We start from the raw sequence: 58,435 nt of genomic DNA, 5'->3' as shown, positions 1-58,435 counted from the left end.
GGGCTTTGCCCCGAGGCCCCTACCCGGCAGGCTTTGCTCCGCGGGTCTCTACCCAACGGACTTTGCCCTGAGGTCCCTACCCGGCAGGCTTTGCTCCATGGGTCCCTACCCTGTGGGCTTTGCCCCGAGGCCCCTACCCGGCAGGCTTTGCTCCGCGGGTCTCTACCCAGCGGGCTTTGTCCTAAGGCCCCTACCCGGCAGGCTTTGCTCCACGGGTCCCTAACCGGAGGGCTCTGTCCTGAGGCCCGTACCCGGCAGGCTTTGCTCCACGGGTCCCTACCCCATGGGCTTTGCCCCGAGGCCCCTACCCGGCAAGCTTTGCCCCGAGGCCCCTACCAGGCAGGCTTTGCTCCACGGGTCCCTACCCAGCGGGCTTTGTCCTAAGGCCCCTACCTGGCAGGCTTTGCTCCATGGGTCCCTACCCCGTGGGCTTTGCCCCGAGGCCCCTACCTGCCGGCTCTGCCCCTGTAGGCCCCTGCCCGCGGCTCAGCCCCCCCGTGGGACCCCACCCGGCAGGCCCTGCCCCGCAGCCGCGGCCCATCCCGCTGCCTGGCACCGCTACCCAGGGGTTGCTGCCCGCCGCCGTGATCCCGCGGCCACGCCGTCCGCGACCCAGTTGGCGGCCCCGGGCGCCCCCGCCGCGCTCCCGCGGAGGAGCTGGCCGCTGCCGCCGTTCCCTCCCGGCCCCAGGAGCGCGGGGGAGCTGGGGGGCCCGGCTGCACTTCGCGGGCTTCGGCCTCGGATGTGTGGCGAGGCGCCCGGGACTTGGGGGGGACTTGACGCTGAGCTGAGCACAGCCGCCCGCCCGGACCCTTGTCCGAGGCGCCAGCTTGTTCGAGGCCTCAGCACGTTCTGGAATCCTGGAAGGGCAAAGAGATTCGGAGTCTGCTTTATTTACGGCAGCGCCCCTCGCTCTGCGGTGGGAAGACTTCTCGAAGACCCTGATTTGTGGATTAGTTAGACGCCCCGGTGTGCGCGTGGCCCCGCGGCGGCCCCTACGGGCAGGTGTGAGAGGACGCCCGGCCCGGCCGTGCTGGGTGATGGACAGGACGCGCCTCCCACTGTCCGCGGGCCCGGGGCTTTGTCACTGGGGTCAGCGGCGTCTGCCTGGAGAGCCTGGGGTGCAGAAGGCCCAGGAGCAGCTGCGGAGGACGGGGAGGAAGGAGGACGGCAGGGGCGGACAGGTCTGTTCTGCGAGCGGCCCTGCGGCCTCTTCTCCCGGCTGCATGGCCCAGGAGTCCTGGGGGGCTGGAGTTGCTGTGCGTCTTCAGAACTTGGACTTTGGGGGATCCCTGGGTGGCTCAGCGGTTTAGCGCCTGCCTTCGGCCCAGGGCGCGATCCGGGAGTCCCGGGATCGAGTCCCACCTCGGGCTCCCTGTGTGGAGCTTGCTTCTCCCTCTGCCTGTGTCTCTGCCCCCCCCACACACACATAAATAAATAAATAAGTAAATAAGTAAGTAAGTAAGTAAATCTTAAAAAAAAAAAAAAAAGGAACTTGGGACTTTGGCAGACCCGCCCTGGCAGAGAGATGGCCTGCTTCGCTGGCCGTTTCCTCAACAGGTTCCTGCTGTGGAAGTGTCTGCGGAGAATGGGTGACTTGGGTTTCAGAATCCGAGGCCACTCGAGGCACCTCACATTTCCAAACCCTATGAATGAGGCCGCCAGACAGGCTGCAGGGGCAGAAAGACTTCCGTGAAGAAATCAACAGAAACTGGATTTGTTCCTTTAATGAAATTTCAAACTTGGTGCTTGGTGCCAGACCTCAGTACAGAGCATGGCCTGGAAGTGTGTCCTAGAATGGCCTAAAGAGAGAAGAAGAGGTTTAGGGCAAAAGGTGGCAGTTCCATTCTTGGAAACGAAATTTCATCTTGGAAGCTTAAAATTCCAAGCTTATCGCCGTATCTCCAGCACTGATTGATAATGCAGGTAAAGGGATGACTTTATCATTTTATCGCTGAAAGAGAATAACTTTGCATCACTTATATACCTTAGTTGGGTAAGGTCATTTTTTTGTGGGTTTTTTTTTTTTTTCTTTTGGAAGGCATTTAACAACAAAAGATTTTTTTAGAGCAAGAGAACCTGCCCGCAGGCCTGGGTGTGAGGGGGGAGGGGCAAGAGAAAGAGGGATGGGGAAAGTCTTAAGCAGACTCCCCCACTGAGCACAGAGCCAGATTTGGGGGGCGGCACACCATCTCACCACATTGAGATGCCCCTAGAAGGCATTTTGGATGAAAAAAAAAATCAGAACTCCATAAACCCCAACCCCCAAAAAGGCTAGTCTGAGGGCTGCACCCATAAAACAACTGGCCTACAATGTTATTTCAGGGTTGTGTACATCGCATACTTAACCCTGTATTCCCTGAAGGTGGTGATCTTCAAGTAGGAGGGGTGACGAAAAAGGGAGGGGCATGTTAGAATTTCCATGGTAAAGTCTGTGATGTGGTGAAGAAAGACTATTCTACAGACTATTTTCATGATACAAATTAGAGAACTTAAAGCTTGACGAAATCTTTGCCAGTAGGGGGCTATGCGAGGTTTAAAGAGGGGAAGTTAATTAAAGTAAGCTAATTTAAATAAAAATCGGGAAATTTCTTAATATTAAGCTGGCCTAGAGAATTTATCTACTGGGGCGTGTGGGTGGCTCAGTCGTTGCAACCCACTCTTCGTGTCAGCTCACATCATGATCTCCTGGTGGTGGGATAGAGCACACCTCCCCCCCCCCCACCGCCCCCCGCCACACGCACACCTGGGGCTGGGCCAGCAGTCTGCTTAGGTAGAGAAAATAGTCACATAAAAGCATAAAATAGGGCATAAACTGATGGAAACTTCCTCGCTGAATGATAGTTGAATTAACAGTTAATCAACATCACATTAGGAGACTTCAACTTTAGGCGATGAATGATAGACTGTAGATTCCCGAAACTGAGGAACTAGATCATGAAATTCACCTTTCATTTCTATTTTTAAATCCAAATAAATTTAGATTTAGATTCAAAAGCAGACAAGTATTCATGATTTTATCCTAAATAACTGCCTTTTATTTTCAATGCCTGTTGCAGCTTTACCTCATGTCACAATTTAATCCCTCTTTAAACTTAATTTAATGCCCAATTTAATCTCAATATGACAGCTAATAATTAAGAGAACTCATGTTGTGTAGCATACTGTTTGGTTGTGTTGGTCATATATATGTGTTGTGTACAATATTGTTTTCTACTGTGCAATTTAATGAACAGTGCCATTTGATATGTTTATTAAGGAAGAACAAAAAACCTACCTACCATCTTTTGAGAGTTAAAACATAGGTTTTCATGGTGATGGTGTGAATAGCAAAAGATTTTACATGCTTCAGAGGCCTGCTTTTAGTATTTGTACATTACATGTACAAAAATACAAACCTACAGATTATGTGTATCTTACATGTACAGATCTGGACAGTATATATACAAATCTGAAATAATCACTTTGTAAGTATAATATGTGGATTGATAATTTGTATTCGTGGTTTTTGTCCTTTTCCCCCCTTTTGTCATGGAATCTTTCAATCGAATTCTTACTTGGAAGCCTAATTTGCAAAACAGACACAGGTAGCTCCGCTCTGATCAAAGTGTTTGTTGGGGCTGGAAATGGGGTGGGGGACCCAAAGGTAGCCTTTTAGGTTCACTCTCAGTGGCCTGCAAGCCCATTCATGGAGCCTGTAGAATTTCTGGAGCACACTTTGAAATTGTTGTCCTATGTAATGCCCTATATTTGTGGTGGGCTTTTATATGTGATAGTATTTCATTCCCACAATATTCAATGTTTTCTCATTTTACAGGTGAGAAAACAGAGACTCAGATCAATTCATTTTCCCACTGCCACATAATTATTGAGTGATTAGATTTAGGGCTTGAACCCAAATCTTCTGCTTTGACTTGTTTTTCCTCATTAATTCATACTGTCTGTAACAATAGAACATATGCTCAGGATGTTTTCTAACATCCAAGTAGGCTGAAGAAGAATTTATGTAAAGCATGAGCGTTTCTTTTTTTTTTTTTTTAAGATTTATTTATTTATTCATTCAGAGAGAGCGAAGAGAGAGGCAGAGACACAGGCAGAGGGAGAAGCAGGCTCCATGCAGGAAGCCCGATGTGGGACTCGATCCCGGGTCTCCAGGATCACACCCCAGGCTGAAGGCGGCGCTAAACCACTGCACCACCGGGGCTGCCCACGTTTCTTAATGTTATCCTTCTACAGCAGAAGTGAGTGATGACAGTCACGTGCACCACAGGCCTATGGCTCACTCAGGTCACCGATTGCAGAGGGCTGGGATACGTGTGTAATCCCCACCTGTGAATCTGGCCCTTTCTTTCCCACTTGAGGAAGCACATTGGAGGACAGGGTGATGTTATTATCAAAGTCCATTTTTATTTATGAACAAGATGAACAGTTCACCCCCTGCCTTTGGGAACCACCAGTCTGTTCTCTGTATCCGTGGGTTCAGGTTTGTTTTGTTTTAAATTCCATATATGAGTGAGATCATACAGTATTTTCTTTCTCTGTCTGACTTATTTCATTTAGCATAATGCCCTTAAGGTCCATCCATGTTGCTGCAAATGGCAGGATTTCTTTCCTTTTGTGGCTGAGTAGTATTCCATTGCATATTTACACATTTTCTTTATCTGTTCACCCAACAGTCGGCAGTCAGGTTGCTTCCGTGTCTTAGCTATTGTAAATAATGCTGCAGTGAACATGGGGGTGCATCTCTCTTTTTCAGTTAGTATTTTCATTTCCTCTGATAAATACCCAGAAGTGGATTTGCTGCATCATATGGTAGATCTATTTTTAAAAACTTTTTGAGGAAACTCCATGCTGTTTTCCATAATGACTGCACCAATTTACATCCCATCAACAGGGCATAGGGTTCCCTTTTCTTCACATCTTCAACAATGCTTATTTCCTTTCTTTTTGACAAGAGTCATTCTAACAGATGGGAGGTGATATCTCATTGTGGTTTTGATTTACATTTCCCTGATAGTTGTGGCTCCTTCTTATTCCACATCAGGATGCTTTTAGGTCCTCAGAAGGAAAAGAAATGTAGAACTTGGAAAGTTCATCAGTGAACATCTGACCAGGGTTGAATGTACTTGCCACGTGCAAGATTCAAGGGCTTCATCACAGATGAGTGTTGAATGTTATAATTCTGATTGCTACGTTGATTCCAGTTACATTACACACTTCCCCCATCTTCTGCCCAGGCATTTTGTTTTTCTTTCCTAATTTTCTGTTTTTCATTGACCCCTATTGAGTCTCTTCTCCCACTAAGGTAACTTTTTATTTCAATATTATAGTCAAGATACTGATCACTAATTGCACTTCTTTAGATATACCATCTCCCAACTGGAGGATGAAAAATAATTGTTTCCACTGATGATTAAAATACTGAAGTTTGTGAACTGTTCATTCATCTTTTTCATACATAGAAATGGACTCAGATAATAACAGGATAAGACTTCTTAGACCCCCCTTCATATGTTCATGTACATTGTAAAGCTGAGAGCATAAGGGAACCAAAAGCATTTTACAAACAGCTAAATTATCAACTCTTTTCCTTACCCTTTCATAACTCACTAAATACTGGAGTTCTGGAGAATGCTGATGTCCAGCAATGTTCCTAAGCAAGTTAGAAAGTTGGCAAATACCTCCTAATTAAGAAGAAAGCTCAACATATCTGGAAGCAAGCATAGTAATTTCACACTAGTAGTCCTCTGCCTGACATCACACAGGACTAGGGGTTCTATGGAACACCCTGGTCCTTTGGGTCAGGCTGTTCTAGCACATTTGTTTTTGCTAACCCAGTGTGACCTAGAAATCCTCACCTTCCTTCCTGTGTTGGATTGACTTTCTCCACGTGGAGGGTTTTGCACTAAGCACCGGTTAGTCAGAGAGTCCAGAGCTGGTGGGAGTTGAAGAAGGAACTGAAGGGTCCTGCCCTCCACAAGCTTCCAGATCAGCATGTAGCCTCTGACCTGACTGCCAATGTTTCCTTGCACTGACTCTTCTGAACCTGTGGTTATGTTTGCACCTGTCTCATAATTCTTACCATATTTTGCTTTGTACAATAGTTATTTTAAATTTAATATATATTAATGTATTAATAGATAACTATTAGTTTTCTTTTTAATTGGGAGGTATCTGCCAATCACTGGCTTGCTTAATAACATTGATAAAATACCTGCATTCCCTAGAACTCCAGTGTTTTGTGAGATATGAAGAGGTAGGGGGAAAGTCCTTCATTTAATTGTTTGTAAAATGCTCTGGTTCCCTTGTGCTCAGAGCTTTATAATGTACATGAACATATCAAGGGGTCTGAGCAGTCTTGTGTTGAAGACACCTGTATACCTTTTTAAAACTCCAATTGGATATTAAATATTTCCAGATATTTGCTAAATGCTATTCAGGACAAGGAAGGGAGTCTTGCCTTCAGAGCAATTAGCATCCAAGGTAAAAAGTAACATATTAGAAAGGTAGTTATTGACTTATTTTTTAACAAATAAACTGATGAATAATTGACAAAAGTTTATATATTGTAAGGGTACAACATGATACATATACATTTTGAAATGACCACCACAATCAAGTTAATTAACATCCATCACATCACATAGTAACCTTTTATTTTTTTAATATGGGACACTTCGAAAATTTGCATGTGATCCTTGTGCAGGGGACATGCTAATTAATCTCTGTATCATTCCAGATACAGAATATCTGTATATGTCCTGCTGAAGGGACACTAGTCATTATTAGCACAAGTCTTAAATCCATGGAAGAAATGTAAAAATTTTCCATTAGTTGTAGGCATTTACATACACACTGTCCGATGGTGTGTTTTCCTTTGCCATGCCCTCCCAGCCTCCAGTTCCAGAGAGGAAATGAAAGACTTCTAATTTAGCTTCAAAGTCATGTTTCTTGTACATAGAAGTATGACCATGTCTAAGGTGCCCTGAACCCATTTTTAAATTAAATGATTGGAAGGAGAGGTAGGAAACTTAATATTAATGTCCTGTAGTTTTTCTTTACAACCTTTTGGGGTTATCCTTTATTTCTGAATTGTTTTCTTCTTCCGTATTTGTTTTTCCACTTACAGCTAAATAACAAAATGAAATGAAAGTGGAACTATTAAAAAGAAAATAATTAACAATTAGGTATTTAGAATACTTAGAATTTTGCTTTATAAAAATATTGTTAAAGCTATTACTCATGTTGAAGTTTTAGCATTCATTAATGTATGTATTTTGTGCAAGATCAGCAAATTCCACATTCCCAGTTTGGCTGTTATACACACAAATTAATGAATGTACTTTAATGAATTTGATTAATATGCAGCAGTTTAAGATCCATTTTGTATTATTAGCCCATGAAATGTTCCTCATTGAATGCTGCTGAATCAGAATGCTGTATTTGCCTGGGAAGGCTGTCTCTCCCTCTCTCTTTCTCACACACACACACACACACACACACTCACAGACACTCTTCACAAATAATGTAAAGCTAAGATTTTCATAATTATCATAATTCACTCATTAAGATATTAGCAAACTGTCACAACCACAAAAGATTCTCTGTGCATGGAAATTTCCATCTTTTGCCTGCACCCAAGATATACATGCAGTGCCAGTGCCAGAGAATGTTAAATGGAAACCCTACTTCTGCATTTTATTAGCAAATTTTGCAAACTACAAACAGCTTGAGTGTTGTATAAATTTATAGTTGTACTTGCACATTTGTGATGGTGGTTTTCGGCATGCAAGTTTTATCTAAGAGCTTTTACTGGGAACTGCACAGAGCAATTCCAAAACCTCAAAACTAAAGGAAAGTAAAATTGAAGTGCCTTTACAATTGTGTGATTTATACATTAAAGTATTTATTTTAAAACAAGATTAAAAATACTGCACTCCTAGAAACATTCTCTCCTGGTAGAAGCCGCTCAGATGGAAAATTTCATCTATTTCAAACTGATTTTTTGCCTGAATGACTCTCACATATTTTCCTAAAAGCTAGTCATGTCAAACGATTTATTCTACGTTAATAATACTGTGCAGGTAGCCAGGAAGATTCAAGTGTTGAAGTGGTAGAAGGCAGTTGGCCAATTAGGTGCTCAACTATATTTTGATTTTCTCTGCTTAGACATACTTATTCTTTTCTTACCTTCTTATCCCCTACTCAACAGTACTTCTAGATGAGAATTTGTGCATATTTCTGTCCTAGGAATACTTAGCCAAATTTGAGATATAGAATGCATTTTAGATCAAAATCCCAAATAAGGATAAGGCAGTGGAACCCATTTTCCCACTTAACAAGATAATAGAAGGAGCTCACCATGGCATACAAAGGGCACATGTATTTTCAATGTCCTTCCCAAGGCACCCCTTCACCCCCTTCACAGAGCAGTACCATCTGTGCCATCCCAAATGCCCCTAGTGATAGGGATGCATCTTATTAAAGATGACTGGCCTACAACAAGGCTACCTCATTGCAATATAAGAAGTCATTTTTCAATGAAATAATTGATGCTTTTTCTTTAGACTTTTCTCTCTTAATTGAAAAATTATTATTTTTTTTTGCTTCAGCTGTTATTGTGATTGACTCACCATCCTCTGGCGATGTATGTTATTTTTGAAAAATCGATTTTAAGGAAAATAGCATGCAAAATTTTCTTAACAGAAAATATTGGCTGGAAAGTTAATGGGAATCTATTCTCTGGATGGGTTCATGTCATGATCTTGAAATAAAAAGATAAAGGATGTGGTATGAGTTTAATTTATGATCTCAAGAAGTATGTGAGAAAGCTACAAAAGTAAATCCAGACTTTGAAATTTGGAATTTGCTTTGGAAAAGGATGACAATGGTAGCAATGAATGGTATGTTTTCTCTAGGGGTAGCTCTCAGCTATCTTGATTCTACTCAACAAATCAAAGAAACTCATTATTTTTTCTAAATAGCAGGACTGAAAAAAAAAAAAAAAGCCAACATTCTGTACTGGGTTCTTACCTTGATCCACTCACACTCATGAAGAATTTTTTGAGTGAAGGAGTATAAAGCTTCCCATGACAGCAATGGGCAATGCACAGAGAAAGAGGGACTTGGCCTGCCAAGCCCTCCCCAAATGACCATGCAACTCATTTTCTGATGACAGAAAATTGAAAATGTGTAAGTCCTGAGCTTTTCCCTTTACAATGCCCCATTTGAAATAAAGAAGTCATCAGAAAAAATGGATTCATTCTTACTAACCTGACACATACCATCCAGGGACTAGAAGGAGATAATTTGTCAATACTGTCAGCCAAATGCTGCTGTGGCCCCCATCTATTACCTAAGGTCTATTTTCATTTTACCCAATTGTATGATGTTTGTTTTTATTAAAATAAAAAATGGGATTATGATGCTCCCTAGAAAGTCATTTTGTCTCCTTCCAGCTGTTCAGTGACATACTTTTAACTTTGTAAAATCACTTGTTTATAATTTAAAGTTTAGTTATGGCATACATTGTTTACCTGTACCTAGTAGCAAATTTGTAGTGATGGGAGAAAGATCACCAAGCACCACTAAGTCTTGCGAAGAAAGCACAATTAATAGCAGCCCATCCCCAGTTTTAGGAAATGTATGTTGTGCATATAACAGTCAGGGTTCTGTAAATAATAGGAGGCATGTTCGTGATTTTATTATTTATTTTTTACTTTTTTCATGTTCATGATTTTAAATAGAAAGGGTACTTTACAGGGAATTCAGAACTTAAGCAATCATTAGAAGGTTGAGAACAGGTTCTACACTGATCACCAGGAATGACTCCAAGGACAATTTTGCAGATGCTAGCTTCTAAGGACACCGAGTCAGGAAGCTGCAATAGCACCTGCCACCCCCCAGGATCACCGCAGATGTCGGACTTTAGCTGCTTTCCAAGCATCAGGAGGCCACACACTGCAGTTGCTGGCTCCAGGAAATTGTTGGCTACCTAGGCTTCGGTCTACTGAGGAGAACTTGAAGTCCCACCTCTTCAGGGCCATGCTGTGCCTGCCTAACCCACAAGAGGAGAATGGATGTCTCCTGCATCACTACTTCTCCCTCCCCTGAACTTGGCTCCACATACAGAACTCACAAGCATGCATCTGACTGGCCAAACCTGAACGGTTTCTTAAGCTGTGCGAGAACCTGGGTAATATAGATTTTGTTTTACTTTTCTAGTCTTTTTGATCCAGGAGAGCATGCTGATAGGAGGTTAGAACAGAGTTGAGGTACTTTACCAAATCTACTCCAATACCCGTAGACTCATTTTCTACTACTGGTTAGCCATGCATAAATTCTTTCATAGTTTCCTATTTTTTAAAAATCTTTTATCTTTTTGGGGTTCTTATGCTAGTTTTCTTAAAGTCACTTGAGATTGTTCTATCTCTTTCATTTGTCAGGAGTAAATAGGTCCTGATATAGTAGGCAGAGTAATGTCTTCCTGCAAAGATGTTTATGTCATAATGCTTGGAACCTGGGAATTTGTTACATTACATGAAAAAGGAGAATTAAAGTTGCAGATAGAATTACGGTTGTTCATCCCCTGATGTTAAAACAGAGATTCTCGTGGATTATCCAGGTGGGCCTGATGTAATAACAAGGGTCCTTAAATGTGGAAGGGAGAAGTAGAAGAAGAGTTCAGAGCACTGCAGTGTGAGAAAGACTCACCCCGTCATTGCTGGCTTTAAAGATGGAGAGGAGCCATGAGCCAACGAGTATAGGCAGCCTCTAGAAGCTGGAAGGGCCAAGGTGGTGGATTCTCTCCAGGAAGGAGTCAGCCCTGTTAGCACCTGGAGTTTAGCCCACCCAGAGCCAGTTCAGACGTCTCAACTACAAAACTGGAACAATAAGTTGGTGTTTTAAGCCACTAAGTGTGGGATAATTTGTTAAAGCAGCAATAAGAAACTAATACAGCTGATAGTTAAGACTGCTGGCTGCTTTTCTCATTGCTCCTTTACTCTCATGAGCTTTGACATTTTAGCTTGTGGGTTCATCTTGAGTGGGGTTTCCCCCTGCTCTTAATACTTTCCTCACCTTGTCAATCCTTTTGTGGAAACAAGGAAGTTCCTTGGGACCCCAGGTCATAACCTGGTAACTCCATGTCCAGTCCCACAGTGATATGGGTGCTGTCCCAGGATAAGCCAAGGGGACTAGCGGGCAGCTCAGTCCAATTGCTGCCACAGTCAGGGAACAGCAATAGGAGCTTTTTCTGGCTCTTTTCACATATTAGAGAGCATGATTAACCCTTGATTATATGCAAGAAGTAAAGCTCTGGTCCCCAGCTGGGCACAGGGTGCTCCTGCCCAGGCTTTCCCACGGGAATCAGATCTTTACCCCTGTGTCTGCTTTAGTGTTAAAGCTCTGTAGGTCTCTAGCTCTTGATACACTTTCTTCTCTGTAGTTCTTTTTCTGGTCCATCAGGATGTTTAGCTCATTTTTTTAGCATAGCCATACTTTTCAATTTATAATATATATGTAATAGAATGTAACTTGTAAAATACATATGAAATATTGGCCACATATTTTGTCATTGCTGTGTTTGGAGAAGGGGAGAGAAATTCCAAGCACTACCTTGACCACAAGACTGTAATATGTAGGATGTATGATTTTTTTTAAGATGTATCTATTCATTTAAGAGAGAGAGAGAGGGCATGCTTGGGTGTGCGCATGCTAATGAGCTGGGGGACGGGGCGCAGAGGGAGAGAGAATCTCAAGCAGATTCCCTGCTGAGTGCAGAGCTTGATGCAGAGCTCAGTCCCATGATCCTGAGATCAGGACCTGAGCCAAAATTAAGAGCCAGACGCCCAACTGACTGAACCACCAAGGCGCCCCGGATGTATGATTAACATTTCAGAAAACACCATGTCCCAGGTTTTCACCATGTTTTAGTTGAAGAAAAAAATTTAGTGAGTGGTTAGATATTTCTATTTCTATCAGTGATTTGCTTTCTGCATTCCCAGGGATGTCACTTTCTTCAACAAATAATACCCTTTTGGCAAAGGCTTAGCTGGTTGAAAATTATAAGAGAAAGTTTCATTGTATTGCACTTTAAAGTGGTTGTTCCAGAAATTCATCTTAAAACTTGCTATTTCAGGAAGCTGGCTCAGCTCCTCCACTTTCTCTGGAGTCCATCAATTCCATAAATTGGCTAGGCGTTACTCGAGGATGATTGTTAGGGTCAGGAGGGGGAGGAACAGAACACCAGGTGTTACATTACAAAAGGTGGCATGAGTCCCTGGCTTAGTCATGTACTTTAAGAGTGTGGAAAATAGCTGTTCACAGTTAACACCAGAAGTGCTCATTAAACTGATTTTCTGTTGGGAATGATTCCCCCAAAATGTCTCAGGCTATCAAGTAGCTAAAATTCTATCAGGATTATGATACCCACTGAGTTACAAGTTATAAGAAATGATACTTGAAATAAAGGCTTTGCAGCAAATTAAAATAGTAATAATTTCAGTTAATGTAATGATATCTTTTTTTTTAATCCCTTAATATCATTCAGCCAAAATTACATATTTGGGAAAAAATGAGCTACTAAAGAAGATTTCCTAATTGTATGTAATATGCCTGAAGGCATATTGCGGATGTAATTCAGATGCCTGGACACAGAGGAAGATGGCTCTGATGATGATATTATGCAATAGAACTACATTTTAGTCACAAACAGTCATAATGTAAAATTATTTCCCAGAGAAAGGAAGCTGCGAGTATGTTACAGCTTCCACAGTAAGCTCTGTAATCCTGGCTACACTCTGGAGATCATACTTTTACGTGTGCAGGCTTCTCCATAAGCCCCCAAACCTTGCAGATCAAATTTTGACATCTAGCATCCCAGAATTTTGCAAGTGATAGCACTTATTTGCCTGAAACTCAGTTGTAAGTCTCTTCCTTTCTTTGTTTAGTTTATGCCAATGTGGTATTCCCTCAACCAATTCATTTTGGCTTACCCTTGTCTCCTCTATAGGCCAACAAAGCCCCGAAGCTGTTTCTTGAGGTGAAAGAATTAAACTAAGCATCAGTCCTTTGAACTATTTACAACTAGAAGTAACTGGTTTAGGAAGGTTTTCTCTTTTTTTCTTTAAATTTTACATTGTTGAACTACAAGTTGTTGTCAAGCAATCTATCAGTTAAAGCTTTTATATTTACTGTAGTTCAGTGGCCACAGTATCTTGCGTAGAATTTCATGTCGGTGCACATGTGATCTTGACAAGTGACTAAAAATCAAACTGTATTCTGATTTGTGGTCTAACTCAGGTGAGTAAATTTGGAATATTTTTTCAAATGCTCAGGCAGTGTTCACAAACCGTACCGGCAAAGGCTCATATAAAAGGAGATTTTGTGGTGGTCTTCGCACCTCTCCACTCCCCAAATCCCATGGTTTCTTCTCTTGCTCTTGCTGGCTAAGGGGTCAGATACCATTACCTCTGCCATGTTGATTTTAGTCTTCCTGAGACAAAGGCTCAAAACCCATTTGGGCTGCACTGCTGTGAGCTCTGCTTTCTCACCAGCCTCAGGGCTCGTGATGATGCCTTCTTCAACAATGTTGATTCCTTTTCCATCTTCCTTTCCATTTCCCTATTTCCTTTATGCTGGGCTAAATGCATTCCTCCACTAGGGTGTGGCTGGGAAAATGGATTCCTCCATTAGTCCTGGTTGGCTTCTGGGATAGCCATAGCTCCAAATAGGCTTCTTGGCTGGTGGACCTGGGATCAACGGTTCAGTCTCCCTACTAGGCCTGCAGTCAATCTATGCTTACTTATCTCCCAAAACTCTCAGGGCCATCTTCATGATGATTTTTCAGTTGGATCTTGCCACTATCAAAGGACAGCTGTGGGCTTTAGTCTGTCATTTGGCCAGCGTTGTTGCTGGCTTGGGCTTAATACATCTGAGAGAGAGCCCAGAGATGGGAGAGCACGAAGGAACAGTTGTTTCTCTGGCCCTGGTCAAAATTCTCTTTACTGATTCTAGGCACTCAGTATTCAGGGTCAGCTCAGGCTCAAGTCTTTCTAGAAGGCAAAGGAAGATGAAGACCCATTCCTAACTTCCAGGCAGGTATTATAAGAAGACCTTTACCTACTACAGCAGCTGGGCAAAGTACCTTCAGAACAAAAAAGGGAGGTGTCTGGGTGTCTCAGTCAGTTGAGTAGCTGAGCAGCAGACTCTTGATTTAGACTCAGGTCATGATCTCAAGGTCATAGGATCAAGCCCCACATCAGGCTCCACACTTAGCACAGAGTCTGCTTATCCCTCTCCCTCTGCCCCTCCTCCTGTCCCTCTTTCTGCTCATGTGCATGCATACATGCATACCTTTTCTCAAATAAATTTTAAAAAAATTTTTGTTAAGGATCCCCTGCTTTTGTTTGTTCCTAGAAGAACCCACTGAATAACGGGACCATCCTAGCTAAGAGGAGGATATTGCTGGCACCAGCTAATATAACCAACATCAGATACCCTGTGAAAATCAAGCTTTGGTGTTTTAGGTGACAATACTTGAGTAGGCTTCAGAATTAGTCTAAGCTGGGTTGGTACAAACTATATCTGACCTCTTATCCTTTCATGTTACCAGAGAGCTGCCTTCCTGTCCTTACCCTCTGTGTGAAATAAAGTTGGTGGGTATAATCCTTTCTCCCTCCCTGAGAGAAAGTGTCTGTGTAGACATTTATTCAGTTTAACGTCTTATTTGTTGAGCTATAGGTCTGTAGCCTTCCATCTGCTGTGAAGAAGGAAAGGGAGAGACATTCATGGCATGAAAGGACCTCTGGACTAGGACTCTGAATATGTAGGATTTGATTTGTCATTCATGAGCCAGTACTCCTTAGTTTCAGTTGATTCCCCTGCAAAAAGAGTTGGCAGTAAAAAAGCTATGAGGGCTTCCCTGTTTTGTTAAGATGGGCAGATCAGAAAAAGGATGTGAAAGCTCTCAGAAAAGAAGTCTACTGACATGTTTAAGAAATACTTACCTAGTGAGCAGCAAACTTGTGCCAGACACTGCCAGTCTCTACAGATTAGAAATGAAGATGACACCGACCCTGCCTCGTGGAGACCAATGCTTTCAGCCACGGAGAGGTAAAGTCACAGCCCCTGGAGATAGAAAATCATTATAAGTATTATCTTCAGTTAGGGACTTTAATTCAGTCTCCATGTTGCTGCAGGGTAGCTCAGTTCCAAGTAATGAGACATATGCTTCTTTTCCTCCACCTCTGCCTAATTTTTTCCTTATATCTTCTTCCTGCAAAACTCAATTAGTGCTTGGGGATGTAAGGGGCAGTTGGCCCTGGGAAATATGCCAGGGATCGAGGGAGGCTTATTGCAGAAGGGACATTTTAGTTGAGACCTGAAGTTTGAAGTGGATTTGATGTGGCCAAAATGGGGGAAGTAGTGGAGGAAGAAGCCCAGGCTGAGAGAAACAGCATGTGCAAAAGACCAGGGATGAGCAAGAACAGTGGACACTTGGAGAAATGAGAGCAATTTATGGTGATTGTGATAAAGAGTCCAAAGGATGGAGAGGAAAGAGGTGAAAAGAATGAACATTTCAAACATCAGATTGACAGGTATGTGAGATAGAGGTTGGGTTTGCTTTCTGCAGCTAGCTAGCTGCGGGGCACAACTAGAATCCAGGCGGGAGCTTCCAGGGAAACGCACATTGACGAAAAATGCAACTATAGTCATGGTTTCCACTTAGTCCTTCCAGTATTCCAGGCACATGGTAAGGATTTTCTATCCATTACCTCATCGGAGCCTCAAAACAACACTGCGAGGTAAATGTCATGAGAAAACAGAGAAGTTCCAATAACTAGTTCAGGGCCACACAGTGAGGACACGGTCGAGTTGGAATTTCAAAATTGCCGCTGTTGGTCACCCCACTCAGACTGCTTCCTTGTGAGGATTATGCTGTCATGGAACAAATGTGAAGCTCTGAATATCATAGAGGATCCAGGCCTCAAGAGAACCTTCTGAGGATCTTCCCATTGTGAGATCCAGGGATTCAATGACATGTCAACAGTTGGATACATAAAACAACCCCGAAAGACAACCAGCTTCTGCATTTTGGGCAGCTTTCTGTCGTGTGTAATGGGCCCTCCTGGGGCTCCTCGAAGGGGGCCATTCTCAGACTCCATCATTGCAGAAGAGAGCACCAAAAGGGAGGCAGAGTGAAATGGACCGAATTAGGGCAGCTCAGGCCTCCAATAAAGACATGCATCTTTCACAAACATCTGCTTTAGCTAATGCTGGCCTTGGGCAGTATTAAATTATGTATTCAGCTCTTAAACTATCACAGATTCATGTTTCAAGAACACAACCATGAGAAAATATTGCACCACTAGCAGAAACAAAACAGCTCTGCTCATTTTGCATTAATTTTTTTTGGTGGATTTCTATAATAATTCTTCATTTTCTTTCAAATTAAAGGGCATTGTGGGAGACCAAATAGGTTAGAATGCATAGGAATTTTTTTCTATTATTGACTTACTGAAAAAAAGAATAAAAAATTGCCTCTTTTGCTCACCATTCAGTGAAGGGTATCCAAATAGCAAACAACAATACATCACACAATGAATTTGGGCATGTTGGAGGTAGAGAGGCCTTAGAGAGCATTCCAAATGTGTTTTCTAGAACTGCCTCTTCTTGATAATGAAGTGCTGCTTCTCTAAGGTCAGAAATCATGATCTTTTAAAATACACCCTGGCTAGGCCAAGCTCCCAGCCTTGTCCCAGCTTTTCCTTAAAACAGAAACAGCCATGGAATATCACAGTAAGAGGACTTTACCTGTGAATCTTTAAGAGAGAGAGAGAGAGAGAGATGTAGGGAAAAGGAAGGAGAGCTCTCTCATGTCATCAACCCTGACATATCTAGCGGTTAATAGTCAGAAAATGGTATTTGGAGTTTCAAAATGTGTGCTTCTCAGAAATCCCAATAAAATAAAACATTAAGAGTCTTCAACAAAGGTGTCCTTTGTGGTGGCAACCCGGCATCCTCGTACCCTGATGGAAAACATTGGCCATAGTGACAAGGCCTGCAGGTGACCCTCTCAGGCAAAAGTCCAAAAGTGTTGATTCTCCTCTCTCTATAGCTGAGGCAAGACATCTCATTCCCTGTCCCTTTCTCTACTGAACACATAGTGATGCTCAAAACTTCCAAGTACTTGTTCATTAAAACCCTGCATCCTGGCCTCTTTCTGCTTCTTTCTCTTCTTTCATGAAGGGAAAAAAAACCCTCTTTCCCATGTATCAACAACATGTGCAGAGCATATACTCTTAAAATGTGAAAAACTGAATTTTTGAAAATTATATCGAAAGGCATTGCTTTTGCAACAATCATTTCCTACTTTACGCCCTCTATAAATATTTAAATAAATTTTCAGATCATTCTTGTTTAAAGGAAGATATACCAACAGCCTTATATGAAAGAATTTTTCTGGCCACTTGAAAAATGTAGTAAATTCAATAAAAAGAGAGTAAAGATTTTGCAATAAGCACACTGTGAGGAACAGAATATCTCAGCTGGAATAATCACGTCAAAGAGCAGGTGGTTGGGCAGGTGATTTTTCTTAAACAGAATTCAATCCACTAATGCCAGCCATGGTCCAAACAAGGCAACCGCTGTGGGTCAAGGTGGGGAAGACAATGTTGTACAAAGACAGTTAGAGCTGCAGTAAACTAAGAACATCTCTGCTCATTTCCTGTCTGGTCTAAAGCATGCAGGAGAGGCATTGATCTCTGCCGGCCAGTCTTAAACACAGCCTGTAAGAGGAAGATGAATTAAGCTCAGCAGAAGCATGATTGTTCCCTGGCCTCCGGAGAGGTGGGAGGACTTGGTGTGGGGGATTCCAGACATTGTGATGGTGTCTGCAGGTGGGCAGGTGGGCTGCTGTGGGCCTGTGCCCAGAGGCCGTCAGAGGTCAGGACTTCCAGGCCCGACCCCAGGCAGGCCCAGCAGCGAGGGTCTCGGCTCATCAGTCCAACTGGCCAGGCCTTCCAGACTCCTTCATGGCTCTGCCCCAGGGACGTAGTGGCCAGAGGAGGAGACATAGAAACCAACGTGAGGTTCTTTTGGACAAGGGACTGTCATTGGACAACATCAATTAAGTCGAGCTGTCCAAACTCACGAGTGTCTCTGTCGAACACTCTCTTCCTCCAAGTCAGTGCAAAGTTTGAGATTTGTGGGATGTTCTGCTAGTATTTTGTTTCCTTTTTTCTCCAATGCCATGTTTTCAGGTTGCAGATCTGGTGTGTGTGTGTGTGTGTGTGTGTGTGAGAAAACTAAAGACGTCTGTCAAAAATGTTTCACTTGGTGTGGTTTTTGTGTTTGTCTTTTCACGGATAGGGAAATGTTTTATTTTCTTTACTGCTTGTCTTCCCTCACGTGGCAAAGACTAAGCCACCCCATTGCCCCCCAGTGATTTAGAACAGAGAGGAAATTAATATTAGGGTTTTGTTTAACAGCGGCACTACATCTGCCATTGGACAACTTTTACTTCCTCCCCGAGTAGCAGAGAAACTGTCTTTCCTCAACCGAAATGTCAAATGAACAGAGGCCTGAAATAAGAACATGAATTTGACCTTTACCAGATGTCTTTATTCTTTAACATTTTTCAAAGATACACACTTGAAAAAGTTAAGACTTACTAATACCCAGCACGGATGCTTTATTGTCTGTTGTTTCCAAGATGCCAGAGGCTTTCTTATGTGAACAAAATGACTATTTCCGTCATAATGGAGCACAATTATTTATTCACCTAGCAGAGCAGAGGAAATAATTTTTAAACTAAAAACACAAAATGGGTTGTTTCTACCGCAAACTTCCCACAAAAGCAGGAATCTTACTTCATAAGTAGAACCAGACCCTTACTCCATTCCCTGCCCAGCAGAAAAATTACATGGCTTTTAGGTTTAATGGCCTTTTAGGCTTGTTGCCAAAAGAAGTTCCAAAAAAACCTTCCCTGGTCCCAATTTGCCCTCTCGGCCCAGTTCTTTGTAAGCAGGGAGCAGAGTCGCTGGAGAGCATCCAAAGCCGGCTTTGTGAAATGGAGGCCAAAGAACCACTCCACACAATTGGGAGGAGAGACAAAGGAGCCCCATGACCACAGTGAGTCAGACTGCAACAGAGCAGGCTCAGGATGGGGGGCACGGCCTGAGTGGCGGAGCCAGTCGTCGGGGGCATGTGTTTCTGACGTTTCAGGGGTCAGCTCGTCCGGGCCTGGTGGGGCTGCAGGAGCACCTCTGTCTGCACCCCAGGCCCTCCTCTCTCATCATCCTGTTGTGTCTCATCCAGTCTGTCTTCAGTAAACAAACGTGGCTCTTTTTTTTTTCTTTCTTTCTTATTAAAGATTTGGGCTTTCATCTGACTATATCACCTCCCAGTCCTGAGTCCAGATTGTGAAGCAGAGAACATGTCTCTAATTTTTCACGGCCTCTTCAAGCTAAAGGGATTTCAGGAGCATCTAAGACTATCCGTGCCTGCCTAGATATTCTCCTCTCCATTAGCTCAGACTCCTCACCCCTAAGATACAAAGGACTCAGATCAGTTGCCCATGGGCTAACTCCATCGTACGTAGGTTTTCCTCTCCAGAACACTGGATTCTCGCCTTCATTCATTCAACAACTGTTTATGTGCTACTGATGCACAGCAAGAGAGATCTGGGGCTGAATTCCGTGCAGTACCTGAGTTCAAAGAGCTCGGAGTTACCCAGAGAGATCAGAAGATGGCACAAAGGACAGGGGTAGTCATCACGATTTGTTCAAGTTGGTGAGGGTCACTAGGAAGGCATCAGAAGGACAGCAGCTCTTCAGAAGAGGGGAGGGCTGCTTCCGGCTCTGGTGGTCAGAGATGGCTTCGAGGAGGAGCCTGTGCCTGAGCAGGCCTTGGAAGCCCTCTGAGTTGAGATATGCAGAGGCTGAGGGCAGGCATCTCAACTTGAGCTGATGAGGAAGCATGAAGGATCATTTTCTCTTCACTTCTTCTAGTCAGATTGGTTCCTAAGGGAGCTGGAAAATGCCTCAGCATTGCTGGTGGCTGTGCTCCAGGCACTTGCTTCCCCTCACAGCCAGCCAGGTAAAAAAAAAAAAAAAAAAAAAAAGTTTTACAGCTGACATAAATGGACAAAAATAAAACAAAAAAAAATTTAAATGATCTGGATTTGAGGAACTTAAAAAATTTTTTAAACAAAAAAGGAAATGCCCTGTAGATCAGTACATAATTTGGCTGGGTTCTCAATCATGCCTCGATGAACTCTGAGCCCCGCTTTGGAGTTGCTAGAATGTTCTGTATGTCTGAGAGATTCTCCGACACAACAGGAAGACTAAAGCCCCTCCCTGGAAGCCTCTGGAGATGGAGCTTGTGTGACTGTTATCAAAATAAAAGATGATTCCTGAGAAACAGAAATTGCAAACACTGTGACAAACTTACACCTCGGATTTCATATGAACAAATCCAAACCTGTGACTGGAATGTTCTCACAGTTATTTAAGTTCCCAGACTGTGGCAAGGTTTTTCTCCTAACTGTATCATTATTGTTGAAATGTAAGAAAAAGCAAACTGAGAAATGACATCCTTCTGCATAAGTGTCAGAGAGCCAAAAATGTAATAGTCCAAGCACAGGCATTTCCAAACCTTTCAAATATAAGACAACACAGTTAAATCATTTTTATTACAGGCATAAAATAAAAATTAGTATAAAATGTTAAATGTTTATGAGCATGACTCTGCTTTTAACAATTTCTAATTTAGATGGGACGATCTGGCAATCAAAATTGTCTCATAATTACTCTCCAAGATACATTAAGTTCACTCAGTTTCACCTTCAGGCATTTAATGGCAAAAGACCCTAGTATCTTTAGCCATGTTTGAAAGATTAGATCTGTAGTCAAGCAGACTCTTCCATAGAGGTCTTTCCCTCTCTGTTCCCTAGTCTCTAAATGGTGCACCATAAGACAGCAGGCAGGGTGGCAGTGGGCAGAGAGTACAGTTCCATGTTGTGGCACAGATGGCAGCTACAGCCCGGAATATCTGTCTTTAGCCGAACTTAAGGAAGGATGGTTTGGGGAGAGTCAGGATTTACAATGGCAAGAGTTTTGAAGCTTGCAAAGGCCTTTAGTGCAGACTTCCCAGTGCATGGAAGCAGCCAGTTCTTCACATTACATTATATCTGTCGCAGGGTGACAGCCCCCATTAGGGCAGGCCAGGTGGAGCAGGGGAGTGGACTGTCTCCTGCAGGCCAATGAGGAGGCTCCACCAGACTGTGCCCCCCTTTCTGACACTATGGACCCCCAGAAAGTCCATTTAGATTTACAATATGATAATGGAGTTACAGTTCTGGAATAAAAGAAGCTCAGCCCCTGTGAGTACTAGTGTGAACACATGGCTACATATATACTTGGAAGCAGGGACACCTCAACTGCACTGAGCACATATAGCACACAGGTACTGCTTCCTAAATACCATCCTTTATGAAAAGAAGTGAGGGATCCTTGGAGAAATGTCTGACTCTATAGCCAGCACCGAGGAAGAACAGAATGAATTTGAAATTTCTGTTTGTACCCCAAAGTAAGAAAGTGTTTGAAGAATGAGGAGGACACGCCGAAGGAGCAGGTGGAGGGGCTCTTACTGGTCAAATAGGGTACGACTTGAGTATCAAACTAAATAATTTTAGTAATGAATTATAACCCATTGAATAAAATAGGAAACCATGAAGTCCAGACTGATATAAGTGAATGAATAAATTGAAAATATGATGAGGAATAGGATGTTTCCAGAGTCTCAGAATTTCTCCCCACAAAATACTTATTAAATACAAATAGAAAAGCAGAGCTGATACTGTGAAGAAGTCTGATAGATTCCACGTTAAGTGGAGTAAGTAATATCAGTAATGGGACAAATTGAGATTGTACACCCCCTGATAGGATCCCAAAGAAGAACACGATATCACATCTGTGGTATTCCTGCCCCAGATACATAGCGTGAATCTAATCACGAGGAGATAGCAAACCCTGATAGGAGGGAAATTTCACAAAACAACCAACCTGTAATCTTTAGTGTCAAGGTCATGATCAGGAAAGACCAAAGAAATTAAAGAGAAATGACAACTCAACATGCGATTCTGAACTGGATCCTTTTGCTCTAAAAACATCACTGGGACAATTAGAAAAGCTTGAACACCGACGGAGGATCAGATAGCAGTATTATATCAATGTTAATTTCTTGAATTTTGTTTATGCTGGAGAACATCCTTGTTTATAGGCATACACAATACTTACCAATATTTGGGAATGTTGGGACATCATGGAGACAACTTTCTCTGAAATGGCATAAAAAATTCTTGGTACCATACTTGCAATTTTTCCATGGTTTGCGTTTGTTTTTTAAAGCAGTTAATTACTTCTCTCTTCAATGAACATTGACTCTCACCATGAAATAGGCCATGGTTAGCCTTGTCAGGATTTGCACAACCCAACATTCTCAAATACAAAATGGAGTTTGGAAGCATTAGGAATCATTGACCATACAGACAACTCAATTTCTTATTGCTACAAACAGATACCTTGTTTTCTTTGTTAATCTTCAATTTTTTCTGTTTATTAGGGATCACTATATTGCAGAAGTTTTCAAGCTAGTGTGTCCCAATGAATGTGTCATATAACACCAAACATAATTCTTCAGTAGATGCAGCAACACGATCTTTTTTGAAAAATGATATACTAATGGTGCAAATTATTTAATTACACCATTATGAATGAGCCTATCATCTTGATTTATAGGACTTCTAGTTTAAATTCTCTGGCTCATGGAACTTGTGTACCTGAGCCTTCGAGGCTGGTGCGCCCAATGAGTAAAAACTTTTTGGCAAGAAGATTTGCTAGCCATTTACTATCTTTTTTTTTTTTTTTAAGATTTATTTGTTTATTTGGGGGGAGGAGAGAAAATGAGAAGGGGAAGAGGCAGAGGGAGAAGCAGATTTCCTGTTTAGCGGAGTCTGACTCAGGGCTCAATCCCAGCATCCCAAGATCATGACCTGAGCCACAGTGAGATGCTTCACCAACTGAGCCACCCAGGCACCCCTGCCATTTACTATCTTCCTTTTGATCCAAACTTTCATATCTTTTAAAACTATGTTATAGCTTATATCCTCAAGAAAATCTTTGAGTCATGAATCACCCCCCACACCTCCTTGGAATTTTTCCACACTCCTGTTGTGTTATATAATCATTTTGTTACTCTATAAGAAAATAAACAGTGTATTAGTATTAATAATTAATGATATAACATCTTTCAAGTGAAACAATTATTTCTATTTCTTTGGTATGTTAGCATTATTCCTCAACGCATTGAATGTACTCATTTTATGTTTTTAGCAAACTTAATATTTTTAATACTAATAATTGCATTAGGATTTTAAATGTACATACAAAGGATCATATTACACACATATTTCAGAATCTTGCTTTTGAATCTCAACAAAACCTCATGGAAATCCCTTTGAAACAACTGGTATAACTCTAATTCATTTTAAAGAGCTGCATAATATTTCATTACATGGATGTGCCATAATCTATTCAGTCATTCTCCTACTGATAGAGTCTGACTTAATTTCCTTTTTTGGACAAATAATGCACAAATAAATATCATCTCTGTTATGTTCTGTGTCCTTCTCCTTTTATTTTTCTGGATTAGATTCCCAGGAATGGGAACATAACCTCTTAGAAAAGGCTATGACAACTTACAAGGTATATAACCCCTTTTTTGCTCATTCCTAATGACACTAAGAATTAATATTGAGTTATTTAAGCTTGATTCTAGGTCAATGGCTGTGATTTACTCACTCATCTAACAAACATTTTTTGAGCACCTTTTGCATACCAGGCACTGTTGCTGGCAGCTGTATATAGCTGTGAGCAGAGCAGGTTTATTTCTTGTGCTCCTGGAGCTCCCATTCTAGAGAGGTAAATGGACAGCAGACAGGTGTGGAGTCAGAGGGGACCTGGAGAGAACGGGACAAGGCTGACAGAGGCAGTGAAGCAGGCAGTGCTATTTGAGACGGGGTGCCAGGAAAGACATCTCAGAGGTGGCACTGGAGCAGAGACTTGAAAAAGTAGGGAATTGGGATGCCTCGGCTCAGCAGTTGAATGTCTGCCTTTGGCTCAGGTCGTGATCCCAGGGTCCTGGGATCAAGTCCCACATCAGGCTCCTCCCTGGGAGCCTGCTTCTTCCTCTGCCTCTCTGTGTCTCATGAATAAATACATAAAATCTTAAAAAAAGAAAAGAAAAGAAAAAGGAGGGAATTGGATTGCAGGAAGGAGGGATAGCCAGTGAGGGTCCTAAGGCTGGTGCATGTTTGGCATGGCTTTCATGAGGAACAGTGAGGGCCCAGTGCGGCTGGCGGGGACACCCCCCCCCCCCAGCTCAGTGCTCCTTGGAAGCCATCTGCAGAGCTAGTGCCCTTGAGACTCGCTGGGGGTGGCACCGTGGAGTGTCCGGCCCACTGCTGGGACTCGGCAGGAGGAGGCCAGCAACATACTGGGACTGGGAAGAAAGCCCCCTCCAGCAAAACTGGTGCCTAATTACATGACAGTTTTACAATCGTTTGGTAATATTTTACATTACGAATAGTTTCAAATACAAATACTTGTTTTCCAAAATTCTTCTTTACAAATATTTTTTTTCTGAATTTACCACTTGTCTATTGACTTTGTACAGACTCCAATTTGTCTTCTAAGAGTTTAAAAACTGTTTCTAGTCCTATCCATGTCTCTCTCTCTCTTTTTAATCTATAACTTCTAGGTTTACTTTTTCGTTTTTTTTGGGGGGGGGGGTTGTTTTGTTTTGTTTTGTTTGGAGTTCTATTTGCCAACATATAGAATAACGTCTAGGTTTCCAGTGGTGGTTAAGGCCATTTCAGCCCTTAGATGGTGTGTGTACACCCCTAGATTTTCTTGAGATTTTTAGAGTTCTATTTTTTTTTGTATTTGTATCTTCAGTCCACATAGATTATATTTTTTTAGTGTGATGTAAATAAGTCCCAATTATATTTTGTTTCAGATAGCCCTTGTACTGACACTATTGATCAAATAATCTTTGTCCCACTGAAATGAAACTTCGTCATTTATTATACTTTTGTATTTACTGGGATCTGATTTTGAATTCTCTATTCAGTTTCACTGATCTCTTTGCCTGTTCCTGAATCCACCATGACTTGATTGCAGACCTGTTATTTTGTAAGGCAAGTACACCCACTGTTCTCTTTCATAAGTTTCTTAGCTATTCTGAGCACACTTATCCTTCCATGTGAGTTTCAATATCATGCCATCCAATTTGGAAACAAGTCTCTGAGATTTTAATTAGAATTAGATTACTTTTACATATTTATTTGGAGGAATTGACTTTTTTTATGTATGTCTTCCAATCCAAGAAGAATATCTGTTCAGATCTGGTTTTTTTTTTTTTTTTTTTTTTTTTTAAAGATTTTATTTATTTATTTATCCATGAAAGACTGAGAGACAGAGAGAGCCAGAAACAAAGGCAGAGGGAGAAGCAGGCTCCATGCACCGGGAGCCTGATGTGGGATTCGATCCCGGGTCTCCAGGATCACGCCCTGGGCCAAAGGCAGGCGCCAAACCGCTGCGCCACCCAGGGATCCCCCAGATCTGGTTTTATACGTTTATAAAGGGTCTTTCCTTTTCTTCTTTTAGTGACCACACTTCTTGGTTAAATGCATTTCCAACTATGTGTGGCTTTTGTTGCCATTGAGAATGGTAGTTTCTACTTCTAGGTGCCTTGCATCAGGGTCCCAGCAGGAGGCACATGATATACTCAAATGGGGTACTGAGAAGAGTTTTAAAAGAAAGAGTTTGGAAAGGTGTGGACATGAGTAAGAGAAATGATGGAGAAGCACAGCAGGGCAGACCCAGGTGGGAACAGCAGGAGCTGGCAGTGAGCACTTTACAGACTTGGAGAGAGAGCTGCAGGAAAGGACAGCTGCCCAGGAGCCCCTGGCAGAGGAGGCAGCCGTGGCCCACCCTCCATCCAGCAGAAAGGGAGACGGCCTGTCTCTCCCGCCTCCTGCCAGTGCCTCCCAGTGCCTCCCAGTGCCTGAGCCCAGCAGGAAGCCAGAGAGCAAAGAGGGACAAGGAGGGAAGATCAGGAAGGCGAATGGAGACCATCCAGGACCATGTTCAAATTTAGAACAGAGGAAAGCTACTGAATTCCTGGGCCCTTGTCTTGTATTGGGCCACTTTACATCTTATTAATTCTAGTAACTTAAAAAAAAAAAATCGAATCCCTTTGGGTTTTCTGGCTGTACAATGCTATCATTCTTTAAAACAGGCGATCCTCTTCCACTGTTTAGATCCATCATTTCATCCTCCTGTTGTATTACTTGTGAAGGTTGCCATGACAAAGTAGCATAAATCCACCGGCTTAAGTGGCAGAAATGTATTGCCCTACAGTTCTATGGACAAGATCGCAGAGACATGAGGGCTGGCTCCTTCTGCAGACTGAGGAAGGACCTGTTCTGTGTCTGTCCCTCAGAGTCTGGGGGGTGTGCTGGCCACCTTTGGTGCATTCCTTGACTAGCAGGTCAATCACCCTGATGCCTGCCTTCCCCTTCACAGGGCATTCTCTCTGTGTGTTCCCCCTTTTATAAGGACATCTGTCATATTGGACGAGGGCCCACCCTAATGATCTCATTTTAACTTGATCATCTGCCAAAACCCTATTTCCAAATAAGGTCCTACTGCAGGTACTGGGGGTTAGGACATCTTTTGTGGGGGTGGGGGTACCCAGTTCAACAATTCAACCCACAACACCTGTCCTATCATCTTTAAGACAGTGCTTATTAATAGCAGCAATGGCAGGCATCACTGTCTAATTTCTAATGTAGTTGAAATTATTTTAAGTTTTCCTCTTATAGGATATGTTTCCTGTTTATTTTTGGTAAATAATCTATTGAATAACATAGTCAAAAATAGTAAACAAACAACATAGTTATTAAATTAAATTATTTGCTCTTTTTCCGTTTGACTTAAAATTTCCGTTAGGAATGAGATTACCACTATATTTTTGTCAATTGTCTTTGTAGCATCTGTTGATTTGATCAAATTACTCTTTTAATTTATTGATGTAATGGATTGTGTTGACAACTGTAGGATTGTTGAATCTCTCTTGCCTTCCTGTAAAAAATTCTTTTTGATAAAAATTTATTATTCATTTGCTATGTTGATAGGTTCTATTTGCTCATATTTATTAAGAATTTTTACAATTATTTTTGTAAGGTCAGAGTATAGTTGTTCTTTTTGACAACTCTTTATCAAATTTTGGTATTAAAGTTATGCAAACTTTATAAATTTAATTGGGAAGATTTCTTTCTTTATCTCTGGCTTAGAATAGTTTACATAATTAGAATTATTTATCTGATCTTTAAAAGTTAAATAAATTTCAGCTGTGAACCTACCATGTTCTATATGCTTCTTAATGACACATCCTTAAGAAGCTTTACAATTTCTTCAATGGTAATTGGTTTATTTCCATTTTTTATTGGGTCAATTTAGGTAATTTTTAGTTAGTTTGGGTTTTTTCCTTCTACATGTTCAAAATGTTTGCCACAGTATTACATGTGATACTCTCTCATGTTTTTTCTAGGTTCTCTTTTATTTGCAATTCTATCTCTTTTCTCATTCTTAATCCTGCATGTTTTGCCCTCGCTCTCTGTTCCTTTGTCAAACTTGAAAGGAATTTATCTTTTTTAGTGTTATTTCCAAAGAAATAGCTTTTGGATTAATTTATCCTTCTATTGTCTTTGTTGCTATGGTTTTCTATTTCACTAATTTTGTCTTTTAAATGAATAAAAGCCCACTTCCTGGCTTTTTATTTATTTTATAGTTCCTTTCTAATTTCTGGTTTCTTTATTTTTAGTATTTTGTCTTTTAAAACATTTACTTTTTTTCCTTATTTTTCACCTTTGATGATTAACTACTTAAATCTATAGTGTTATAAAGCTTTCAGATGTGCACCCTAGGTTTGTAGAATAAAATGTTCTCTTCATTCTTTTTTAAAAGGTTTTATTTATTTATTTATTTATTTGAGAGAGAGGACGTGCATGCACAAATGGTGATGGGGAGGGGCTGAGGGAGAGAGAGAACCCCAAGCAGACTCCCCACTGAGCACAGAGCCTGACACCAGGCTTGATCCCACAACCCCGAGATCATGACCTGAGCCGAAATCAAGAGATAGACACTTAACTGACTGAGCCACACAGTCAGTTCATTGTTTTCTAAGTGATTTGCTATTTCTCTATAATTTTCTTTGTGTGTGCATTCATGTTTTAGTGATTTTAGTTTATTTTTTTACTGAGATAAAATTGGTATACAATATTTAAGTTTCAAATGTACAACATGCTAATTCAACATCTGTGTGTACTACAAAGTGATCCCCCCCCCCCGAAGTCTAGTTACCATCCATCACCATACTGTTGACCCCCTTGGCCCATTTTGTCCAACCCTCAACCCCTTTCCTCCCTGGTAACCATCAAATGGCTCTCCCTATCTATGAGTTTGCTTTGTATTGTTTTGTCTGTTTTCAGATTCCACACAGGAGTGAAATCATATGGTATGTGTCTGTCTCCATCAGACTTACTTCACTTGAGTAACACCTTCTGCATCCATCTATATTGTCACAAATGACAAGATTTCATTCTTCCTTGTGGCTGAGTAGTATTCTATTGTGTATATATGCCACATCCTCCATGCCTCTATTGATGGACAGTTAGGTTCTATCCTTATCTTGTCTACTGTAAATAATGCTGTAGTGAACATGGGGATGCATATATCTGTTCAAATTACTGTTTTTGTATTATTTGGATAAATTCTCAGAAGTGGAATAGCAAGATCACATGGTAGATTTGAAGAGCGTCCATACTGTCTTCCACAGTGGCTGCACCAGTTTGCAGCCCCACCAACAGTGCATGAAGCTTCCTTTTCTCCACATCTTCTCCAATACTTTTTATTTCTTGCCTTTTGATACTAGCCATTCTCACAGGTGTGAAGTGATAGCTCATTGTTTTTTGATTTGCGTGTCCCTAATAATTTGTAATTTTGAACATCTTTTCCAGGGCCTGTTGGCCATCTGTATGTCTTCTTCAGAAAATATGTCTAGTCAGATCCTCTGCTCATTTTTAAATTGGGTTTGTTTTTTTATTGTGGAGTTGCATGAGTTCTTTATATGTTTTGGATGTTAACCCTCATCAGGATATATGATTTGCAAGTATTTTCTCCCATTCAGCAGATGTCTTTTCATTTTGATGAGAGTTTCTTTTGCTGTGCAGAAAGCTTTTTAGTTTGATGTCATCCCACATGTTTATTTTTGCTTTTGTTTCCCTTGCCGTTGAAGTCAGATCCAGATCCACAAATACATCACTGAGACCGATGTCCAAGAGCTAACTGCCTATGTTAGCTTGGAATTTTATGGTTTTAGGTCTTACATTCAAGTCCGCAATCCATTTTGAGTCATTCTTAGTGTATGCTATAAGATAGTGACCTGGTTTCATTTGCACTGTGGGCTTCCCTTTAATTTTTTATTTGACTTAAGGATTTACTAGGACTGTGAGTCTTAATTCACAAGATTTTTGGTCAATATTTATTTAATTTTTCAATTTTGGTATACTAATATGGCCTTTACCTTATCTATTTTTTATCCTTCCGTGCCCATGCCTATTTATTTATTTATTTATTTATTTATTTATTTATTTATTTATTCTTAGTGCTCTAATTGGCTTTTGTTTTGTTTTGTTTCAGGGGTAGAATTTAGTGATTCATTAGTTGCATGTCACACCCAGAGCTCATCACATCACGTGCCCTCCTTAATGTCCATCACCCAGTTACCCCATCTCTACCCACCTCCCCTCCAGCAACCCTCAGTTTGTTTCCTATAGTTAAGAATCTCTTACGGTTTTATCTCCCTCTCTGTTTTCATCTTATTTTATTTTTCCTTCCCTCCCCCTATGTTCATCTATTTCACTTCTTAAGTTCCTCATATGAGTGAAATCATATGGTATATGTCTTTCTCTGACAGACTTATTTCATTCAGCATAATAATACCCTCTAGTTCCATCCATGTCATTGCGAATGGCAAGATTTCATTCTTTCGATGGCTGAGTAATATTCCATTGTATTTATAGAGCACTGCTTTATCCATTCATCTGTCAATGGACATCTGGGCTCTTTCCATAATTTGGCTATTGTAGACATTATTGCTATAAGCATTGGGGTGCATGTGCCCTTTCGAATCACTGTTTTTTTACCCTTTGGGTAAATACCTAGTAGTGCAATTGCTAGATGGTAGGGTGGAGGACCCTCCATACTGTTTTCCAGAGTGACTGCACCAGTTGGTATTCCCACCAATAATGTAAAAGGGTTCCCCTTTCTCTGCATCCTCGCCAACATTTGTTGTTTCCTGAGTTGTTCATTTTAGCCATTCTGACCAATATGAGGTGGTATCTCTTTGTGATTTTTATTTGTATTCCCTGATACCAAGTGATGTTGAACATTTTTTCATGTGTCTGTTCTGTGTCCATGCTTACTTTTTGATTTTTCATTATTGTTTCCTCTTTCACCTGTAAAAAAATTTTCTTGTTTAGTCCAGTTGTTATTCATTTTATTTTTCTGTAGCTAATGTAGAACTTTAACTGAACATTTCTCTTCAATAAATGGCTATTGGACTTCCCCAAAAACTCTTACACAGAAACATATTTCTAAGTTTTTCTTTTCAGTGAAGATACTAAGTATTCCCAATCAGGACACACTGTTTCTTTTTTCCTCTACCCTATATCCCAGCAAGGTCAAACCATTTTCAAGATGTTCTTGGTTATTCTTAAAATTTTATTTTGATAAATTTTAGCACTGATTTATTAAATTTTAGAAAAATTAACAAGCTCAGAACCAAAAAGGAAATTGAGATTGTGATCGAAACTGCATTAAGTGGATTTTGAGGAATAGTGGCATTTTTAAACATTGACTTTCCTGAACTGAAAACATGATCTGTCTCTGTTAATTAGGATATAATATCCTTCAGAAAAGCTTTGTCAATTTTTATACCAAAGTTATGCATATATCAAATTTGTTTTCCAAATTCTGTACTTTTCATTGCTATTGTGAATGGCATCTCCATTTCCATTCTGTTTTCTAGCTGATTATCATTGTAATAAAGGAAAGCATTGAATTTTATATATTCATCTTCTATCTATTTAGAAAATTACCAGTATACTAATTCTAAAGTTGATTATAATAGTTCTTCATTTGGTTCCTTGGATTTTCTAGATAAACAACCATATAATCTATTAAAAACAACCATATAATCTATTAATAATGATGATTTCCAATACCTGTTTCTTTAATTTCCTTTTTTTTGTTCTATTGCTCTAACGAGAGGTCCCACATAGTGTAGAATAATGGTTCTTAGAGAAGACATTCTTGTCTTAATCCTAACTTCAGCCCAAATATCTTCATTTAAATATCTTTAAATATTAATTTTTATATTCTAATATATATTGTATATCATTTTTAAGGTTTTGTTTTATAGCTATTTTCTAAGAGTCGTTTCTTTTTATTTAAATCCTGAATAAGTCTGAAATTTTGTAGGCTGTCTTAATGTTCCCTGAGATGATCACAAGACTTTCTCTTGATCTTTTAATGTAATGATTTACACTAATAGATTTCTTAAGAGTGAATGGCTTTTGTAACCTTTATTTTTTTAAGATTTTTATTGATTTACTTGAGAGGGAGAGAGAATGAGAGAGTGAGGGGGGAGGGGCAGAGGGAGAAGCAGACTCCCTGCTGAGCAGGGAGCCCAATGTGGGGCTGGATCCCAGGACCCTGAGATCATGATCTGAGCCAAAGGCAGACGCTTAACCAATTGAGCCACCCACCTGCCCAGTCTTTGCATTTTTAATCCATTTTATTTTCTGTTGCAATTTATTTGCTAATATTTTCTTTTGGTTTTGCATCTTTGTTCATGAGCAAATGACCTTTAGTTTCCTATCTTCAACTGCCTTTGTCTGATTTTGATATCAGGAATATGTTAGTCACTTAAAATGTGTCTGAAAGACACTCCAAATGTATTTTTGCAAAAAATATATGAATTATATCTTAATTCTATTGAAAAGTGTCAGTCATGCTTACCAGCTCTTGAAAAGAAAGGATTCCATGGACCAACAGGTCTGGGAATCATATCCCTCTGTTAGAAATTTACCGTACACTAGGTACAAAGACTTTGGAAATTCCTGCTGGGAAGAAGCTTATTTCTTCAACCCAGGCTTTCCAAACTAATTTGAGCACAGACACTTCGGTTTTTTAAGCTTACCTATTAAAAACATCCTACACGATATCTTTAAAGAGATATCAGTTTTGGAAATGCTGCTGTAAGCACAAAGCTGTTTCTCGCAAATTATTTATAACAGCGAAGATTAGAGAACAACGTAAACAAGAGGGGGATGTTTAGGTAAATTATGGGAGAACGGAACATCATGCAGTCAGAAACTGCTGTGCGCAAAGATTTTTATAAAGGCATGAAAATGCATTCTTTCAATGGTAAGTGAAAAATCAGGATAAAAATATACTATGTCATCACACGTACATTAACACCAAACAAAGACATGAAAACAAAGAGAATGATTAGGAGTAAATCAAACAAGATTCAAATAGTCATCTTGGATGATCGGGGGTTTTGTTTGTTTTATTTTTTCCCCTATGTTTCTACAAGCATGGATTGCTTCCATATTTGGGAAAATGGCAATATCAAAATAAGAGAAACTCTCCATTTCCTCCATGGAAGTGGAAGTTTGTTGGCAGAGGGAAGAACGTCTAGGAGAAGGTGGTGGGTGCCAGGGCCTCTGCCTAACATTCTTTACCTCCTGCCTGTAGAAGGGCTTCCTAAGAGCTGGCCATATCCCTCGTGTGGATTTAAGTGTGAGCAGCCTCTTGTACACACCAACACCAGGTTCTAACTTAGCACAACAGGCTGCGGCAGAATGTGTTCCAACCCTTCTATCCGACTCCTTTCCATCCCATTCTTGCTATGGGAGCTATGTATGACTCTCCTTCCCTTGGGACCTCCAGCTTCTCCAAGGAGGACCATGTCTGATGGACCTCTGAGTTCCCTCTGGTAATTAGCACATGACTGTAGGCATGACACATGTCAACAAGTGTTTTTTTCACATTTTAAAATGATGTAAGTGGTGTCATTCTCTTTACATGCCCCCAAATCAGTCCCGTTCAGCATGAAAGAGTGGAGAAGGGAGCAGAAGAATTCTGGAGCTCCAGGAAGGACAACTGCTGGAGGAACGGGCAGCTCTATCCAGTCACTGAGGCCACTCCAGATTCTCTCTCCAAATTTGTCTTCTCTATTGAGACTTTGGACTCCTCCCTCTTAAAGTAGGGATTTTCTGCTTTGCATAATGTAATTTTAATTGATTGCATATGACTGTACCCAATTTCAGAGTAACAATAAAATTCTGTATGTTGAACAATCACCTAATAGGGGACATCTTTTTTTAATAACAGAGAGAATTGGGGTATCTAGTGACAACGCCAACTCTTGACATATTTATTAATGGTATTCTGATGCTAATTAATACATGACAGTTTACATAATTCTTGACCTCTTCTAACACGGAGAGCATTTTGCTATGCAATTTTTGAAAGCTAAAATATAGAATCTCCCATAAGGTCTGAATCCACACACGTGTGCTTGCACACACATGCACGCACACATACACACACAAAGTCAAGAGTATATTTTTCGAGGAGGAACGGAGGAGTCTCTTTGCTCCTTTCAAAAATCATGTGCAATCCAGAATCCATTTGGCCACTATCTCACTCTATATTATTTTAAAATTCTCTGTCAGATAACATAAAGCCTGGCTGTCCTAAGATTTTAACACAGCGTTGACAACGAATTCTTAATACCATGAGCGGCATGATCCTAATAGCTTTCCTGGACTGAGCTCCTCCTCGGAGCCAGACACCAGGTGAATGTCACTCGCCGCATCCTCAGAATCCCCCCTGGGTGGTGGGTTCTGCAATTGCAGGCAGGTTTGCAGGTATACAGGCTGAGACTCAGGAAGGCGAGGTCACTACATAGGATGGCGTGGCTACTAAATTAGCAAAACACGGGGGTGTCAGTACAGGGCTCACTCTCTCCAAAGCCAAACCATTTGTTTGTAAGAGCTTCATGGGAAAATTGGAATTAGCATATGAAATAGACAGTACTCATCCAATATGACAACAATAGAAGAGAAACCCCCAATTGCTAACCCCTAAGCAGCACTTAATATGCACCACGCACTGTTCTAAGCCTCTGCCAGGTAGGAATTCATTACACCCTCAGTCCAACCCTAGGACGCAGGCAACATTATTAGCTTCAGTTTAGAGGTGAAGCAAAAGCCCTGATAGGTGGGACAACTTGCCCAAGGCCATGCCCCTGGCAGCAGCAGAGCAGATCTTGGCCCCCAAAGGGTTGGTACTAGGTCAGAGGAAGTAGCCACTCCTCCATACTACTTGAGAACAACAGAAATCCTTGGGACTCTCCTCTTGGCTGCTGGTCCTCCCCATTAAACCTGATGAATTCAACGCTTGCTCTCCTGTCCTCAGCTTGAAGAGGTTTTCAGATTATCTGTGGAAATCAGCAAGACGTGTTTGTTCTGGGTCAGGCAGGCTATCCCAGACTCCTTCCGACAGAGCCCGTATCTTCGAGCACCCCTGGGGGAAAACAAGCCGTGGGAATGATCCAGCTATGGCCTCAGTGTTTGTTAAATCCGCATGTCACTGTGGTATAAATTGGGGCTTTGGACTGACTTCTCGTTTTTATCAAACATCTATATCCTGGTGTGTGTGTGAAGGGAACATCTTTAGGTTTTCCAGAATCCAGCAAAAATTAAGATGGTGGGGAGGACAGAGAAAGTTCTGGGGTTCACATCTCACACCGCCCTAGAACCACATCAGGGGCACTTGCGGAAGGAGGCCTTATTTTCTCAAGGGATTATTATCATCAGAAGAGTGTCTCAAGTTAACATTTTCCAAGAGCTTTCCCGTCCCCTTCGTATTTATTATTTTGGCTCCAAATTACCTCAGTCAATAAAATTACCATTGTTGGTTAGCACCTTTCAGAAAATTTGTGTGCATTAAACACTTTGGCAATATTTATTTATTCCGCCATCTGTCTCACTATCTACACATTCTCAACAGTCTGGCCTAGAAAGGGCCCAGAATCACCTGAGCATCGTAAAATTAGTCCATGGCTGTCAGAGTAACGCATGGAGAACACAGCTGCTGTCCTGCTGCCTGATTTAATGAGGTTCCGAAAGTATGTGGACAAGGATGCTTTCCCTTGGTTACCATGGAAACAGGACGGGCTCTCAGAGCAGGTGTCAGCAGCATCGAAATCAAGATGAATCAGCTGATGGCTCGTCATCTGCGGGAGGCGTTGACCAAACCCTGGTGGCTCCAGTTTGTGCATAATGGCACCTTCCTGCTCCTTCCCTGGGACAAACTCCAGGACAGAGACCCAAACTCCACCCAGACTTTATTCCAAACATATGGTGTTACCCTATAAGCTTTGTGAGTCTAAAAGGACTTACACACACATAAATAAATAAATAAATAAATAAATAAATAAATAAATAAATAAATAATAGAAGACTCTTTGAGAATTTCAAAATTAGAAATGCCAAAGATCCTTCTGTTCTTTCAGATGCTAAGTAATCAGTAATCTGTTGTTTTATTTGAAAAAAAAAAAAAAAACCATAATCCACCCCTGAAACTCCCCTCCTATCTGATAAACTTGAGTTTATTTGATTTTATGTAAAGTCGAAGTCATTTTCATCTCGGGAAGAAACTTTTTGTTTTAATGAACAGAATAGGATATCCCGTACTTCTGGTTAAGCTCCCCATTTCTAGGGTCAGAGTCTTTTTACACAAAGCTGGTTTTCGTCCTAAGTTACATTGTCACAAGCGAAGCAGTGTATCTTATAAACTTTAGTGTCAGCTCCATGAGTCACTTCTCAGAGGCCGCATCACTTGTAAAGGATGGACTCCTTGAATACAAAACAATCCTTTACGGTTCATCCTGTGAGTGTGGAATACGTTCAGGTGAAAAGCTATGAATTGAAGAGGGGGTCCACTGACACTCCTGGCACATCGTTCCTCAGAAAGTTCCAACTGGGCACAGAAACTTAGAGCGGAAAACCTCTGGTAAATGTAGATCTCTGCCCTCCGACGTGTGCAAAGGAAAGGAATCTTTAACTTGGCTTCACCTTCCCAGGATTTTTCTCCATCTTTGGACAGGGTCAAATAGAATTCATTAGCCAATCAGCTCCGAGAAAATAAGGCAGCATATATGCTATTTCATGTAGAAAAAGAGCAAAGTGTTCCATTTTTCTGCCTTTTCGGCTGAACTGACAGATATTCTTTGTTCTCCAGGAATGTGATGATTTAGGCCAAAATTCTGCTTCCTGAATAATTTAGATAATTGCCTCCACCCCACACTTTGCTGGAGTCGGAGAGATTTGACTTCAAAAGGCAGGTGATCAAATTAAAATCATGTTTTGACGGACCTCGCTTTGAGCTCTTTTTGAAAGAAAAAGACAGATATTTACTGCTTAATTAAATGTTTCTGTGTGTTTTGAAAACATAAATGAACCATACAAATGCCGAACGTTATTAGTCTAATGTTAAGTGGCGAGCAGTGAAAAAGCTCTTTTGAAATGGAGCTTGCTATCCTAGACTCTCTTCCATAAGAATCATCCATCCAATCAGACGTTTTTGTCAAACAGATGTTAGGTTTAGATGTTGGAGGAGACAAAGCTTTCCTCCTGGCCCTCAGGAGTTGTGCGTACAAAGTGATGCTTGCTCCTCGGCTCTGAGGCTGACAGTCCGTGTCACGTCACTCAGAGCCAGTGTCCTGTGCTGTAAACAGGAAAGAGGAGTCTGAGGCTGCCCACAGCTAAGTGCTTCCTGGGTGCTGATGACACAGGAGCACCCAGCAGGTGTGCCCAACAGGAGTTACCCGTGGAGAGAAATTAAATAAAAGTTAATTTAAAGAAATGGGACTGCAGTCGGACTTGCCTCCTGTAGCAGAATGGGAGCTTTGTGATGTGACTGTTGACTCACTTTGTGGGTATTTTCTCGAGGCCTCGGAGAAGGCTACTAACGCAGAAGCATGGTCTGAGCACGTGAGTTGTTTGCCTGGCAGGAGCCATAATTTGGCCTGAGCCATCTGCATCCTTGTCTGGGTGACCCGCTTGTGGGTCTGCTGCCTGCGGGGGGACATGTGCACCTGTAGCCCCAGAAGAGGGAGAGAGACAGGGGCGAGGCGAAGGGAGTCCCCTGCCCCTCCTGCCCACTGGCACAGGCCCTACCCTGCACGGACCCCGCTGTGTGCCATGTCCCTGCCTGGCCCTCGGCGGCTCCCTGGACGGGTCACACCCCAGGCGGGTTGGAGCCTCTGCGTGGTGGGCCTCAGCACTGCCCCCTCCAGCTCCTACTGAAGACATGAATCTCTGCCCCTCAAAAGTCTGCCCAGCTCTCCCGCAGCGGCCCCCCCTCCCCAGTTCACAGAGAAAACAAAAGCCCTCAGGCAGGAACATGACCAACCCTATAAACTAACCTGACCTCACCCATCCTCTCCTCATTTCTCGTCTTAGTAATTATGCCAACCGCAGACAACGCCTACATAGCACATGGAGTCTCTACCTCTGCTCCTTTACTTACTCCTCACGATACCCCTGTGATGTAGGTGCTGATCTCATCCCCATTTTAGAGATGGAGAAGCTGAGGTACGGAGGGGTTAACACGGAGGCCACACACGGAGTCTGAGTCAGAGCCGGGACGTGAGCACTGTTTGGCCATCCATCACGGTGCTAAGATGAAGAGCAGCTTCTCAGCTCCGGCCAGTTTCTCTGCAGCCTCGGGGGCCCTATCCCGGCCCACCTTCTGCGGGGTTCACTCTCACAACCCTCCCTGACCCCCCGGATCACCAGCTTTCCCTTCTTATTGGCCCTTTCCCAACAACAATGAAATACACCCAAGTCTGCCAGCCATCCCCCCATCTTCCAAAAGTCCTGGATCCCTCTTCTGTCTTTCGCTGTCTTCTCCCTCCCCCGCCTCCCTCTCTTCCTGCCTCTCCTCCTTTCTTCCCAGGCCCCTTCATTCTCTCTCTCACTCTTTCCTATCCTCCTGCTCAAAACCAGGCTTCATGCAAAAGCCACCAGCACACATGGGCTCCATTTCCTTACCTTCCACTTACTCAGTCCATGGCGAGCTGGCTTCTGCCCCCATCACCCCAAAGAAATGCCTCTCATCTTGCCAGTGATCTCCACTGGGTCACTTCAGTCATTGTCTTGGCACAGCACTGAGGGGGGCACTTGACGGGATGAGCACTGGGTGTTATTCTGTATGTTGGTAAATTGAACACCAATAAAAAATAAATTTATTATAAAAAAAAGAAATGTCTGTGTAAAATATGCAAACAAACAAATATATAAAATCTTCTAAGATAACCCAGCCTATTTCTCCCCACTCTGTTCCCCATCCCTCTAACAGCTTACCTCTGGAGATCCCCCAAATCAGCACCCCTTTCCCTGACCTCATAGTTCCTCAGCCTGAGGTCCTGGGGCAGCCCCCATGCCCACCTCCCACTCCCACTCAACCTGCAAAGTAAGATTTTCCAGGTGGGGTCCAGTATGATGCAGTGTCAGCAGTTATTGGAGTTGAAACCCGGGCACATGGCAGTTGGAGACCAATGCTCCATATCTGCCCTTCTGTGAATCCTTACGATTCAGGGATCTCCTTACAAACAATTAGATTGAAAACCATAAGAAGGGATTATGCCTTTGAAAATATTCACAGATATGAAGGAAAGATAAGTTTTATCTCTGGTGTTCAGTAATGCTTGTGGCATTTCATCGATCCCTGCTGTTTGCTTACAGCACTGACCCCTTCCATGAAGCTGTATTGAAGATGCCACAGCAGCCACAGCAGGACAAGAGCGGGAGCCATGGGGCGCATGCATGTGCTCTGAGCAGCTTACATGTGGGAATGGACATCTTGGACACTGATGATCTGTTTTCTCGGCTCCCACTTTTTGGGACAAGAAAATCTTATTTAGAAAACAAAATTGCGGGATCCCTGGGTGGCGCAGCGGTTTGGCGCCTGCCTTTGGCCCAGGGCGCGATCCTGGAGACCCAGGATCGAATCCCACATCAGGCTCCCGGTGCATGGAGCCTGCTTCTCCCTCTGCCTGTGTCTCTGCCTCTCTCTCTCTCTCTGTGACTATCATAAATAAATAAAAATTAAAAAAAAAAAAAAAAAAAAAAAAAAAAAAGAAAACAAAATTGCTTCCCAGACAAACGCAGATGAGGGAAGACTTTCCACCTTATGTGAAAATGCTCAGTGACTTTCATTCCATGTCATTAATAACTCTACTACTTCCTGCTCATATGGTAGATTGCTACTTACACACCACTTCCTGTGCCTTAGCACATTTTACCCTGACAACAATACAGAGAAATGGGCAGGGCATTCTATGCATCATTCCTTTCACGGATTCCTAACAGGTGCCTGCGATGTGCCTGACCCCTGCCCAGGTACCATGGGAACACACAAGAGGGCCTGACTTGGAGGCTGCTGCCCTCCCGAACCTTGCAGGCTGATGGAAGAGATGAGCCATAGGCACACCATCTAGGTCAACCTAGAAGGTACCAAGGGTTTTGAGACTCCATTGTAAATGCCCTAAAGGCAAGAACCGGCTCTTTTTGTATCTCAGCACCAAGCCCAGGGTCTGGCAAGAGCCAACGTTCGGTTAACATGGTTAAATGAATAAGAAGCATCGAGCACTTTGGAAATTCAGAGTTGGGTTGGGATTGGGGGGTGGATCACTTCCTACTTGGCGTAGGTCAGTGGATTGAGGCTTCCAAAACAAGGAAATGTTTGGACCTAGCAGCTCCTAGTAATCTGTAGAACTTCACAAGATGTCTTTGTTCAGACCTTTACAGATGAAGTGTAAATTCATGGAAAAGATGTTAGAATGTCAACCTGTACATCCTACAGCTTGTATTTGGGTCAAAGGCTTATTTTACCCAAAGTGTCCATTTGCATTCAGGGACCTCCCACTTAGTATTAAAGACTTCTCTCATGTTTTGTTTTTGTGTTTGCTTGGTTTTGCTCTATTTTCTCATAAGAAAAAAGCAATGCTGGGGTACCTGGGTGGTTCAGTGATTAAGTGTCTGCCTTTGGCTCAGGGCATGATCCCCGGATCCTGGGATCGAGTCCACATCAGGCCCCCCTGCAAGGAGCCTGCTTCTCCCTCTGCCTGTGCTCTGCCTCCCTCTAAGTCTCTCATGAATAAATAAATAAAATCTTTAAAAAAAAAGAAAGAAAAAACTAATGCCATCTCATAAACAATTTGGAAAGTAGAGACAAGTTTGAAGAATTAGGGGGAAAAATCACCCATAATCCCACTACCTAGAGGCAACCATAGTAATTATTTTTGGCATATTCCTCTACAGCATTCATATATGTATGTATTTTTAACATTGATAAGCACCATTAAAAACACAATTTAGAGTACTTTCCACTGTCAGTAAAGCTCTTCAACAGCTCCCTAGAGCACTGTGCAATGCGACATTGTTGCTAACGCTATAACTTAAATTTTCATCGTGTTCAACATTTGGCTTGTCCCAATTTTACGTTAATATAAATAGAGCTGAAATGAAATCTTTATAAAGTGTTACCCACATTTTGGGTTATTTGATTGGAATAGGTTCCTCAAAGAGAAATTATGGAATCCATGGAAACAAACATTTGAAGGATCCTAATTAGATACGTATTACCAAATGGCTTTCTAGGAAGTTTGCCTCAGTGTACCCTGCTCCCAGGGGGTTTGATGCTGTCAACATTCTTGTTCACCAGCTCTTCCAGTTATGTATTGCTGCAGAACAAACTATCCCCCAGGTGAGCAGCTTAAAGCCATCAGCATTTCATTCTCTCTCATAGTTTTGTGGGTAGGAATTCAGGCTGGGCTCAGCTGGCTGGTTCTTCTTTCCCGAGTAGCACTGGCTGGGGTTTCTTGGGGAAGGGTGGGTTCAGTTGGCAGCTGGTCTGGTCTGGAGGGTCCAGGATGGCTTCTCTGCATGTCCCGAACCCTGGCTCCATCAAATCCCTTCACTCTCCATGTGGTCTCAAGGCCTTATCACATGGTCTATACCACATGTAGCCAGACTTGTTACAAGGTGCTCAGGGTGCCCCAAGTGAGCCAGTGTTCCCAGAGGAAGGAAATGGAAGCTGCCAGCCTCTGAAGGCACAGTGTCACTTCTGTCATAGTCTGTTGTCAAAGCACAGAGCCCACCCAGCCTCAAGGGAGAGGATCAAGCCATTATGTCTCAGCAGAAGGAATGTCAAAAGATTTGCAGCTGCTACTCATTCACCCTAAGAGCATCGAGGATTATTGTAAGAAATATTAATTTGCTTGCTAATATGAAAGATAAGATATGGTTAGATAAGCATTACCTTCATTATAATTTATCCATTCCAGTCCTCCACTTTTTCATATAATAGTTGCCACTTGAATTTTCCCACCTGTGAATCGTTTGGTCCTGCCCTTGGGTCTCCGCTAGCTCTGCCACTTACGACTTCCAGGTGGTGAGAGGCTATGTAAGCTCTCCAAGCTTCTACTTCTTCATCTGCAGAATGGGAGTAATAATGATACCCACCTGAGAACCTGTGAGAGTCACTGGGATTTTAAATGAGAGAAAGAATCTAAAGAGTTTAACACCGTGCCTGACCCATGACGAACACTCAATACACGCTAGTGACTATTGCTAATCGTTATCATTTGTTCAGAGTTTTGTCACGACACGCAGGCGCCAGACTGAGGACGTGCAGATGGAAATATGCAGGGCCCCGGGTTGCTGGGGGTGCCAAGTGACTTCAGACAGAGGCAAAGCCAGGCATCCTCAGTGCTCTGCTCGATGCCAGTTTACAGCCCCAATTCCCTGGCACCTCTGCCCAAGGGCAGGGAGCTGACGGCTTGCGAGTGGGCACAGTGCCATGCAATGAGATGGGAATGAGAACAGGCAGCCAGGGGAACATGTATGTGTCCTGCCGCGTTTGTTAAACAAACCGTTCCCAGCCGGGGAGCACTAAAACAGCTGTCAATCCTGGTCTTACAAATCCTGCTAATAGGAGACGTGCAATCATCAATCCAGTTCTGGGAAGAATCACCTTTCAAACTTTTTTTTTTTAAAGAAACAGTATAGTACACCCAGCAAATACAGAGAAGTTGATTTATGTCTCATCCATCAAACTGAAATAAATGTTATTCCATGGAAATGAGACCAGCGCTTTGAGACTGGAGGTAGTAAATTCATTTGTTGAGCACTGACTGAGGGGCACTCACATTTGTCACTTCCCCCTCTTGTCTGAAGGTGACACTCTGCACCCGGGCACCGGCAGCATGAGGTCTTTTGGTGGCATCCGCCGCCACCCCCACCCCCCCCCCCCCCCGCCCAGTCATGATAACGATTGTGTCCCGCCAGGCTCACACTCCCTTCCTGATTTGAGCCCAGTAGAGTGCCTGGCCACAGCTGGCAGCCCTTTGGGTGACATTCTGGACCACACGTAGATCAAACCACGGCCTTGCCAGCCCTTGGTGATGTTTTAGGTGGGTGATGGGCCTGGATGGAGGACAGGCGGGTGCGGGATGCAGCAGGGGGGAGAGGCGGGTGATGAGGACTCAGAAGGTGAGGGCTCCTCCGTCACCTACCAATCATGATACCTAGGCTTCCTGTGTCTCAGTTTCCACATCTGCTAAATGAGGATACAAATGCCTTACCCTGCCTACTTCACAAAAATGTGAAAGCACACGAAACAAAAACCTTATTACCATACGAGATATAATCATAACTGAAGCAAACAAATTATTTCTGTATTTCTTTATTATTTTTAAAGATTTTATTTATTTATCTGACAGACAGAGAGAGAGAGAGGACCAGCAGGAGGAGGGGAAGAAGCAAGTTCCCTGCTGAGCAGGGAGCCCAATGCAGGGCTTGATCCCAGGACCTGGGATCGTGACCTGAGCCGAAGGCAGACGAGTGACCAACTGAGCCACCCAGGTGCCCTGTCTGTATTGTTCTTTAAAAGGACTTTCACATCTAGTGTATATTTCATTCTCCAACAGCTTTGGAAGGGTTTAATAAATACTGTTTTCCCATTTTATAGAATGGAAAACTAAGGTGTGTTGAGTTTGACCTACCGGGTCTTAGAGTAGAACCCAGGCCTCCCACCCTCCGCAATTCCCACTGGACCACACTGTCTTCAGGTGAATATGGGATGCTGGATAGGTTTCTAGGGCCATGTTTTTATTTCTCAGTAGGTCATTTCCAGCCGGGCTGCAGTGAGTTGGGACTCAACTTGTATGCCTGTCGGCTGCTCGCCTGGAGAAGCTCATAGACACCCATCCTTCATCTTTCTCAGCCCGTGGGACGCTGGATGGGGAGGACTGGGTCATTCGGAGTGACCCAGTTGGCAGTACGACGTGAATCTGGGAAAAGCAAACACCTTGCTGCAGAGAGGCCAGACTTGTCAGTCAGGTAGAACTGGGTCTTAATGTCTCTGCTTCCTGCCCGGGTAAGTTATTCCATCTCCCTGTGTGTCGGTTGCCTCAAAATTGGGGACAGTCAATCATGCTGTGTCTGGCTGGTGGGGGATTAATCATGTCCTGCGTGCAGAGTGGCGGGCCCAGTGTCTGGCACCGAGTGGGTGGGCACGTTTTCTTCTTTCTTTCCGTATCACATCTCTTACCTTTCACTTTTTCTTCCTTCCCTAGGGGGTCTTGGCAAAATCTCAGAGATAAACCAGACATACTTGACCTTGGAGATTTCTTGAGCAGGTCACGTTCTGTGGACGTGCTACGGCAGAGCGAATGGGCACAGAGCTCAGGAGGAGCCAGGCTAGCCTCTGAGGATGGAGACAAAGCAACAGGGAGGTGGTTGTTCATATAGTGCAACCCATCGCCTTCAAGTATTCCTTGGAATGTGGTACACAGTTCCTCGTGTGCTGGGGAGCAAAGTGACTGCAGAAGCCCTAGCAGCTGCTCCCACCTTTTGCAGGATAACCGTGTAGGACCTGTTACAGGTCCTACACCCGAAGACTGGATTACAGATTCCAATCTCCTTAGAAGAATGGCAGAGGAAACCCATATTATAATAATTTGGGACATTTCACTCTCAAAATTCTGCTTCCGAGAGGTGCAGAGGCTGCCACCCACCCCACCCCTGACCCCCACCCCCAGGGGGATTTTAAGTCCATTCCTTCTGTTGATCCTCCTTCCCTCTTCCTCCTCCAGGCCCTGTGTCTCTCTAGTCATTTTCCTGGGTCTGGATCTCAAACGTCTGGCAGCAGGTGGGGAAAGGTGTCCATCCCCTTCGAGGACAGAGGAGGAAGAGAGGATGAGCCAGAGAGATGGGAGGCAGGGCAGGTGACAGGGTGGGGGCATCGCACAGTATCTCTTCCCACCGCACATGCCCGTGGACCGGCCAAGCTCCCTGGCACGCGCCGGTGGGGAAAGCCATGATGACGAATGCCCACGAGACAAAGAGTGCGAGTGGGTGCCTCCCCCGGCCCCCCGCATCTCCTAGCCTGGCTCGTGTGGGAATGGCATGCAAGGGTCCTGTGTGCATAAAGGGGGGTTGTGTTCAGATCCCCAGGACTATGTAGACACATCAAAACGCTTCTGAATCTCTCCTTTTTGGGATGGAGGTGCTGGATCATTTTGAGACGACCCCTGTAACCCAGAACAAGTAACTTAAATCTCACTAAGGCTTCCTTACTCAGGTTTCTGCCCCAACCTAAGACAATTTATTTATAGCTCCCTGAATGTAATAAGGTTGAATAAAACCTCATATGTCAGGCTGTAACAAAGTCTTTGGTCTGCTGGATGACTTGTAACTTCACCTGGTGCTGATGCCACGTGCTCAGCAGCATTCCTGGAGCTCCCAACTGTTGCCCTCCACTGGGCTTTACAGCCTGCATTGTGGTGCTTCATAGCACCACGCTTGGTCTCGAGAACGTGGGCCTATGAGCTCCCTGGCCCTGTCGTTCAGCTTAATGGTCGATGAGCTTGTGTATGAGCAATCCTTTCTGAAAGTCCGTAGGATCCTGTGGGTACTACTGGATATTTTTAGACTGGAGTTTGGGGGGCGGGGGGTGGAATGTAGGCTTTTTGATACTGAATATGCCACAGAAGTAACATAGTGTATTAAGAGTGTGGTGCAATGTGGTCCTGGGTGGTGTGTGTGTGTGTATGTGTGTGTGTGTGTGTGTGTGTGTGTGTTTCCGTGAGCTAGAAGAACAAGCAGGGCATGGGCTCTCAGCTCACTCAGTTGCCCTGTTATTACTGTTAGAGTTTCTACTATTTCCGCTGCCAGGGGACTTGTTTGACCTGTTATCTCATTTGGCTTCCCCCAAGGCCCTGACGTCTATCTGCTGATGATCTCTTTTGCAGAAAGTTAAGATGTTTAAAGTGGTCAGGCTTTGGAGGCAGAGGGCTCTACTTTATGATCTAGACACATGTGATTTCCCCCCACCCCCCAAATTTTCAGGCATGCAGCGACGCCTCCTGCCAGAAGGGACTGCCGTGAGCTCCGGTCTCCCACCTCCCAGCCACCACCGCCGGTGTGGTCTGAGCCATCACCTCGGTCCCTCTGCCTGTGTCCTCTCTGAGAATGGAGGGTTTTGAACTGGATCCTGGAGGGTTAGAGCCAGAAGTGACTTTGAAGCTCATCTAATCTAAAGCCCAAAGTCACACTGAGGGGTGGTGACAAGCCTGGGACCAGATTCCCACCACCCTGCGTGTCTGCCCACAGGCCCGAGTGCACAGTAGGCACCTGTTCAGGGAACTGGCAATCACACTCAGGAGATGCAGATGCCCCCCCCCCAAGTTCTCAGCATGGCTGCATCCAGGGACATCACAGGCCCTACAGAGGGGGTTTTTGGCACCACCCCTCCCCTAGCCCCCTGGTCCCAACCTCATCTCTTCACCTGCTTTCCAAAAGTCAGGCTGGACAACCTACTAGAAAACCTCAGGCTGTAATACTCTCTGTGCCTCCCCATCCCTGAGAGCTCCGAAGGCCTTGTCCTACATCTCCCGGTTCTCCTGTTGCCCCTGCCACCCCAGCTCCCCTCACACCTCTCTGTATCCAAAGAAGGAGGGGGAGCTTCACCCTGAACAGCCCTGTCCTGATGGCAGGGAAGCACGGTGAGAGAGGTGCAATCTGTGCCGGCCAGCGCCTCCTTGACATCCTCCCATCTGCCCAGCGCTCACCCCCGCTGAGTCCTGCTAGATGGTTTCTATTTCCCCACTTCTCCTCACCGGGATCCCCTCCTACTAATGGCCTTTTGGAGCATCCGTCCTGAACCCAGAGGCTCCCTCGCTCAGTTGAGTCTGTGCTGCTCCCTCTCATGCCCTCTGGGGTGTCACAAGCACCTCGCCACTGTCCCATGCTGTTTGCTCCGAGTCCAACACTATTCCCTCACCTGTCTTCATCCAGCCGTGGCCGACTCAGCTCGGCACCAGCTCCTCCTGGAAGCCTTTCTGACCATCGTCTTCCACCCCAGCCCCACGTGGTTCCGGGTGGGGGAGCCCCTTCATTTTTTTTTTTTTTTTTTAGGATTTTATTTATTTATTTGAGAGAGAGGGAGAGGGAGAGAGCGGGCTGCCCATCCAGCAGGGAGCCCGATGCAGGGCTCGATCCCAGGACCCTGGGATCATGACCTGAGCCAACAGCTGCCACTTAACTGAGCCACCCAGGCATCCCGGGGAGCCCCTTCTTTGTAATGACTCTCATTCAGCAAACATCTGTTGGCTGCCTCCTGTGTGTTGGCCACATGTGGGCACTGGGGACACAAAGACATGGTCTTGGCCCTTGGGAGGGTGATGTGGGGGACACAGGACTGTGCCTGTGCTTCAGCATTCTCTTCTCCAGAGCATCACACTCTCTTGTCTGGGTCCCCCGCTGTGTACTCTGGAGGCCTGGGAAGGGTCCTAACCATGTTTATATCGCCCCAAGCACAGGTTCTAGCACATACAGTCCTGTGCCCTCAGTGAACACATGAGCGAGCTGGTGGGTGTACAAATGGACTTAGCCACAAAGGTATGGTGCGGGACTGCGAGGCACCATCCAGCCCTGAGACGCTACCTTTCCACCGACTGTCACACTGTCACGTGGAGAGGTTACTGATAACCCCGTGGGGCAGATGTGTTGATGGAGTGATTTGTAATTAGGAGTTTCCTGAGCAAACACCGTGGCAAAAGGGAGTCGTGCGGTAACACTTGCTTCCTGCTAACGTGTTCTCTTCTTGCAAGCTGGAATCATATGGGACAAGATTTCATGTGTGAGTGATTTATGGGGGAAGTGCTCCCAGAAGCACAGGTGGGAGTGGTGGTAATTTCAGGAACAATCTCAGCCCCAGCCTGATTCCACGGAAAGTTCTGCAGGAAGAGTTAGACCTGTGATGGCTTATTGTCTGTGTCCACTTTCCCGGACTAAGGGATGCCAGATAGCTGGCAAAACGGTATTCCTGAGTGTGTCCCTGCTGGTGTCTCCAGAAGAGATTGACATTCGAATCCGACGACTGAGTAAAAGATGTTTGCCCTCCCCAAAGCAGGGGGGCATCGGCCAATCTGCTGGGCACCTGCGTGCGTGGGTCAAAAAGGCAGAGGAGGGGCGCCTGGGTGGCTCAGTGGTTCAACATCTGCCTTTGGCTCAGGGTGTGATCCTGGGGTCCTTGGATCAAGTCCTGCATCGGGGTTTCCGCAGGGAGCCTGCTTCTCCCTCTGCCTGTGTCTCTACCTCTCTTTCTGTGTCTCTCATGAGTAAGTAAATAAATATTTAAGAAAAAAAAAAAGGCAGAGGAAGGGCAAATGCTCTGTGTGTGTGAGCTGGGGCATCTCCTCCTGTCCTCAGACAGCAGCACCCCAGGTTCTTGGGTTTCCAGACTTGGATCGGGACTTACACCATCAGCTCCCGTGGTTCTCAGGCCTTTGTACTCAGACTGAAAATACACCACCAACTTTCCTGGGGCAACATCTCAGCCTCCATGACCATGGGGGCCAATTCCTATAATACATCTCCTCACATCTCTATCTGTATCCATATCTGTATCAATATAAATATCTGTATCTGTTGATCTTAATCAATACCATTGATTCTATTCCTCTGAGAACCCTAATTCAACACCTCAAAGCTGAGCCCAGGGGAACAGGACCTCGACAGCCCTTTGGGCCCCAGTAGCGCCCAGACGGGCCTCTGAAGGAGCCCTGGTGCTGGGATGGGCCAGCAGAGACCAGGGCCAGGGAGCTGGAGGTCAGTGAGGAGCATCCACACCCTGTGCAGACAGGAGTATCCAAGACCCTGGGGACGGGGTCCCCTTGTTTCTATTTGACTGCCACAGACGTGGGCTGAACCCAAATGTGGCCTAACCTTGTCCAATTCTAAGTGGGGCTCCACCTGTGTCCTCTGTTTCTTTGCTAAGGGCTTTATCCTCTTGTGTTAGGGGTGGGCTGGGGTGGTTGGGTTAATCCAAGAAGGCAGAGAAAGGTCTTCCTGAAGATCAGAGCACGTAGCTCAGATATCTGGCAAACAGGTGGAGATTATGAATGAGAAGGCAGCCCCAGAAGCCCCGGGGATCGAGTATCGCGTTGCACATCGGGCTCCCCACTGTGCATCAGAGCACACTTTCCCTCCTTGTCTTGGGTTTATTTCTAGAAAGCATCACTTTAAAAAATATCATTAGGAGGTATATTCGTGGACGCCGTGGCCACGATATTTTAGTAGGACATGACTGCTAGCACCTCACTCCCTGCTGTCTCCAGTTCTTAGGAATGAAAGCATTTTCTCCAGAAAAATGAAGGCTAATGTTAGAAGTACTTGGGGAATCACACCACTTAACTAATTTCCTAAGTGTTTCCAGCAACACAGCCTCAGTGGAAACTTTGGAGGGAAAGAGGGAGCCTTTCAAAGCCTTTATGAAAGGCAGCAGCACCCCCTCTGACACCGGGTGGAAGGGGGGCCCACAAATAAAAGAGCGTCTCAAAACTCAAAAGGAGGAAAGGATCGCTGGAGGGTGGGGGGGGGGGGGGCGGGGGCAGAGAACACATGAAAAAAGACATTATTCCCACTTTGCTGATTATAGAGCTCCACCAAATCCTCCCACGCTGGAAAGAACAAAGTAGTCATTTCTAGTAACCCCAGAACAGAAGAAGGGGATATTGGCAGAATCAGTTCATATTAAGGAGCAATTAAGGTATTAGGGGATCTCAGAGAAGCTTCAACAGAACAGAGCCCTCCCGGCTCATCACGCACCATCTCCGGGTCCTCGGTGAGGTCCCCAGAGAGTGCGGCGCTCTGGGCCTTGTTCTTCTCCTGGCCTTTCACTCATCAAATGTTCGTCGTTCGTCGGGTGACTTCTGTGCTCGGGTCACTGAAAGCGATTTTAAGGACCCACCAACACCTGTGGGAGAAGGAATCGGATCTGGAGTGAGAAAAGCCTAGATTCCAGGCCCCGCGGCGCCACACACGTGCTTGGTCACCCGCCTTTCCAACCCCAGTCCCAGGATCCCCCCAACTCGGATGATGCTCCACAGGGAGGTGAAAGGGCTCCCCAAAGGGTAAAGTCCTTCCCAAAGGCAACGTGTCAGTCTTGTTGTGAAGTTCCCGGGGCCAGGACAGGAGGGGAGGACGCACCCCCTGGTTTGTCCAGGACGGTCCCAGGTGACACATGTTTGCTCGGCCCCTGCGTCCCCCACTTCTAGGTGCCACAGTCGGGCAGACACACGATAGGAGCGCATCCCAGGGGCATCACCTGTGCAGGAGCCGGGCCAGAGGAGCCCCCGAGCCCCAGGCTGGTGGCTCTGCCGCAGTGTCCTGCCCGGCCACACCTGCCCTCTCTGGAGATGCAGCTAGCTCAGGTGGGAAAATCGAAGGTGTTCGCAGAAATCGGCACTCTGCTGCACATTTGCAAAAAAAAAAAAAAAAAAAAAAAGAGAGAGAGAGAGAGAGAAGTGTAATTTGTGGAGCAGCCGTCATGAATGCAGACTCCAAGGGCGAAGGACCGGTTTCCCGCACAAAGGCCTTCCTCAGTGCTTACACTGAAATATGGGGTGTCCCGGCCACAGCTGAGCCCCGGAGACGTGGGGCTCACCACGGGGGGACCAGGCTGCTGGGTGGTGGCCGCGGGAGGCCACGCTGTGGGCTGGACGCTGGCACCTGGGCTGCGGTCCTCGGTCTCGCCCGGCTGCTCCATCCTGACTGGGGAAAGGCAGGACCTTCCCCCTTAGTGCTGTTTCGAGGGGGCAGGCTGATGTGTGCAGTTCGCACGGTAGCCCCCCATCGCAGGGCGGACGGCCCGACAGCCGTTCGGGGCTTAATCTCAGCCGCTCCCGCGAGGACTCTGCAGGCCCCACAGGCATTGTCCTGGCCGACGCACGCAGGGCAGGAGGAAGGGCAGCCCCGGCCTCCGTCTCTCTCCCTTGGCCTCCTTCCCAGGCCCCCTCGAGGATCGGCCGGAGCGCAGACTTTGCCGTGAGGTCAGTGGGCCCGCGTCCTGCCCGTGTGTCACCACTGCCGCAATCACGCGGTGTCATGCGCTACCCCAGACCTCAGTGGCTTAAGACGACGGTGATTTCTTCTCACCAACGTGAAGGTCAGCAGGTGTCCATGAATGCGGGCTGAGCTCTCCTTCAGACCGCTCTGGTTGGGGGGATTCTGGGGCAGCTCCGTGAGGACTCGTCTCTCCTCCTCCTCCTGCAACCAGAGGCTGCCCTTCTCGTGGCAGTGGCAGGGACCCTGCGGGGCTGGGGTCGGGGGGAGCCCTCCAAGTCTCTCAAGGTCTATGCTCAAAACCCAGCCACTGCCACTTCTGCCCACGTATCCTCACCCAGAGAAGGTCACCCAGACAGGCCCTAAGCCAGTGCTCCCCCAGGAAGGCCACGGCCAGATGTGGTGGGAGAGCCCATAAAGGACTGGGCCCCTAATTCACATCTCATCTTTTGCAGAAAAGGATGGACCAAACAAATTCTGGGTACCCTTTAGGGACTGGGACCTGTTTCTGCTTCAAGAAACCCCCATGAACCCATTTTACAGACGAAGAGACTGAGGGCCAAGGCTGAACCATCGGCTTTTGCTGTATAACAAAGCCCTTGCAAATGGTGACTGTGTCTGAACACCACCATTTGTGCAGCTCACGGTGCCGCCTGCCTGTCAGCAGCTGGGACTGGGCTAGTCGGGCTCTCTCAGCCGAGCCCAGCTGAGGCCACTCCGCATCAGCGGTCAGCTGGCGGGTTGGCCGGAGGCTGGCGGGTTTGAGCGGGCCTCACCCACCTGTGTGGCGGTTGGCTGGCCATCGGCTGGGCGACAGGGATCTCTGGGCCGTGGGTGTCTCCTCGCCCAGCAGATGGCCTAGGTTTGCTGGCTTGGTCCTATCCCAGGAGCCAAATCAAGATGTAAGGCCAACCCGGAGCCAGCGTGGGAGGGGGTGACCTAAAGGGGTAGATAAAGCAAGTTAAATCGATGATGGCCCTTTTGGCCATCCACCAAAGCACCTCGCTTGGGGCACACGGTAACCACATTGCAGACTTCCTTTTTTGGTTCTCCGGGCTGACAGGCATGTGGTAAGCGTAGCCTGCAAGTCATCTGTGTCCCTGATGTGTTCCAGACATGCACCGCGCTTCCCGCAGGGCCGCGTAAACTTCCTGTCCTCGCTGACTTTCCACTCATACATACGGCGGATAAGCCTTACTCTGGGGCGTTGAATAAAAACGAGCGGAGAAATGTGTTTCATGGCCTTTGGGCAACCGAGGTGAATCTCTTAGTAGCAAGATTCACCTTCAGGAAGAGAAATCTCGCCTCTGTGGTTCTAGAGATGAGTTCCCCGAAAGCGTTGTCTCAAGGGAAGCGGGGGATTCGGGTCTCTGGTCCATGCCCGCAGCAGGGCACCCCCCTGTCAGGCCATCGCCGGGCCGGGTTTCTGACGAAGTGCCTAGGATTTGCGAAGCGTGCCCAGGTCTTAGCATCCGAGCTTTTACTATGTAAATACGCTCAAATGCTTCACCCATTTCGCATCATTTATCTGGAAAAGGGCAAAATCATTTTCCAAATTGGAGCAGACGTGGAGGGGGGAAATGTGTTCGGTGTTATTGCAATTAGTCACGCTTTGGAATATCCTGGGGAAAGTCTACTCTTGAGTTATTATTGACATAGTGACGTGGAGGAGGTTAAAAAGAAGTCTGCAGGCACCATTAATTAACCTCTCCATTATTTTTATTTCCCCGTGCATTTTTCTGACGGATAGAAGACCCCGAGGTCAAACCCTGCTAGGGCCGCAGGCATCCCGGCACTCACCAAGCCCATGCCTCCTGCTTTCCAGAGCCAGGGGGAGTGGTTGGCAAGTTCCACAACTGCAGCAGGCTATGGGGTGGGTGCGGATCCCGGTCCCACATTGCTCGTGACGTGGTCCTCCCTCCCAGTCTTCCCAGTCCTCCAAAGGTTGCTCACATGCTACTTCTCCAGAAAGCCTGGCTGGGATGGATCTCTCCTTCTTCCATAACCCTAGGCCCTGTCTTGGTGGCCCTTTGTGGTGGATGCTGCTTCCTTCTTTAACCTGAGGGCACTCATCCCCCACCCCTGCCCACAGCTCTAGGCCTCCCAGGCAATTGCCTTTGGCCACAGGGAATAGACTGACTTGCCCAAGGTTACACCCATCGGGGGAGCCTGCAGCCAGTGAGGGCCTGGCCAAAGCAGGGACACCAAGCCCAGCCCATTTCCTGGGATTCCGGCACATCTTGGCTTCAGAGCTCTTGGGGGATCGGCTGGGGCCTGTGCTTATTGCACCTGCATCGTGAACCCGCTTCTCCTGCTGCTCAGGCCCACCTCCCAGCAACACTGCCCCCTACGCCTTCCGCACGCAGCTCTCCTCTCAGAGTCGGCTCTGGGGAATCTGAATTGAGACACTCCGTGGCACCCTGTGTCTTATTTTGTTTGCCCACTGGGTGCTCTGAGGCTGAACTCACCATGATAGTTCTTTTTTTTTTAAACCTTGATGGCTAACAATGAAGGAAGTTACAGATTTAAGGTTGCTCGAAGTTTCCTCCTTGTCTAGAGATGGAGGCTGATCTCGTCTCCTCCTTGTCTAGAGATGGAGGCTGATCTCGTCTCGTCTCGTTCGTTCAGGAGCGGGAAGGACATTTCAGTGTCCTTGTAGTCGTGTGCAGCCCCAAGCGTGCTCTGGGATGGAGACATTGAGGCCACAACATGATCGAACACGGTGTGCTGATGTTCAAGGCTGTCTCTCCAAGGCGAGGGGTTCTGTCTTGTTGGGAAAACCAGGCACAGAGGACGGGTTTCTTTCCTTCTCTGGGCTGAGAGGAGGCATGGCTTTGAATCAACTCTGGCTAGAGGTATGTGATGAAAACTGTCTCCTCGCTCCTGGGAGGAGTTAGCTGGTCCTGCCAAGGGTGGCCATCTGGGATGGACACCTAGGAGGAAAGAGAGATTCAAAAGAGGGCCCTGTGAAGGGCATGGCCAGTGGACTGTAGGAGATGTGATTTCTGGAATCTATTTTAAAAGTTTCCTCATTATGGGACACCTGGCTGGCTCAGTCAGTTGGGTGTCTGACTCTTGGTTTTGGCTCAGATCATGATCTCAGGGTCGTGGGATCAAGCCCTGCCTCAGGCTCTGTGCTCAGCACTGTCTGCTGGATAATCCTTCCCCTTCCCTCTCCCCCGCCTCTCCTCTCACCTTGTGTCCAAGCACACGTGCTCTCTCTCTTTCAAAACAAAGAACAAAATGTTTCCTCGTCTGTACTACAGCCCTTGATGCTATCCCCAAGGCACAATGGCCGTGTAGATAAAGGAAGTGCCTGTATCCACACTTGGTATGAAGAAGATGAGTTCCAAGAGCCTAGACAACGAGAGTGACATAAGGGAAGGGACACAAGATGATCAACTGTAATCCAGACAGTTCATGGAAGAAAGCATTCTTGAGAGGCTCAGAAACACTTGGAGTGGGGGAAGGGGTTCTGAGGAAAACAGGGCTTGTTGGCCGAGTGTTGAAGGGCAGAGGCTCTGGGGCAGAGCCTCTGGGGGAGCTGTGTCTCTGGACTCTGGCAGGGGGCTGTCTCCCTCTTCCCCTCCTGGGAGGAAGGAATTAGGTGCACTGGTGTGCACCCAAGGGCCAGTGATCCCTGTCCCATAGTCTGTGGTGGGTGGAATTCTGAGATGACTCCACTGTAATCCCTTCCCCCGTATATGATGAGCTGTCATCCCGTAGTCATGGCACATGATGTGGCAGAGGGACTGTGCGCTGTAACTAAGGCTACTAATCAATTGACCATAAGGCAGGGGTATTACCCAGGTGGGCCTAACACAATCAGAGACTTTTCTCTGGCTGGTGGCAGAAAGAGAAATCGGAGGCATTGGATGAGGAAAAGGATCCAGGGATCCCTGGGTGGCGCAGCGGTTTGGCGCCTGCCTTTGGCCCAGGGCGCGATCCGGGAGACCCGGGATCCGATCCCACGTCGGGCTCCCGGTGCATGGAGCCTGCTTCTCCCTCTGCCTGTGTCGCTGCCTCTCTCTCTCTCTCTCTGTGTGACTATCATAAATAAATAAAAATTAAAAAAAAAAAAAAAGGAAAAGGATCCAGTGCATCATTGTTCACTTTGAAGGTGGAGAGGGCCACATGCAAAGCCTAGAGAGTGGCCTGTAGGAGCCGAGAGTGACCCTGGCCAACAGTCAGCATGGGGACCTCAGTCCTACAACCACGAGGAACGAGATGCTGCCAATAGCGTGAATGAGCAGATTCTTCCCCAGTCTCCAGATGAAAGCCCAGCCAGCTGACACCTTGATTTCAGTCTTGTGAGACCCTAAACCAGGGCCAGCCAAGCCCAGTGGACTTCTGCCTATGGAACCGTGAGAGAATGCGTGTTGTTTGAAAGGCACTACGTTGGTGTTCATTTGTTACCCAGCAATGGAAGACAGATGCAGTCTTTGCAGTAGATTTCGGAGCACCGTGGATGAATTCCTTCCAGCTCTTATCAGCGGCACAACCCCTGAGCCTCAGTTTCCTGATCTATAAAGTGATGGATATAATGCTTATCTTTCAGGGCCGTCTCATTCACTGGAGTCTGTGGTAGGTGGTTGCTCTTGGGAGGCTCCTCGATCATTCTGCGCCTCAGCTGTCTCCTCGTAAAAAGGGCCTCATTAATACTTATCATATCATTGTTCTAAAGATCGTATCAGACCAGATAGTGGATGCAGGGCGTGACACCAACGTCTCTTATTTACCCCACCAGCCTGAGCACAAACCACACACATCACACACCTGAGAGCACGCCACGAAGGGCTACTTCCCTCTAGAATATCATCAAGCCCATCATTTGGGCTTGAGTGTGGGCTCCTCTAATTAAGAAATCTATTGAATGTTTAAGGAAAATCGTCTAGATGTTATATTGTCCTTTTAAGGAGCCAAACTACGTCAATACAACATTTTATCTGCATCAGAAACAACAAGACTTCACGAAAGTTCTCCGGAAGAGATCTTGCCAGAAGTCGTCAAATCAGAAAGTATGTGGCCGTCGGTCCTTCCCTTCGGATCCCCTCCCGGCTTGTCCCACAGGGAAAGCTCCTGATTCCGACAGAGGTGGCCAGGAAATGGGGAGAAGGGGCATGAAGAAGTCACATGGCCGGCCAAGGCAGCTGCTCTGGATGCAGTCGTCTCCCCCACCCGGCGCCCCATCTGAGCGCCAGTGACTCATGGGGGCCCTGATCACAGGCCCCACGTTCCCTAATAGATTTCTGAAGTTTTCCACCAAGCATTTTATTTTAAGTGACAGTTATTTCTATTAATGGGTGGGCCCTGTCAGTTTCCTGACCCCGGTCGGGAAGGATATTCTTCTGTTCCAATGGCAGTCATCATTTCTGTGAAGTGATGCATGTAAAGGAGGCAGCCAGTGCAGGGCACCTCACGCGGGGCTGTCACTCAAGTTGACATCTCCATGTCGGAGCATTTTCTCAAAGTTTTCTCCATGTGACCTGCAAGTTAAAGATCAGGGGGCTCCCTTCATCCAAGCCATCCAGGTGCCAATCATCCTTACCTAAAAATGAAAGTTACAAACAAGCCGGGCTACTATTTATACTCCTCCGCCTGGCCCATCTTCTCCCTGTCAATCTCGCCCTCTCATTACCGATCCGGGCGCCTCTCCTCCGGCTCCTCCACTATTTGTCTCCCCTCACCTTCTGTGATGTTTTGTAAAATAATCATGTCCTCCTGGCCTTCGTGCTTCTTCTACCTAATAGGAGAAGGCCGCATTGTTCTCTCCTTGGCTTGTCTTTGCTTTCTCTGCCCTCCCTCCCTCCTTCCTTCCTTGATTTCTCCCCCTTTTCTCCATCCCCTGGCTCCTCTTCCTCTTCCTTTCTCTTTGTCCATCCTTTCCCCACTCCCTGTCACCAATGTCTCCCCAAAAGGAAGTGAAGCTGTCACTCTGCCCCCCATCCCTTCCCTGCCCTTGGAGCCGCTGCGGCCGCCCACACATCCCATCCCAGGCCCCAGCCTGAACCCCGGCCCTGCTTCATGTCCCCCCTCCTGTCCCCACTGAGCCACCACCTCTAACGGCCTGGTGGCCCTGCTAAGGAGGCACCTCTCCTGCCCATCAGCCCCGGCTCACCTGGTGGGGCCTTTGCTTCCCTTCAGCTGCCACCAAGGATCTTTCTTGGACAAAAGCGCTGCTCTGAGTAAAGATCTTGTTCATTGAATCCACAGCTCCTCATCGAGCACTTTCTGCGTACGTACCAGGCTCCAGAGAACCAGGGATCCTGTGGTTAGTGAGACAGTCACAGGCCCTGCTTTCGAGACACGTGAGGCCCAAAGGGGAAATGCACACCAAGCAAACGTCTAGCACACTTAGCATGACAGCCACGCAGGGGACAAAGCAAGTCTGTCGTCGGTCAACATGTGTCCTGTGTGCTCACTCTAGGTAAGGCCCCCGGGCCCTGTGCGCCCTCACTGCTGCTACTCCGGGAAAAATGCACCTGCTTTTGAGATCGTCCGGCCTCGGAGGACGGAAAGTGGACACGGCCTCCCAGTTTTCTCTCACTCTTGGGGAACTGGGTTGGGGAAAACCACTGGGTGGTGGTCCTTGCCCTGGGGAGGGTGCTCGGGCCCATGGCACATCTAAGCGCTTTGTGCGGCCTCTAGTGTGCTTTCGAGTGTTCTGCTCTCAAAAAGCACGAGCACGTTTCCTCGGCCTTCCCTTGCACCCCCCACGCGGGACTGCAGCCTCCTCCCAGCACTTGCTCCCTTATCATTTGCAGCCACGCGGGGTGAAGCTGGACTGGGAACTTGCAAACAGGTGTGCGTGCTGGGCTGGGAGAGCCGACAGGTGCCTGTGATACAGCACAATGGAGACACCGTGTGAGTCTCAAATGGCACAAAAGTAGCGAACAAAGACAAGAAACTCATTAATTACCACCCCCAGCCTCAGTTTTCCCTTGCGTCAGGTGGGAAAGCCGTGGCACAGAGAGATTTCCAAAGTATTGCATACATCACTTGCCCCAATAAATGTCCATCCGCTTTCCCTGAGATATGCCATTTAGAAGTCCCGATTGTAGGGGCGCCTGGGTGGCTCAGTCAGTTAAGCATCCAACTCTTGGTTTTGGCTCAAGTCATGATCTCCGGGTGGTGAGATCGAGCCCTGTGTCAGGCTCTGCACTGGGCGTGGAGCCTGCCGGAGATTTTCTCCTTGTCCTGCTGCCCTTCGTACCCCTCCTTAGGTGTGTGCTCACACCCTCTCTAAAAAAGTACCAATTGTGAACCTAGCATGAGCCCAAACAAGTGTGGTAAACTATACAAAAAGCTTCAGTGTTCATGGGGATGGACTCTGGGGGCCCCCATGGGCAGGCAATCTGCACAGATCTCCACCTCGGAACAGGGAGGGACCGTGTGGGGAGGGCAGACACGGGCGGTCACCTGTTTCTGCTTCCTGCTTCACCGGTGATTATCACCTGGAAGGAAGGGAATGAGGGAGGTAAACTGAGGAACGGGGCTGAACTGGAGAGACTGGGCCCTGCCGTGGGGACCTTAGCAAATCAGCCTGGATGCCTTCTACACTGACCCTGGCGAAAGAGGAGACGTGCCCAGCTCGTGCACCTTTCTGCGAGATGACGCTCTTCATAATTTCAGAAAGTTCATGAATGCACAGAACTGACGAGGTGTCATTGGGAGATAAGGTCCTCTACCCGGAGGGCTGGCTGGAGGATAGGAGTTAAAAAAAAAAAAAACAAAAACCTGTTAACTTTTAAACTA

The 58,435-nt window shown here is 45.3% G+C and overlaps 1 long non-coding RNA gene and 1 other non-coding gene across 2 annotated transcripts; one reads left to right on the top strand and one right to left on the bottom strand.

The window, feature by feature from the left end:
* Positions 1–704: 704 nt before the first annotated feature.
* Positions 705–33,559, top strand: LOC144300958 (uncharacterized). The gene is made up of 2 exons (XR_013367705.1): positions 705–1,184; positions 33,297–33,559. It is a non-coding gene; the product is annotated as an uncharacterized LOC144300958 (long non-coding RNA).
* Positions 6,662–6,764, bottom strand: LOC144301522 (U6 spliceosomal RNA). The gene has a single exon (XR_013368332.1). It is a non-coding gene; the product is annotated as a U6 spliceosomal RNA (small nuclear RNA).
* Positions 33,560–58,435: the final 24,876 nt, after the last annotated feature.

This window comes from Canis aureus, chromosome 29 (genome assembly GCF_053574225.1).
Source record: "Canis aureus isolate CA01 chromosome 29, VMU_Caureus_v.1.0, whole genome shotgun sequence".
Lineage (NCBI taxonomy): Eukaryota > Metazoa > Chordata > Mammalia > Carnivora > Canidae > Canis > Canis aureus.
This window is presented reverse-complemented; position numbering and strand designations above follow the sequence as displayed.